The 72,089-nt window shown below is 41.8% G+C and overlaps 1 pseudogene; it reads left to right on the forward strand.

The window, feature by feature from the left end:
* Positions 1 to 53,050: 53,050 nt before the first annotated feature.
* LOC127054532 (zona pellucida sperm-binding protein 3-like) lies at positions 53,051 to 59,463 on the forward strand (annotated as a pseudogene).
* The last annotated feature ends 12,626 nt before the right edge of the window (positions 59,464 to 72,089 follow it).

Here is a 72,089-nt window from a genome sequence, read left to right on the forward strand (position 1 = left end):
TGTCACTGACGCCAAACGCCGAAAATTAAAAGGTTTGTACACTAACGCGAGGAGCCTAGGTAACAAGATGGAGGAACTGGAGTTACTCGTGCAGGAAGTGAAGCCGGATATTATAGGGATTACCGAAACCTGGTGGAATAGTACTCATGACTGGAGCACGGGTATTGAAGGCTATGTGCTGTTCAGAAAAGACAGGAAGAAAGGCAAAGGTGGGGGAGTAGCCTTGTACATCAATGATGAAATTAAATGTAGCGAAATAAGATGCGATGGAATGGATAAGACGGAGTCCGTCTGGGCAAAAATCACGCTGGGTAAAAAAGCAACTAGAGCTTCCCCTGACATAGTGCTTGGGGTGTGCTACAGACCGCCGGGATCGGATTGGGATATGGATAGAGACCTCTTTAATGTCTTTAGTGAAGTAAACACAAAGGGGAACTGTGTGATTATGGGGGACTTCAACTTCCCGGATATAGACTGGAGGACGAGTACTTGCACGAATAATAGGGGTCAGATTTTTCTGGATGTGATTGCGGATGGATTTCTTCATCAAGTAGTTGAAGCACCTACTAGAGGGGATGCCATTTTAGACTTGGTGTTGGTGAGCAGTGAGGACCTTGTAGAAGAAATGGTGGTAGGGGACAACCTTGGTTCGAGTGATCATGAGCTGATTCAGTTCAAACTAGATGGAAGGATAAACAAATGTAGATCTGCGATTAGGGTTTTTGACTTCTCGAGGGCTAATTTTAAAGAGTTAAGGAAATTAGTTAGGGAAGTGGATTGGACGGAGGAATTAGTGGATTTAAATGTGGAGGAGGCCTGGAATTACTTTAAGTCGCAGCTGCGGAGACTGTCGGAAGCCTGCATCCCGAGAAAGGGGAAAAGAACCATGGGCGGGAGTTGCAGGCCAAACTGGATGAGCAAGCAACTCAGAGAGGGGATTAGACAAAAGCGGAAAGCTTACAGGGAGTGGAAGGAAGGCAGGATCAGTAAAGAAAGCTACCTTGCTGAGGTCAGAACATGTAGGGATAAGGTGAGGAAGGCTAAAAGCCGCATTGAACTGGAACTTGCAAAGGGAATCAAAACCAATAGTAAAAGGTTCTACAGCCACATAAATAAGAAGAAAACAAAGAAAGAAGAAGTGGGGCCGCTATACACTGAGGATGGAATGGAGGTTAAGGATAACCTAGGCATGGCCCAACATCTAAACAAGTACTTTGCCTCGGTTTTTAATAAGACTAGTGAGGAACCTTGCGATGATGGAGGGATGATAAACGGGAATGTGGATATGGAAGTGGATATTACTGCAACTGAGGTAGAGGCCGTACTTGAACAGCTCGATGGGTCGAAGTCAGAGGGCCCGGACAATCTCCACCCGAGGATATTAAAGGAACTGGCGTGTGAAATTGCGAGCCCGTTAGCGAGAATTTTTAAGCGATCGATAATCTCGGGTGTTGTGCCGTATGACTGGAGGATTGCTAATGTAGTTCCTATTTTTAAGAAAGGGAAAAAGAGTGATCCGGGTAATTATAGGCCTGTTAGCTTGACGTCTGTAGTATGTAAGGTCTTGGAAAAAATTTTAAGAGAGAAAGTAGTTAAGGACATAGAGGTCAATGGTAATTGTGACGAATTGCAACACGGATTTACTAAAGGTAGATCGTGCCAAACCAATCTGATCTCCTTCTTTGAGAAGGTGACGGATTACTTAGATAAAGGAAATGCGGTAGATATAATTTACCTAGATTTCAGTAAGGCGTTCGACACGGTTCCGCACGGGGAGCTGTTAGTTAAATTGGAAAAGCTGGGAGTGAATATGAAAGTTGTAAGGTGGATAAGGAACTGGTTAAAGGGGAGACTCCAGAGGGTCGTATTGAAAGGTGAACTGTCGGACTGGAAGGAGGTCACCAGTGGAGTCCCTCAAGGATCGGTTTTGGGACCGATCTTATTTAACCTTTTTATTACTGACCTTGGCACAAAGAGCGGGAATGTGCTAATAAAGTTCGCGGATGACACGAAGCTGGGGGGTATTGCTAACACGGAGAAGGACAGGGATGCTATTCAAGAAGATCTGAACCACCTTGTAAACTGGAGTAATAGAAATAGGATGAAATACAATAGTGAAAAGTGCAAGGTCATGCATTTAGGAACTAATAATAAGAATTTTGGATATACGTTGGGGGCGCATCAGTTGGAAGCGACGGAAGAAGAGAAGGACCTTGGGGTACTGGTTGATAGCAGGATGACTATGAGTCGCCAATGTGATACGGCTGTTAAAAAAGCAAATGCGATTTTGGGATGCATCAGGCGGGGTATTTCCTGCAAGGATAAGGAGGTGTTAGTACCGTTGTATACGGCGTTGGTGAGACCCCATCTGGAATACTGTGTGCAGTTCTGGTGTCCCATGTTCAAGAAGGATGAATTCAAACTGGAACAGGTTCAGAGACGGGCTACAAGGATGATCCGAGGAATGGAAAAACTGCCTTATGAAAGGAGACTCAAAGAGCTTGGCTTGTTTAGCCTGGCCAAAAGAAGGCTGAGGGGGGATATGCTCGCCCTGTATAAATATATCAAGGGGGTTAACGTTAGGGAGGGAGAGGAATTATTTAAGTTTAGTACTAATGTAACCACGAGGACGAATGGGTATAAACTGGATATTAGGAAGTTTAGGCTTGAAATTAGACGAAGGTTTCTGACCATTAGGGGAGTGAAGTTCTGGAATAGCCTTCCGAGGGAAGTAGTAGGGGCAAAAGACTTTCCTGGCTTTAAGACAAAGCTTGATAAGTATATGGAGGGGATGTTATGATAGGATCGTTAATTTGGGCAATTGATCTTGAACTACCACCAGACAGGTCTGCTCAATGGTCTGCGGGGAGATGTTACATGCGATGGGTACTGAGTTGCTGCGGAGAACTCCTTCTTGGGTGCTGGCTGGTGACTCTTGCCCACATGCTCAGGGTTTAGCTGATCGCCATATTTGGGGTCGGGAAGGAATTTTCCTCCAGGGCGGATTGGCAGGTGCCCTGGAGGTTTTTCGCCTTCCCCTGCAGCGTGGGGCACGGGTCGCTTGCTGGTGGTGTCTCTGCAGCTTGAGGTCTTCAAACCATTTTTGAGGATTTCAAAAACTCAATCCTGGGATAGGGGTTGTATAAAATTGGATGGGTGGGGTTCTGTGGCCTGCCTTGTGCAGGAGGTCAGACTAGATGATCAGATTGGTCCCTTCTGACCTATGAGTCTATGAGTCTATGAGTCTATTCCTTAGCCACTTTCTGTTTTCATAGTGCTTTGTTTGTTTCCTTCTTTGTTTTACACTATACAAATCTTTTATTTGCTGAAAAATCCTTTGATATCTATAGCATCCATCTTCCCCTCAGGTGTTGTAGGGTGTCATAAAACTCTAAGGAGCCACTCTCACTCATTTGATTTAAGATGATTTAAGATGAGCAGAGCAGGGTGATCTGATGATGTCACCTGGTACAAAGTACCACCTTGGACACTGCTGGTATGTTTCCACTGGAAACCAAGAGTTCCCACCGTATGTAAATCCTACTTAAGGCAAGGAAATAAGGCAAGCAGGACTCTCCTCTATTGCCTGCTCAGGAAGGAAGATTGCTAAGAACACCTGAAGGGAAAGGCAGGGTTGAGTCCAGGCTGACACAGGGGTCCAGTCTGTAAAGAGAAGTAAGCTACAGAAACTCTGCAACTTGCCTAAAACAACATTTAGGGCTAGAAATTACATTTTGTAATCTGTTTCTTGAGTATATTAGCTTAGTTTGTGTGTTTTGTTTTATTTGCTCAGTAATCTGCTTTGTTCTGTTTGCTATCCCTTATAATCACTTAAAATTTACCTTTTGTAGTTAATAAACTTATTTCTTGTTCATTTCAAAACCCAGTTTGTGCAATTCATATCTAGGGGGGCAAAAAGCTGTAATTATCTCTTTACACACTGAGGAAGAGGGTGATTTTTATGAGCTTGTGCTGTGTAGATTTTTCTATACAGCGCAAGACAATATTATTTTGGGTTTACTCCCCAAAGGGGATGTGCTTCTCCAAGCTTATTCCTCTCACACAGAGCTGATCTCAGTGTCTCTGTGTCCATTTGCAGCTGGCTGGAATGGGTGGAAACAGTGGGACCCCGGCACATCAGGTGACATCCCGGATGGGTGGTCCAGCCCATCACAGATGAGCCAGTGTTACATGTGATTTAGATGCAAATCCAAAAAATTTACATTTATACATGTCCATCCACCTAGCTGTTGAATAACAATTCAAGTTGCATTTTCACGTTTTCTTTGTGTGGGTGTTTCAAATGATGTAGTTGTCTCCACCCTTTTATGAAGACTGTTTAATTCTTTCTCAAGAATGAGTTGCTTACTTTAGAGAGGATTTTTACAATTTGACTCAAATGTAATATTAGTGTCTCTCATTTCTATAATCCCCCATAGCAGGGGAGGATCAACTCTTAAATATTCTGTATTACATCCTATACATTTTAGCTAAAATTTTAAAATCTTTTTATTACTCTAGATTTTCTAAAAGTCATCATATTTTGTAGATATTTCGAGTATTGTTAACCAAATTATATTTCTTTGATTTTCTCTGACTGATCCACAGAAATAGTGGAGTCCTCTGTCTTAACTGTCGACCATGAAAATATTACTTAGAATGAAACATATCAGTTCTGAAATTCATTTGATGCCTAAGGTGAAAAACCCTCCTTTATCCATGTTGATTACAATAACGTGAGCAAATTTGGTGGAATAAAATAAGAAGTAACCTGAAGATTTGTGCAAAATGCAAACTGAGCATTTTCTGAGGTTTGGAAAAATTGATGAAACACTCCCTTTCAAAGAGTATGGTCAAAATCAAGCTTGCGACAGTGCCACTCAGAGCATCAGATAAAGACGCTGTATCAGAGGCAAAATAATAGCATTCTACATTGCTGTTTCTGAGGTGCATAAGTACTGGTACTACAGTGATAGGTGCTATAGAAAACCATGCTTTTTTCCATGGCAAAGATAGGGTCCAACTGCAGAATAGAGGTCTGATTCTGATGTCAGGACAGAAGAAGAATATTTGTGGAAAGGAGCTTTTGCAAAGGGGCTTTGGGGTTCAAGCACATATCTAGTCTAGACAAGCCTTCAAACTTTGGAATGCATCAGAATTGAACCTTTTCAGCACTGCCCAGGACTGCTCACAGCCTGACAAATTGGGGCCACAGTTCAGTGCACACTTACTTTACGAATGGGAGTAGTCATACTGATGCCAAAAAGGGGAATATAGGCTTAAGGCCTTGGTTTAACTGTTCATTTATTATCCTGTTATCTGAAGAAATATTCTATTTAAGCTTCTGTTTCAAAAGGGTGTTAAATAAAATCTTCCTCACTTTTTCATTGAAAATGATCAGCTACTTTGGATATGCTTAAGCTCAACCTGAACCTTCATTTAAAAAAGGATAATAACATGAGAGAATTCTGAACCAGTTGCCTATTTTAATATGGTGTGCAGGACAGAAATCAAGAGAACACATAATTGGAGTGGAATTGGAAAATGCTTGGAGACTGGCTTGGATACGATCTCAGTAAATTCTGAGCACTTCAGTTGCGGGAGGAGAGCTTGCATGGCAGTTTTTTTGCTGTGCCATAACTTTCATTTCAGATAAATGAGAATTCCTCATATCTGATTAAAAAACAATCCCTCCGCCATCACGGTCTGTTTGTGCTTTAATGAACAACCATCTGTGCTTCGTATCGTTTTCCTCTTGTCTATTTGTGACCCTTGCTTGTAAAGTGTCATGTCATATCAAAAATCCCTTGTGGCAAGGACCTTGTCTTTACTTGCTTGCCTTACATGTTTCTGGTAGCTCAAAAATAGTTAAGAATGCCGCCATATTATGGGGAGGAAGCAATCTCAAGGAATTGATAGACTGGCCCCAATTCTCCAGCTGGATTGATTATTTATTCCTGACACAGCTCCTACATCAAGCCAAAGATTGGTATGGGGGTATGCCCAGGACTCCCTTACCCCCAGCTGATCCCTAGCTGATGGAATGACCCTTTGGCAAACAGGTGTATGTTAGAACCGCTCCTTTGACTCTTCTAATTCACATCTGGAACCTGCCCTGCCGCAGGATGCCGCTAAGATAGGGAGATATAAAGAAGTGTGTGAGTCTATGACCAGTAAACTAAGATGTGAGATGGTTTGTAAATGAAGGAGCAGTTTGGTAACTGCACACAGGCAGGTTGAAGCAGGCATAAGTAGTTTAATGATTTTAGTTAAGAAGAAAATATTTTATGAATCTACTGCCTCATATATTTGAAGCAAAAAACAATAGAAAAAATGGTGAGAGAAAGCAAAATTATGGGTAGGAATGTATTTGATCTGCAGGGGGTGGTAGAGATACTTTTACATCAACAAAAACGGAAGTGATCAGAAACATTAAGAGCCTGAATACAGAAGTCTCACAAGACAGACTTGTGATCTCTGGAGAAAGAACCTTCCTAGGACTATGGAACTCACTGCATCATACAATAAGAATAATTATGTAGCTTGCTGCCTTCAAGCCAAATGCGCACGCGCACACGCACACACACACACACACACACACACACACACACACACACACACACACACACACACACACACACCCTCTCCCTGCTTCCTGCCAACAAGAAGGAAGAGAAACACATAACTGTTCCTGGAGCAAGAGTGAGATTAAAAGAGCAATTAAGTTGGGGGAAATCACTGGAGATAGAGAATTTTTGCCTGGGCAGCTCCAACCAAAAGGAAAAATAAAAATAGAAGAGTGTGCTACTACAAATTCCTTTCTCACTGTCAGGACCAAGCGAATACAACTCAGAACTCATGCTCACATGGGATGTATTAGTGAAAGAAAATGTATGCAAAGATAATACACAGTTTGCACATTTCTCAGAAAAACATGAGATCTGAGCAAGTAAAGGGGAAAAAAAAACAGTGACATACTTCTCCTCATACTAGCCCTACATAAATTACACACATCACTAGATCAGCAACAAGAATGAGGTCTGAGTGACATACCATCCAGCCTATTTGTGGAGCATTTCCATTCAGAGTTCACACCTAGATGTGGCATGAAACCCCCTGGTCGTCCTGATATATGACCTCTTGGACAAAACTAGGTGCAAGAATGTGCAAAGATACAACCAAGTCTCCAGGAGACAAGCTCATTTTGCCCCAACCCTTGCACAGGTGGTCAAGAGAAGGACTACAGAGGAAAGCAGTGAAAAATAAGCTCTTATTAATTAAATGAATGCTGCTCCTTAATTCAACTTGATACAAAGTGTAGAGATATGGATATAGATACCAGAAAGTCAAAGTCTCTTGGATCATTCACAAACTCTTTGGCAGAGGCCCTGGAGGTTTTTTGCCTTCCTCTGCAGCGTGGGGCATGGGTCACTTGCTGGTGGATTCTCGGCAGCTTGAGGTCTTCAAACCACAATTTGAAGACTTCAATAACTCAGACATAGGTTAGGGGTTTGTTATAGAAGTGGATGGGTAGGGTTCTGTGGCCTGCTTTGTGCAAGGGGTCGGACTAGATGATCACATTGGTCCCTTCTGACCCTAGAATCTATGAGTCTATGAGTCTATGAGATGTCTTCACAGATGAACTGTGGAGATGCCAGCATTCACCCTGCCTGCTCTTGTTCCATGTAGGGAAGAGAGGCTGTGCCATGCAACTTTGCACCGTTTATTCATTCTTCTTCAGCTACCCAGTGCAGTAGAGGCTACTTTCTACCAAATTCATGAGACTTGCCTATGCTGAAGTTAGTGCCCAACTCTGAACTAATTCTCCTGACCCTATGATCACTTACACCACCACCACTACCCCCCAAAAAAACCTTCACAGAATGCATATCTCAGTTGCCTTGGAGACAGATTTAGAGATTCTACGGTGTACATCTGGAGACCACTTGCATCCAAGAATACCTGACAAGAAATAAGTAAAACTTTAATATCACACTGGGATGATACTGGAAGTCAGCACCAGGGATTCTAAGCAAGATACTACATGCTGCAAAAAAAATTAAAGAAATTAGCACACGAATAAGAAATGCAATGGCTAATTGGTTCAAGGACTTTCAATAGTACATCTGCATTTTCTTCAGTCAATTTAAAATAAATGTTCTAATTTATTCCTCATTCTTATGAAACAAGAGTTGTAAGGGAGCTGTTTAAAAAAATCAATGCAATTACTATAACTGAAATTGCTATGTTCAATATAGATGTTTCTGTTAATCTGAAATTTGTCCTATATTTAAATCTAGTGGGACTGTATGTACAGCACCATTTATATCATCATATCTGTTTTCATGTCAGTACTTTGCAGAGCAACGAAACTACAACTCAAAGAGCATTCAGAAGGACAGTAATAGTGTCTATTAACAACTTTGCTATCAATGTTTTTTGAAAAGTTCATGATTTTTAACATAAATAATACAGTCAAAGACAGTGATCTCCTCATACATTCCAAATCCAAACTATATACAAAATCATGGCCTTGGGTCAGCAAAGTACTTACACATAGGTCTAACTTTAAGCTGTTTGTCCCTTTAATTTTACTTATATGTTTAAGGTTAGGCATATAGCTAAGTACTTTTCTGAAACGGGGCCTGTAGCTGTAAACCCAATGGTTATACATCAGAGTCCTGAGTGAATACCAAGGTGAATCAGGAGAAGTTCCATTGATATTTATAGGTACCTTCATAGGGTGAAAATATCTGTTACTGACTCACTCTTTAATCTAGCGGACAAAGCTCCAGTGACTGGAAGTTGACGCTAGACACACTCAAACTGCAAGTAAGGTGCCTATTTTTAATAGCGAGGGAAGAAATTACCAAAGAAAGTGTCAGATTCGCCATCACATGAACTCTTGAAATCAAGGCAGGAAGTCTCTAAAAGATCTGTTCCAGTTCAGCCACAAATTACAGGGCTTGATGCATGACTTTCTGAGTGAAATTCTATGGCTTTTGTTACGCAGGAAACCATAGAATCATAGTATCAGAGGGGTAGACGTGTTAGTCTGGATCTGTAAAAGCAGCAAAGAATCCTGTGGCACCTTATAGACTAACAGACGTTTTGGAGCATGAGCTTTCGTGGGTGAATACCCACTTCTTCAGATGCATGTCTGTGACATGCATCTGAAGAAGTGGGTATTCACCCACGAAAGCTCATGCTCCAAAACGTCTGTTAGTCTATAAGGTGCCACAGGATTCTTTGCTGCTTTCATAGAATCATAGACATGTAGAGTGGAAGGGACCTGGAAAGGTCATCTAGACCAACACCCTGAGGTGAGGAAGGACCAGGTAAATCAAGACTACCCCTGACAGATGTCTGTCTAGTTGGTTCTTAAAAACCTGAAGTGGGATGGGATGGAGGGAGTGGGGGGATTCCACAACCTACCTTGGAATCCTATTCCAGAAATTAATTATCCTTATTGTAACAAAGTTTTCCCTAACATCTAACCTAAATCTCCCTTGCTGCAGATTAAGCAGATTACTTCCTGTCCTACCTTCAGAGAACATGGAGAGCAAATGATCGCCATCCTCTTTATAAAAACTGTTATGAATTTCCACACTCAGTCTTGTTTTTGCAAGACTGAACATGCCCAGTTTTTTCTTTTAATCTTTCCTCACAGGTCAGATTTCCTAAACCTTTTATCATTTTAGTTGCTCTCCTCCGGACTCTCTCCAATTTGTCCACACCCTTCCTAAAGTGTGGCACCCAGAATTGGATACAGTACCCCATGAGGCCTCACCACTGCTGAGTACAGTGCAACAATTACATCCTGTGTCTTACCTGTGACTCTACTGTTAATACCCTCCAGAGTATTAGTCTTTTTAGCAACTGAATCACATTGTTTACTCATATTCAATTTGTGATGCACTATAACCCCCAGAACCTTTTCAGCCTTACTACTGAAACAAAAATCTAGCCCCCATTCCATTCCCAGAAATTACTAGACATTTTGTGTTTCACCATATTAATTTTCCAACAGATGTCTGGGTAGTTAAAATCCCTTATTGTTACCAGGTCTTGTGTTTTGGATATTTCTGTTATTTATTCTAGAAATGCCTCATCCACCTTCTCCTTCTGAGTGGTGGTTTATAGTATTCCAGTCATGAGATCTATCCCACAAAGTCTTTCTGATGCTAATTAAGTCATAATTTATCTTATGCACTAAACTTTCATAACAATCCCTTCTGGCCTTAAAAATCTATTAATCTATCAAATTATGGGGCAGTGGGAGGCACAGGAATGTGTCAAGGGAGGCACAAGCTGTGTGTTTTGTTGTTTTTGTTGTTTGTTTTTGAAGGGTTCTGGCTGGGGCTCATGCAGAAAGGCTGCGCACACCTGAGTGGCAGGGATAAAAAGGACAGCCAGAGCCCTGCTGCCCAGGCTCGCCTTTCTCCTCCCCTTCAATTCCTCACCATGAGGCAACCCGGGCTCAGGCTCTCCTTCCCCCCCACACCAATCCCTCACCCAGAGATGGTAGGGCTCCAGCTGTCTGCCCCAGGGGGGCAGCAGCAGCACAGAAGTAAGGGTGGCAATGGGGCACTAAGGCCTGGTCTACACTGGGGGGGGAGTCGATCTAAGATATGTAACTTCAGCTACGAGAATAACGTAACTGAAGTTGATGTATCTTAGATCAACTTAGAATGACTTACTTCGCGTCCTTGTGGTGCAGGATCAAGGGCCGCCGCTCCCCTGTCGACTTTGCTTCCTTCTCTCACCAAGCTGGAGTTCAGCAGTCGACAGGAGAGCGATTGGGGATTTTTCACATTGCCACCCTTACTTCTGTGCTGCTGCTGGCATGGCAGTACCTTCAGAGCTGAGCACCAAGCCAGCAGCCACTGCTCTCCGCTCTGCCTTCAGAGCTGGGTGGAGGTATATGTACTTAAGTAAGGGGAGACGTAAATGACTACAGAAGGGGGGTGTCCAATCAGATAAGTTTGAGAATCACTGATATATGGAGTTAAACTTCTGTAAAATTAATGTAAGTGGAAGAATAATCAGATTCCTAGTGTCTCTGAGAGACTTGGGGGAGAATGGTGACCTTTCAAAGGCTGGGGCATGCACTGCCCTCTGCTAGCTGGTTCTGGAGGCTACAAGACCTCTCCACTCCCACTCTTCACTATCCCTCTTAGATACTTTGGAGTATCTACTAGCACAGGCGGCATTAGACTTGTGGGATCAGATACTTAACTGGTGTAAATTGGACACGTCAGTGAGACCAGCTTCTCAGCTGGTACAAACTGGCATAACTCCATTGAAGTCGATGGAGCTAGGCCTATTTACTTTAGTTAAGGGTCTGGCCTGTGAATGTCTTGTGTTCCCCAAACAAAAGGACTGGTACTGTGCTCCCACATGGGGCCTATTGGCAGGTAGCTCTTCATGCTGTAGGAAGTACATCAGTTATAGGACCCAATTACAATGAAATATTTGTCGTATCCTGTAATTGATGGCAGTCATATAAGATTATTTTGAATCTAGCCACAGTATTCTACAGTAAAGGATCCAGAACTACTCCAGCATAAAACAATGATACTATAGTGGTACAATTATTGTACCACTGTACAATACTGTGGGTGTGGTTGAGGATTTTAGATGCAAACACACCTATTTATGTGGCTGACATACTTTATATGATATATGTAGCTGACTGAAGTTAATGTGGCCATAACTTTAAAAAATACCACAGGATCAAAATCTTTGGTAGTGTCAGGTTTGTACCCAGCAGTGTTTTGGGCCCTTGCTGCAGAATACTGGAATATATTTTAATAAGGTATGAGCAACAAGATAAAAATCAAACATTTTTTAAAATCAACTCAGCCTCTTGTTATGTTGGTAATTTTCCCAACCAGTTTATATGAGTCAATTTCCTGTGCCAGTTTCTTTCACAGACGGGGTAGTGTCTCTCAGAAAAGCTCAGTGCCAAATTATTGGGACTTGACTGACAGAAGTTTGAATGAAAATGCGCAGTAACCACAAATGCCAAGCCTGCTTAGCCCATCTCTATGGCTCGAGAGAAACTCCTTCATCAATTTCTCCTGTTATGTCCAGCTAAAAGTACTGACCTTTTTGGATCTAGGTTTGTTCATAATAAGGGCCTTAGGGAATTACAAATATTCTGATCCAATTAACATCTTTTCCTCAAGGAAAAAGAACCCAATCAATTATATATAACTTTGTACTCTAGAAGCCTGATCCAAAGCCAACTAAAATCAAAGATGGTCTCTCCATTGACACCAATGGGCTATGAATCAGACCTTAGGCAAAGTTTTAAGCTATTAGGCAATATCACTTTTAAAAAAGCACTGCATTCTACTCATATACTTACCATGCTTAGCAATTGATATTCCTGGTTTAGAATAACTTATTATAAGATATTTAATAAATGTTTTTTTCTAAATCTAAATATTTTAAGCTATATATTGAAATGATTTACCTGTGAGTTATGATGGAGTTATCTTACTTAATGAAGCAGGTGTTTTTCTGGGCTTTACCAGGTATTAAAGCAGCAAGAAGAAAGTAAATTTAATTTTTAAATGGATTTTAGTTCCCTTACCTCCTCCTAAAATACAGGAGTTAAAACACGTATCTTTTGACTGCAGGGTTAGTGACATCTTATTTATTCTCTCCATGCTATATTTTTTCCCAACTATATTTTTTCAGCACAACATTCCATCTATTAAATGGTATAAAATGTGTACTCTTCAAGTATGTATAATTAAACTGATCAACTGCTGACACGTCTTTCAAGCAGACAGATGTATTGAGGGAGTTTGACTGGTCAAGGTGACTTGCTTTTTTCAAGTGAGTAATGTTTAAATTGATATAGTAACCAAAAAGATCTAGTGAAAGGGAGAGATTATTATATAACATACAAAGTAATACAGATAATAGTCCCTAAAATGTTTCCCTAGCAAACCCAGTCTTATCTATGACAAGCAATAGCATGTTTTTCACAGTGTAATGCACAAAGCTGTTCCCAATATGAGTACTTTCCAAGCAACTCATCCCAGACGAGGGTTGGTTTACAGGTTAGGATATTCACAAGTACTCAGATCGCTATTGTGTATCCATGAAAAGGCTATACATCCAAACAATTTCATATATGTTAGCACAAACAATCATTCGCACAAAAATTCATATGGAAATACATATTTTCAGTTCCTTAAATAAGGGGTAATGTTTGTTTGTAGACAAATACCCATTTTCCTTTGTTTCTTTTTCTCCGGGATAGGCATTTGTGATACCTGTTTGTATCTTTCACTCTAGACTTCTATTGTACAGAGTCGGATTATGGTCACCTTACTCATGTTGAAAAGGACCCTACACCATGAGTTGCTCTACTAAGAATCAGTGGAACTATTACAGAATAAGGTACTATTCAATGTCAGTAAGGCTTTCACTATCTTCCCCCTAGCTTTTTTTAATGTTAATCTTTAAATTAAATAGAGCTGGATAATAAATTTCATACAAGAAGGTTTGGCCAAGTCGTGATGAAATTGCCATTAAAGTCATGAATTTGAGTGCAAATGGCAAGTGTGGCCTTTTCAAGATGGTGATAGAAACAAAAAATGCAGCATGTGAGTAGCTATACAGTACAATATTAGCTCATTTGTAAATGGATTGAAGTAGTGAAAAGAGATCATGAAAACTGATTTGTCACTGGGAAGATAATCAGCACATCTAACTTTGCATAAGAAGAGATCGCCAAAGTTCTCAGTTACAAACATAGGAATTGCCTGACCAGTGATCCATCCATTCCAGTATCCTGCCTTCAACAAGGGCCTGTACTAGATGTTGCAGAAGAAGATGGAAGAAATTCCACAGCAGGCTGTTATAACTGCCCCTAGGAAATGTTTCATCCTTACCCTCTAAGAGTTAGTGATTGGCTTATGCCATGAAATATGAGGGTTTACATTCCTTCCAAAATTCTTGTTTAATTTTTTTTTAATACTCAGTATTATAACTCTATTTCTGGAACCAACACATCTACAGTATATTAGAGAGACAAAGTAATATCTTTTATTGGACCAACTTCAGTTGCTGTGTGTGTGTGAGAGAGAGAGAAAAGCTTTTGAACTCTTTGTAAACTGATCTACACTAGCTTAGCATCAGGCCCATGGAATTTCAGTTTAAGTCATATTTAAGGCAACAGGCTTACTGGAAGATAGTATTATATGATATGTACATTCTGTTTTTGAAAGGCCATACTGAGTGTTGGTGTAGAATGAAGTATGGTGCATCACATGTTTTGAAGCTTTACAACATTTTAGGGTTTCATTTCTGTTCTGTTCTCAGTTTGTTAACCTCCAGCTTGCTAGTGATTACACACACAGCTCATCTTCCTCCTAGCATCCAAAGGAGATGAATGCTGCAGCTCAGGTTGCCAGATGTCTGGTTTTCGACTGGAACATCCTGTCAAAAAGGGACCCTAGCAGCTCCAGTCAGCAGAGCTGCGGGTCTAAGGCAAGCTAGTCTTCACCTGTCCTGTCACTGCTCTGTGCCCAGGAAGCAGCCAGCAGGTCCACCTCCTATGTGGAGGTCCCACAGGGCTCCGCGTGCTGCCCCCACCCTGAGCACCAGCTCCGCACTCCTATTGGCTGGCAACTGTGGCCAATAGGAGCTGAGGATGAGGGCATTGCCTGTGGACAAGAGCAGCATGTGGAGTCTCCTGCCCCCTTCTCCCTTCCCCCACCTAGGAGCTGGACCTTCTGGCTGCTTCTGGGGCACAGCGTGGAGCCAGGACAGGCAGGGAACCTGCCTTAGCCCTGCTGCACCACTGATCAGGAGCTACTTGAGGTAAGTCTGCACCCCAACCAGGAGCTCCTACCCCCTACCCCAGCCTTGAGCCCCCCAAAACCTGGAGCCCTCTTCTGCACCCCAAACCCCTCATCCCAAGCCCCACCCCAGAGCCCTCATTCCCAGTCAGAGCCCTCACCCCCCTTCAGGCCAACCTCCTGCCTCAACCCGCAGCCCCCTCCCACATTCTGAATCCATCGGCCCCAGCCTGGAGCCCCTTCCTTCACCCCAAACCCCTCATCCCCAGCCCCACCCCAGAGCCCGCACTCCCAGCTGCAGCCCTCACCTCCTTCACCCCAACCCCCTGCCCCAGCCCCGTCCTACATCCTAAACCCTTTATCCCTGGCCCCACCCTAGAATCTGCACCCCCAGCCCATACCCTCTCCCGCACCCCAACCCCCTGCCCCAGCCCAATGAAAGTGAGTGAGGGTGGGAAAGAGTGGATGACAGAGAGCGGGGGGATGAAGCGAGTCAGGGCAGGGCCTCAGAGAAGGGGTGGGACATGGGCAGGACCTTGGAGAAGGAGCAGGGCAGATGGCAGGGCAGGGGTGTTTGGTTTTGTGTGATTAGAAAATTGGCAACCCTACCAATGTAGGCCATGGTGATGGAAACCAGCAACTTTCAGGTCTTAATTACTCAGGGCCTAGATTTCCTACTACATATAATGGTAATTGTAAATTTCTGGCAACTCAGTAGATGCTTCCAAAGGAAATCTGTCCTCAGGCTGCACTGTGGGTGCCTTGGAAATCCTAGGGTAAAAGGAGCTATGAAAAGTGAAAAGAATTGTTCTTTTAACTTCTAAATTTTACAAAATCTCTTACTTGGATGGGCAACAGGAACCTCCCTACACCAGCCTGGCCCTTTGCACCTCAGGGGCATTCACTCCCTGAGGCAGGGTAAGAAAAGTGTGCCACTTTGTCCTCATGCAAGGATTCCACTGTGGAAGGGGAGCGTTAGATCTCAATGGGAACTCCATTAGTAGAGACAAATGAGGGGACATGATGAAGCACAGCATCACCCAACCACCCTAGCCACACTTCCCCCCCCCCCCCATGCCAGTACTTTTGGCATGCACTGGGCAGCTACAGGCCAGCTAGCAGAGGGGATGGTGTGGGTATCTTGTACCAGTATACTTTCTTATTAAAGCCTATTTTCTGCAGCCACCCCTCCTCCTCACCCCCCAAAAGAATTTAGTACTGTGACTAAAACCTGCAAGTTGACCGTTTGCAATCACATGTTAATTGTGTTAGTTCTTAGGTAAATGAGCAGTACATTGCCCCTTTAAGATGAAGACTCTGTGCCATTGCCATAGATTTATCTGCTGGGTTGCAGTAAAGCATTTGGGTCTCTAGTGTGTGTGGCAGTGAAGTTCCATGGACTTGAATATGTAGGCAGTAGAGCTGGTCGTGAATTTTTCTATTGAATAGGTTTACATCAGAAAACGCTGATTCCTCAAAACCAAAATGTTTCCTCGAAGTGTATTACTAGGGTGACCATATGTCCTGTGAGAGAGGCTTATGCAAGCATCTAGGGCCAGCCTCACACAGGGGTCGGGGGACTAGGCTAACCCCATGCAGTGTCCCATTTTCCCTTTGGGAAATATGGTCACCCTATGTATTAGTTTTGATAAACTTCTGATGAACCAGAGGGAGGGTTCTGTCAGAAACCTGCCTGGTTTCCAGCCAGCTCACCTGGCAGGCTGCTGGGGAACCCTCACTTCCAGGGTCCATGGCATTTGGGCAGCCCTGCCATGGAGTCTACCCCAGGGATTCCAGGGAGCCTGGGAGCTCACAGGCACCAAGACTTCAGGCTCACTCATGGCTCCCAGGGCTGCTATTTTTTCAGATTTTTCCTTTAAAATTTCTACTTTTCATTCTAAAACTGAACATTTTTTTTCAGAATTTTGGAATTTCCTGGAGACCAGAAATTCTGACTTTCAACCTGCTCTAACAGTAAGTAGCAATAACAACCCCCTATGAACTCATAATATGACCTCTAACTCTCCTGTGTGATGGTTCCCAAAAGTTTTATTTGCCTGTGTAGTCCCACTTTGTTAATTCAATTTGGATGCCTGTGAATTGCTGAGCACTTGACATAACAGAGATGGACCTGAGTCATGACATTCAGATCCAAATTTCCCAGTGTTTTGGGGAAATGAGGGACATTTGCATCTGGAGGTCTGGCACAAGTCCATCTGTAACCAGTCAACATTTGAGAGGGGTGGCGCCTAGTGGTTATGGGATAGTAGGGGAACCCAGGTATTCCTGCTCCATTGGACCCCGACCCAGGGCCCTTTGGGGATAGCCAAAGTCAGGCACCCAGGAGCACCTTAGCACAGTCCTCTCACTTCCTACCCCTCCCCTCTCTAGTTCAAGCCTTTGCCGTCTTTGACCAATAGTCTTTGACCAGGTAATAAGTAACAACTACCGCCCTTTCTGTCAGTCTGGGTTCTAGCAGATTGATTCTGCTCTTTTCAAAGCAGCAGCTTCCACGTCCTTCTCCCTGCATGGTCAGCCCCCTTCTGAGCTGTATAGGTGTCTTAAGCCCCGCCTCCACCTGGAGCATGCTCTGCAGGGCAGCTGGGTGGGGTTGTTCCTTAACCCTTTCACTCCCAGTGTAGGGTTTATACACCCAGTCACAGCATCTTTAAGGCAGTCATGAAGGCTAGATCTAAGAAAACTTCCCCAAAACCACTTCAGCAATTCACTATAACCCCAATTTGCAATGCCCTGTTGTCCCAGTGATCTGAATGTACCACTCATACCAAATGATGTGGCAGTTTTAAGATCTGAGCAGATATATTGTAGGAAGGAATGTCTGACCTATTTATACTGTTTAGAGATCAGTATGGAACAAGATGATACCTCTGAGTTACAGGAAACCCTTCAGTGTGACTTTATAAGCATCAACATTTATTTATCTACAATAATACATATCAAGAATCTCTGGATTTTAAAAGTAAATTGACAGGCTGAGACAAGCATTATATTTCAGTGTCTCACTAGTATTAGATGAGGTGTCACACACAGACAAAGGTGCCTCCCTACAGACTCAGCACTTACATGTCTTGAGGCACAGATGGCAACTTAGTGAAAGCAGATGATTACATACACTGTCATCCATCTTTGTGATGCTGTTGGACAAAACTGTAGCACTTGGTAAAGGTATTGACAATCTGTCCTCCAAACGCAGGAGCTTGACCTTGATAAGTGAAGAGCAGCAGTGGTGATCTCCAGACATTCCCTGAATGATTATAAAAATAGGCAAAAAGCTCTGAGGTCTATTTAGCCTCTGTGAAATTTGTATCTACCTATTATATACAGCTTTCAAAAAACTGAATGAGATTCATCTTGTCTACAGGGTCTCTAAAATATTAACTGATGGTACAAGGCTGATTGTCGTGGGGTGGAAAAAGGATGGAAATGAAACGGCTGCCTCCTTCCATAACAATAGATATTATCCAACACTTAGCTGCATGGGTCAGGAAATGGAACATAGCTCTTCAGCCAAATACAATTCTGCTGATGAAAAGGAGAATGCTAACTTGAATACCTTTGAAGGTCAGGCTTCCCCCTGTGATCCAGACGTACAGCCATTTAAAATATATATATATAAATGTATATATATAGATACACACACACACACTGTGAAGCAGCTTTCTTCCTTTTGAACATCTCACAATATAATACATTACCCATGATCTCTATCAAGTATTTGCCCACAACTGGTTCTGTTGCTTAGGATGTGCACAGAGACTGGATACCACAGAAAGCTTCATTTTTGCAAATTAATTCATATCTTCATTTTTATTTTAATTTTTTCCTATAGCACCACACTTTCTCTGGCTCTGTCAGAAACCAGTCCTACAGTATTCCATGTAATCATCTAACATATTGCAATATCAGTATTGTACATAGTCACATTGGGCACTTTATCTGCAGAATATTGTGGTACTTTCTTATAAGTGCTCCTTACATCACTATTATCAGTGTTTTATATAACAGGAGTGCCTAAAACTACCAACTAAGATCAGGGCCTCATTGCACTAACAGCTGTATGCACACATAGTAAGAGACAGATCCTGCCCTGAAGAGCTTATAAATACAACCAACATGGACAAGAGAAAAGGAGTAGGGGAAATGAAGTATCATTCTGTACTACTTATGGAAAATTGAAGTTATGTGTCTCATGCAAGGTCACACAGGAAGTCTATGGCAAAGCCAAGAATAAAACCAGTGCCTTACCCATAGTGCCATAATTCTACTTTACCCTCATCTCTTTTTGCCCCAGCTCAACAGAAATGTTTCATTTAAAATTACTAAGACCAACCTGTCCTCATTTCTTCCAAGATTTTCCTTTGCACTGATTTTTGTTGATTTTCCTGGTACATGGTCAGACCAGAGCATTTAATGATCCACATTCAAAACACCCAATGAGAGTTTCACATGGCAGGATCAGGTGTCACAATTACTTCAAATTAAGTAATGTTAAATGTATGCAGCAGAAGATGATCAAAGAGATTGCATTGTTGTCCAAAACCTCCAAAAGTTTTGGACAGTCTTCTTCTTATTCTAAGTCTGGGTTTCTACATCACCAGCCTGTGCTTTTCAGTTCCTTCAGTGCCTCACCGGACCCCAATCACATGCAACCATATCCTAGAGGTGAGAAGATTGAAAACTGACTCTGAGTTTCTGCAGGTCCCTTAGAGCTGACAGAACCAATGCACTGCAATAGAGATGTTCAAAAGATTCTGCAAACCTTTTCCTGCAACATTCCACAGAAAAACATCTCTTGCAAAACATCTCTTCACTGTACACTTGTTTAAGTATATTCTAATTTAAAAATCTTATCTCGGGGTGAATGCTTAACTCCTTTCAATGAGACACAAATACTTGAAACCAAAAGGTCAGTGATTGAAAACAGAGTATTAGCATTCCTACAGAATTCCAGTTCTTATAGAAATACAGCTAAGAAAGCATAAACAGAGATGTGGGTTATGAAATATGACTTTGCTACTGAAACCATAATCTAATGGCAGTTCTGCCAAAGTAGCAAAAGCCTGCTGATAAGGAGGCACAAATACTCAGGGCCAGCAAACTTGTTATCAGATAGTTCCTATACCTTTCAGTGGGAAAGAAATGCAGAGCTAATCTTGAAACCAATAATAAAGTCAATGCCAGTTCTCTTGCCTGATCCAACAGACATTAATTCAAGCTAGTTCCTAAAGAAATAAATCCAGTCAGTAAAGTGACGAGTAGAAACTCAAAATAGATTAGGCAAATTTAAATCTATTTGCTGTTTGCAAGTACATAGCAGATAGAGTAAGCTGTAAAGAACAGAAGGTACTATGATAGAACCCAAAGAGAAACAAGGAATCTTGTTTTATTATTTTTGTGTCTGTCTTCTAGATTCTTGGGTCAGGCTTGTCTTCATTTTTGTCCTGTACAGTGCTCAGCACATCCTCAGTGTTTAAGAAATAATAAATAGTGACAGTATTCCCAAAATATATGTCAGGTATTTGGTACCAGGATCTAATAAGCACCAGCAAAATCTCCCAGTGAAAATGGTCAGTGTGTGACTGTGAGAAAGATAATTCCTAGCCTTCAGCAGTGCTCTTAGTGCATTTATGTGCATCCTCCAATAAACTTTTCTTACTCATTCCACATAGTATACACAATAACTTTTCAGAAAGATAAAAATCCTCTAGAAAGCCAACTATGGACAATGGCATAGAAATCTAATTACAACCGGTCAAAATCTAGCGCTGTGACCTAAACCCCATTGTCATGAATGGAAAGACTCCACTGATTTCAGTGAGGGACAGACAGACATTTATTTTTTTAGAGAAACCTTTTGAAAGGTCATGCATCATAATTTCCTCATGTGAAAGAAATTTGATGTCTGCAAAGTGTGTTTGTGGAGTTTTTGCCCCATTAAATCACCTTCTCAGTGATATAAACAACATCTCAAATATATTACCATGTGCTGAATACAAATGCCTGTCTGTCGTGTTAGATGAGGGTGGCAAAATGTTGTTTGGAGGGTAAGTCAAAGACATAAGAACCTCCAAGTTTACTAACAACCTACTTAGAAACATAGAATATTGGGGGAGGGGGGTTGGAAGGGACCTCAGGAGATCAACCAGTCCAACCTGCTGCTCAAAGGAGGACCAATCCCCAGGCAGATTTTTGCCCCAAATGGCCCCTTCAAGGATTGTGCTCACAACTTTGGGTTTAGCAAGCCAATGCTCAAACCAATTCTCAAACCTCACCCCCTCTTCCCACTCTCTTCCATCCTGGTCTTCAAACTCACACTTCCACCTCCATTGTTATGGTGGCAGGTTAATGTTCATGTCTGGGTTATAAGACAAAACACGCTAGAAATCTGGTTGGCCAAAGCTCAAGGTTTTTCTCTTTTCACTATCAATATTTTCTTTCTTAATTTTTAGATGAGGTTATTTCTGATGAGAGATGGTGGCTCGACAGCTCTGAAGAATGGTTTCCTCTTTTTTTTCCAGCCAACAGGAACAATAAAAGAAACTAAAGGACAAGTTTCCCCATAGTGCCCTGCCAATTTGCATTAACTCTGCTTTAAAGGGACCCTTTTGGGGTGAAAGGATAGTTAAATCTCTGTGTTGGCTATTTTATTGAGACGATCAACAAGGGGGTGAGTTATTGCCAACTAAGAAAGCCGTTTTTATGGCTGTCAGCAATTGTACTGAGCCCATCTACGCATTTCACACAAACAATTTAAACTCATCACAGAGTAACAGCTTTCAGTCATTACTAACTTAGCATTGATTCAGTTCAACCAGCTAACAGAAAATGTACTACCACTTATCTCTAGAGGCATTTTATCTTCTTCCAAATGAAGTATATTTAAAATAAACACAATCCGATTTACAAGTATGTTGCATTTTGGAATTTCCCATGCTGTAAATGCGTTACTAAGTATCCCGCCTGAAGACATGAAAAATATGATTGCGAGCAGCATAAATGAATGTTCTACACCCATGCAACACAAGATCAGGCCTGCAGAAACTGCAATAAATTGCTGATCACAACCAGCTACTCAGGGTTGACAAGGTTTCTTTCACATACCTGTACCTTTAATCAGGAACGAAACGAAGAGCCAATCTAGAAATCAATAAATATATAAAGCCAATGCTAAAACCATCAACCAGTCCTGCAATCAGTAATTCACTTCCTAATATGAATGCTGGATATTAAAGACAAGAAAGTAAACAGAGAGGGAAGGAGACATGTATTAATGAATGAACAGGGCAGCATGCTCAGTGGCTCTCAGCAGTGGAACAACAAGTAAATACTTTGTTTCAAAAATTTAATAAATAAATTTCATTCCTGAAAACCTCATGAAAGAAAGTCTGATCTTCTGATGTTTCCAGCATGATATTCAAAATAAAGAAGCTTTGATAAACTGTGAAAAGCACAAACTTTTGAATGCTTATCCAACCCGAAACAAACGGCCAGAACATTTGAACTTACTCATCACTGCGATAAGTTACTCATATAGTTATCAGTGTTTCCTTACAAATGCCAAAGGTCTAATTCTACATCTCTCACACACATTGAGTAGTAATCTGTATGCCCACCTTTTTGCATTATCATTAGAGATATAGTCTATTTATTAATGATTATTTTATTTCTTTTCCAGTACTATACACATAAATAGCTTCAATTAATTTTGTATGCAGTGTTGCTGTACCCACGTTGGTCCCAGGATATTAGACAGCCAATGTGGGTGAGGCACTAGATTGTATTGGACCAAAATCTATTGATGAGAGAGAGAGCAGCTTTTGAGCATACACAGAGCTCTTCTTCAGGTCTGAGTGCCACTGCTAAATACACATTTGCTCTATCTTGTATTTAGCAATGACACTATAAATACATGCAAAACTTTAAGCAAGGTGATCAATTGTTTTGATGGACAGAGATGTATTTAAGCACGTGTAAGTACTTTGTTGAATAAAGACCTTAATGCAGTATCCTTGAACCTGGAAGCCTGAGATGAAATTTAAGTTAGGACATTAGACAAAATTCACAGAAGCAAAATTCAGTGGTACACAAATTGTTGTAACTTAGGTATCTTGAATATAGTCATCTGACAAGACATTAACCCAGTGAGAACTCAGATCTGCACATTATCACCCCTTGCCCATTAATAGTAGAGGGAGAATGATAATTCAATCTAATTATACATACAAAAGGAAGTAATTAATAGTACAAATTAGCTATTAAATGATTCAGAAATTCTTAAGTGGAGAAAGGACCTTTTCATTTTTTATCTGGAAGTGATACATTGGCTGCTGATTTGGTGAAGAAACAAAGAGCGATATAACTTGATACAGATCTTAGTCTTAGGTAGGCTCAGTGCCAACCTAATTAAAAATCTGGTAGAAACACTTAATTTCATGATGTACCTTGGCATCTCACTGTTACACAACCAGTTCTGAGGGTCACCTTTCTTCATCTACTGATCCATGAAGCTTTCTTAATACTCCCAGTGGGAAAATAAAAATGAAGTTATAATACTTAATATTGACTATAATTAACTTAGAATCATTAGATATTTTTATATTCTGATTAAGTATTACCTACTATAGATCAAACTATATATTATTCATTACTTTGTTTAACAAATAATTACATTACAGAGTTCCGCATCTCCACTCTTGATGGCTTCAATTTACAAAATGCTACAAGTTTATTCACACATATGTTTAATATTGTGCCTGCCTGCTGAGGCACGTAATATCCAGCACATAATATCTAATGTTACTTATATTGTAATATCAGCTCTTACTCTTATTGTTAAATTAATTTTAGTACCATGATAAAGATTTTTAACACTGAATTTCTCCTTTCTCAGGAAAAGAACTTCGGATTTCTTGTTTGTAAATAAGTTTTATAATTAATTTCTGACCTGATATGATAGCTGATAGTCAGATAATAATTCTTTTATGCATAATATATATATATATATATAGGGCAGATCATCAGTTGGTTTAAAGCAGCAAAGCACCACTGAAGTCAGTGCAGCTAAACTTATTTACGCCAGCTGAGGGGCTGGCTTACAAATTCCCCCTAATAAATAAAGTAAAATAATAATGGCAATGAGCTTGAATAGCAATTTACATTTGCCATCTCATACTTTTTCATGAACGTAAACTAAGTGCTTTTCTGGACGGGGATTAAACATAGATCATCAGTTTTATTGTGAGAGCTGCAGCCGTTATCTCTTGGAGTTTTTTTTCTTTGATCTTCCTGACTTAGATGCTACCCATGAACACCTTCTGATAGTGGGTAATTAAGCATACAACTTTGCACTTTTCTAATACTATTTATCTTCAAAGGCACTTTACAAATATGAGCTACACCTCACGATAAGCCCTTTGAGCTAAGTGAAGGAGAATGATGGTCCTCATTTTAAACATAAAGAAAGTGAGACACAGTTGTTACCACCCCGATTCAGCAGTCCATCCCTACTGAGCATATGCTTAATTTTAGGCATATGCTTAAGCTCCACAGAAGTCAAAGGGACAGATCCCCTGCAGGTGTAATTTATCATAGCGCCGCACTGGAGCTGTGGCAATTTACACCAGCTGAGGGTCTGCCACATGCAGCCTAACTTTGCTACCTTTGAAGTCAATGGGACCTAAGCATAAAGAGAAGCGCATATGCAAGTGCTTTTGCTCATTGGGGATGGCGTTAAGTATGTGCTTAAATTTTTTGGTGACTTGCGCAAGGCAATAGAGAGAGAGAGGCAATATCAGAGCTGATAATAATGTGAGCACCAGAGCCAGAAGCTTAGAGGGATGGAACACTCTTACTCTCTCTAGAGTAGGAAAGCCAGCTCTGGACAGCTTCATTTCCATGAAATAAAATGTTGCTTACCCTTGTGGTTTCACATACTGTATTTTATTGCTTCAGCCAGAATTTATAGTCAGATTCTGTAAGTAGTAATAGATTGTTCCTGTGACTGTATTCATGAAAGAGCACAGAGATTGTGCAGGATATTGTTAGGGGATCTCCCGAACTTCACAGAGAACTAGGAACAGGACGGAAGGTGGTAGAGGGCTCACTCCAAGAGACCAGCAGCTGTCTCCCAGGGAGAAGGAACTCAGTCCAAAGACTCTGTTCTGCTTCAGGTTCTCCACCTGGAGACTCTGAATGCCCTGAGTGGACTGATTCTTTGGAACTGGACTGGACGGGATCAGCTGAACCAGTAGCAGCACCAAGCTGACTTCATAGTGACAGCTAGCTTCACTGGTGACAGTTGTACCCCCAACAGGTGATGGCTGCACAAAGGTCACCTCGAAGAGAGCCCCTACCAGACCAGCAGTGGCAGAGCTGATGTCCCATAACTGTACCAGAAAGCTGCACATCAGAACAGGTCTTGGTGATGCAGACTTCTCCAGACTGGACAAGTCAGGTAGAGGAGAGCCATCCCCTTATGCCTCTCCTAGTACCACTGCATGCAATTGGACCAGTTGATATGTATCTAGGTGGGTGGGGATTGCTTTGAGACTGAGTCATACTCCTGACTCAGCAGGTGAGTTTTGCTCATCTTTTTATAGATATAGATACAAACACATACACAGAGAGAGAGAGTGTTATCTTGTTTCTAGTGTTTGGTTTTCCTTTTCCCCAGACAAAAGGTATTTATGGTTCCATATTCCAAAGACTTCTGGGTGCTGATAAGTAGGGAGGAACAATGTAGAAAGGTGTTCAGGGAGTTTATATTTTAATTTCCCAGAGCCAGAAGTAAGAGCACAGCTCAGGGTGGGGGTGCTCGAGCCATAGTTTTATTTATTCTAGAAAAGGACCCTGAGACAGACTGAACCCAGCCCTTGTTGCTGCCATAGGCAACTGGCAAAATTGTCATTAGAATTCAGGAGATCCTGGCTCAGAATCCTGTGCTCAGACCACTTTTCTATCTATACCCATCACTCTAGTGCAGGGTTTCTCAAACAGGGGTCACCGCTTGTGTAGGGAAAGCCACTGGCAGGCCACGCCAATGTGTTTACCTGCCCCGTCTGCAGGTCTGGCCAATCGTGGCTCCCACTCCCTGCTCTAGTGGACAATGTCTCTCTTTTCTCCTCCCTGTTCCTCTGGGGATGGTAGGAAGAAAGGAAGAAAAAGTTATCTAATATATTACCATACAGTACTTTTTGTGCTCAAAGGTATTTCAAACCACCTGAGAGTTACTGTAAATATAGTTCAGCAATTTAAAAATTAGCAGTGGGGGGTAGATATTAAGAGGCAAAGAAAGGAAATAGATATAATTATGGCAGAGGTCTGAAATGAAATGGAGAATAACAGGGTTGTAAGGGACTTCAGGAGGTCATTTAGTCCAACCTGTTGCTCAAAGCAAGACCAATCCCCAGACAGATTTTTACCCCAGGTCCCTAATGGCCCCCTGAAAGATTGAACTTACAACCCTGGGTTTAGCAGGCTAAGGGTATGTCTACATCTACAATTTTGCAGCGCTGGTTGTTACAGCTGTATTAGTACAGCTGTATAGGGCCAGCGCTGCAGAGTGGCCACACTTACAGCAACCAGCGCTGCAAGTGGTGTTAGATGTGGCCACACTGCAGCGCCGTTGGGCGGCTTGCAGGGGGGTTCGGGGAACGCGAGAGCAAACCGCGGGGAAGGAGACCTTTTTGCAAGGGGGTTCGGGGAACGCGAGAGCAAACCGTGGGGAAGCAGGTCTCCTTCCCCGCGGTTTGCTCCGGTGTTCCCCGAACCCCCCTGCAAGCAGGTCTCCTTCCCCGCGGTTTGCAGGGGGGTTCAGGGAACGCGAGAGCAAACCGCGGGGAAGGAGACCTGCTTGCGGGGGGGTTCGGGGAACACCGGAGCAAACCGCGGGGAAGGAGACCTGCTTGCGGGGGGGTTCGGGGAACGCGAGAGCACACCGCGGGGAAGGAGACCTGCTTGATTACCAGAGAGGCTTCCTCAGGTATGCTGGGATACCTGCTTATTCCACGGAGGTCAAGAAAAACTCTGGTGAGTGTCTACACCTGATGACCAGCGCTGGATCACCAGCGCTGGATCCTCTACACCCGAGGTTCGACCGGGTGTACGGCCAGTGCTGCAAAGAGGGAGTTGCAGCGCTGGTAATGCCCTGCAGATGTGTACACCTCCTAAGTTGCAGTGCTGTAACCCCCTCACCAGCGCTGCAACTTTGTGGTGTAGACAAGGCCTAAAGCTCAAACCACTGAACTATCCCTCCTCTCTCCAACTGGAGAGGTTGAAAGATGCCAGAAGACAGTTCTAGATGGCAAGACCAGAGGAGGACACAGCAAGATTCTGTGAACAGACAGAGCCTCTAGCCAGTGTTAGCTTAGCAGAGGAAACAAGGAGAGGAGCAGAGAGATTCAGAAAATCAAGGGCACTTTTGAATAGTATCTTGAACTTGTGAAAGTAGAATGAATTATATAGTAAAAATAGAAAGGATTAAAGAAATGTTGTCTGTACCTTTAAGCAAAGTTGTTGGAATGTTGCAAACAGGTGTCAGGAATACAGATATTAACACAGAACAATTGCACCATTTAAGGGCAATTGGTGAAGCATTAGCCTTAGATCGATAACAGTTAATAAGGAAATAGGATATGCATGCTGTGCCCCAGGTGAATTTTACTGTTTTGATTTCTTTGTCCCTTTGTCTAAATTCCCGCTCTTTTATCTGTATAAATAAGACTGTTTGGGCCTTGCATGGCCACTCACATATTCTGAATGTTATTGGCGGAGCGCTGCGCTAATAAACAGAGTGGTCTGACAAATTGTGAGTCCTGATTCTAACTTTGACAATTTGGAGGTTCTACCGAGATGGCAACCGTCTTCACTGGGGCTGTGTGATTCCTGACCGTTTTTGTAGGATGACCGTGGTAGCCGGCACCTGGGCATTTGGCCCGAGCGGTCCTCCACTAGAGCAGAAAGGCGCACAGCCACAGTGAGGTCTACGCCATCGAACCTGTTGGTTCCCACTCTGTTCTGGTAGGGATCCCGGGATCTAACATCAGGAATCTGGTCAGGTAATTATTTCTGTATTTTGTCCGGACTGAGGACTGTCCTGTCTCTATGTCTATCCGTCCTCTTGTGGAGTGTTTGAGTCTGGGTGCCGTCTCCGTCCGGGGATAGGCTGACCAAGGGGTTCCTGTCCCCGTGGTCTGAGTGAGTGGAATCTGCACAATCGCAGCCGCACCGCACTTTGGGTAAAACCCCTGGTGTGAAAGCAAGGGCGATTGAGGCAGTAGCCTGTGGGTTCCTTTTGTGTGTTGCACTGGGCATCGCTCTGACGAACCCAAATTTTCTTCTTCTGTGATTGGTGTGTGAAGTCCTCCTGTATGAGTAACCAGACGTCTAAGTCGGGACAGTTCCCTAAATGAACGCCGGCTCATTTTATGTATTTAGGATGGGTCCAGACTCCTGTAAAAAGAATCTGGACTCCTGTAAATTTCTGGAAAAATGGTCTAGGCTAACTCAGGGGGATCCCAAAACTCAGTGGCCACTGTTAAAATCTTGGAACAAAGACTGAGTGGACGTCTTAAAGGACAAACTCAGCCAACCTAAAACTAAATTGGCTAAAGGAGAGGTTAATTGTTTCATGCAATGGTGTCAAGTGGCAAATCATAGGTGGACAAAATCAAAACTCGCCTCTCAATTATTCAAATAATAAGTTAAAAGCTTTATTAAAAGCCTCCTCTCCCATCACCAGACTGAGCGCTCCCCTTTACCCTGTTCTCCAAACCCCGGATCGATCCAACCCCCTTCATACTCCCCATCTCATTGTAAAAAGGACAAAAAGGTCCTTGTTCTGTTCCCCTTTGTTGTCTGCCTCAGAAACTGATTCTTAAGGCTGGGGGCGGGGGGAGCTCCTCAACTAGCCCCCACCCTTCCTGGTCCCTTTCCTTGAACATTTCTTTCAAAATTGTGAAATGACCACAATATCACTCACAAAAGGTTCATTGGAAAAAGCAGGATCGGGCCCAGACAAGCAGGCAAGCAACAGATAAAGAAACAGGTTGAAAGCCCTAAGGGAATAGTGTCAGGAATAAGAAAAGTAGTAAGTGCAGGCATGAACCCCTGGAACAATACTTAAAAGGGTGAAATCTGAGGTGATAAAGGTGTCATTTTGGAACATAAACAAGTGATTTAAGAAAAGAGAGTGAAAAGTTAACTCTACAGAGGCTGAAGAGAATTAAGCAGTTAAACTTTGTGGAAAATGTTAAAAAGGACCATGTTAAAGAGAGAGAATTCTTGGTTTCTTTGCAGCCATTCTGAAGGGAAAATGGGCCCTTTTCCAGAAGAGTGCCTGTAAATAATCCATATATATATACAGCTATGCAAAAACAAAGCAGTGTAAAAAAAATGTTAAGGAAAAGAAAATGTGTATGTATCTATTTGTCTGTGAAAATATGTAAAGTTCTAAGAATCTAAACCAACACATCTGGTTTGTAAAACTCCTGTTTTGTAGGTGTAAGATAAATTGATTTTGTTTTTGTTTTTAATGCCACTAAAAATTCATTTGACTCTTTAATTCAAAGTTGCAAAACTGACAGACTTTTTTGCAAGACACAGGCAATTAGTGTTGTTTGGCTTTGGGATTTAGCATTTTACCCTTAAGGGGTAACTTCATTCTTTACAAAAATTAAAATGTTTTTAAATAAAGACCAAGTCATGGCTGCAATAGGGCAGTCAAAATCAGGAGAATAGGTAGAGATTCTGGAGTCTGTTTGTTTGGTTGGTTTGTTTTTTTTGTAACAATAGCAGATAGCTGTAGTGAAAGAATAAGAAATTAACAGTGACCCTCTGAAGCAACAGCAGAGGTGAGGTGCACAAAACAAAAAGAAGCAATGTTAAAAACACTGAGCCTTAAAATGGCTCTGTGGAATCAGACCGTCACTTTGATAAGGATACATGAAAACTCTGTAAGAACAAAAGAAACAGTTACACCTTATGTAAAAATTGATATGGCTAATGTTTTTAAAAAGTTATAGTATAGAAGGAATGCGCATTTTCCCTCGGACATGTGCGGTGTATATTGTAAAAAGGGGTAAAAGAAATGCAGATGAAACATGCTGCTGAATTAAAATCATATTCGGGCTCCAAAAAGAGCCGCAATAGGCTGTTTTTTTTCTTTTTCAGATCCCTGTGTGTTAAGACAGAGTCTCTGAGCTCTGCTGATGGCTTTGAATCCAAAAGTCAAGCCTGTGTTGATGCAAATTACCTAACTGATAAAGAAAGGTGAGAACTGCCAGCACAAAAGAAGCTGCAAATAAAAAACATACCTGGTCAGCAAACAAACTGCCTACATAAAAGGCATGGTATAACAAGATTCCTTTAATAGATTTAATGCTAATAACTTTAATGTTAGTAAGTACCCATGCAACAACTTGTAGTGTGTATGATTTTTGGAAAAATTCTTTAAAGTAATATGGTAATGATGCTTCTCAGCTATTACCTGTGAATAAACTTAAAGCTTAACACAGCAGGAAAAACATTACAAACTTGGTCTGCTATATAAGAGGAAAAACTTGAGGTACATCACCTCATGAATTTAATAACTAAACAGTGCAATAATTTCTGCATAACCCTTAAAATGTAAAAGCCATTAAAACCTGGCCTGCCTATAGAAAAAAAAAAAAAACCACAGGAAAATATGGGGTAATTCCTCTGTTTTGCCTGCAATCAGGAAGGGTATTTGTAAAAGAATGGAATCTATAAGCAATAATCAATGCCACCCCAAAAGGGGTAGAAAATTGTTCTTTTTGTCTTTCAGATAATCCAGAGTACTGTATAATGGGCTATGTGTATGTGAAAAGTGTTTAAAAAGTGTTAGCAACCCACCAGAAGACAAATGTAAATGTAATGTAAGTACTGTGTTTACCAATAATCACATTTACTATTTGCCACAACAACAACAAAAGAGTCTCAGCTTACTGTAAGCACTGATTTAGCTGAGTTCTCTATCAATCTTGGCATTAAATGGCAAACAGTTACCAATCATCTGTTTAAAAGGTAAAAAGGTAACATGGTTCCTAAAAAATAAAAATAAAAAAAAATGTGGAAAACTGGGTTATTCATATTATACATGCAAAATGGGACATGTTAAGAATTGCCACTGCAAAATAGAATAACAGCTTACCATTGGTATAACATATTTTCTGGATGGTCTCCCACAACTACTGGCATACTAATGTTACTACCCCTAATTGTTTTTGGTTTTAAATTGTATGTGTTTAATTGAAATGTTTAAAATGTGCTGGTAAATAAAACAAATGTATGTAAAGCTAAAGCCACAGGCCCAAATCACCTCCCAGTATTTTCTATTATGTGGACTAAATAAGAAGTGACACTGGCAATTAATAATCTTAGTGTCAAAAGGGGGATATGTAGGAGCAGGATTTTATAATGTCCCATAAGAATTAAAGTATAATTTGATTTCATCCTGCTAGCCACCTTTTTTAAATACCAGAAAGAAATGACCCCCTGGGACTATAAGATTCTGTTTTCCCATATGCATTACAAATTGGGCCCTCTCTAACTCTTTGTTTTAAGATTTAGGTAGTAAGAGACAGGATTCTCTATTGTGTCTATGTTAAATAAATTAGAGAAACATTGAAGGCCTGGGTCTCAATGTAAATTGTCTTAGTTATCAATTGTAAAACTTAGCAAGGTTTAATTTGCAATGCATTTTTGTTCAATATAAAATACTACTGTTTATATTCTCAATCTATTTGTGTGAATGAGGAATGTATGCATCAGGAAAAGATAAGGTGTGAAGGCCATTGTTATAGCCAGAGTCAAGGGAAGGCTGTTAAACTGTCTGGCATCTCAGAGTGGATACATGCTTCGCAGTGTAAGAATGCACCACCCCCACTGAACCAACCACCACCTCAGGACCACGCAGAGTCAATTTTTTTGACTCCAGAAGAAGACGTAGAGGAACAGCCTGCAATACCTTACAATCTACGCTCTCGTAAGGGTTGCCAGAAGCAGATGACTACATAAAGCAAGGCCCAAGAAGAAGCAGTAGTGAGCCTAGTGCCTGCTGCCTGGTGGACATAAAACTGTGACTGCAGTTCCCTCACTTGAGGTTGTCAGAACCAGAAGGGCCCTGCCTCCAACGTGCGCCTCTGGTGGTGCCTGTTCTTCGGCTGCTGGTGTCTTAAGGTCTGGGTAGTCCACAATGACAATTATTTTATCCAGCAGCCAGAGTGGATAGCTCAGACCCTTATTATTTCTAAATGCTGGGTCTGCCGCCACATCCCAGCCCACTCTCAAACTGGTGTTCCTATCCTGGCTATCCCACTCAATTCCCCAGACCTCACTGGAGGACCATGTCCGTTTAACACAATATGGAACAGTAATGACACCTGGGAAGAGGCTATTGGCAGTTCCTTTATCCCACTTGGGGGAGCAATACACCAGACAAAAAGGCTCCTAAAGTTACAAGCAGTAGTTGAAATAATGGCAAACGAAACCAGAGAAAGTTTAAAAACCCTGGCCAAAGAAAAAGGGGCGATCTGACATGTGGCCCTCCAAAACCATCAGGCATTAGACATAGTGCTGGTGGCCAAAGGAGGGATCTGTGCTCTCACTGGAAAACAATGTTGTCTGTTTATACCTGACGATACCAATGAGGTAATAGATCGCGCTAGCCACTTAGAACAAATCGCATATCTTCCTCATGAAGAGTCAAGTTCTTTATGGAAGTGGCTAAGTAACCTGTTCAATTTCTCTGGCATAGGAAACTGGTTGTTTCAGAGAGCCCTAACTATCTTGTTCGGAATCTTAGTGATTTTTGTATGCTTTCAGTTAATCTCCTGTTGTATCCAGAATTGTGTCACCCAGATGGCTGCCCCAAAACAGAGTGCTAATATGATGATTTTGAATATCGCTGATGAACTAAGAGATAAGGAACGGTTAATTTGTGGAACTCAGTAAGGGTTGGTCATGGCGTACGCCTGACCAAAAGGAGGGATTGTGAAAGTAGAATGAATTATATAGTAAGAATAGAAAGGATTAAAGAAATGTTGTCTGTACCTTTAAGCAAAGTTGTTGGAATGTTGCAAACAGGTGTCAGGAATACAGACATTAACACAGAACAATTGCACCGTTTAAGGGCAATTGGTGAAGCATTAGCCTTAGATCGATAACAGTTAATAAGGAAATAGGATATGCATGCTGTGCCCCAGGTGAATTTTACTGTTTTGATTTCTTTGTCCCTTTGTCTAAATTCCCACTCTTTTATCTGTATAAATAAGACTGTTTGGGCCTTGCATGGCCACTCACATATTCTGAATGTTATTGGCAGAGCCCTGTGCTAATAAACAGAGTGGTCTGACAAATTGTGAGTCCTGATTCTAACTTTGACAAACTGGATAAGGCGGCAATGAGGTTATCTGAGGTTGGGCCAATGGAGTTGTACTTTGTATTCTTGAGAAGGCAGGGTACAGCTTCCCACAACTGCTGACCTCTGGAGAGTTGCTATTTTAGGATGTAATCACAAAGGGAATTGCAATAACCTAGACAGCAGGCAATGAAGGCACAGGTAAAGACTGTGAGAGTGGTGGGGGCATACCAGGCACTGATAACCACTTGGTGATATGGAGATTTACATGTGCGGTCAATCTGGGAGAAAAAACTTTCAGCATTAAGGTTATCACTGCAGCTTCACATTGTGAAGGTAAGTGGAAGGCCTGTATCACACAGGAGATAGAAAAGGGCATTCCCACTTGAGAGGATCACTACAACATGGAAGATATTTAATAGAAGAAGTTTAAGATAAAGCTAGAAGTTCGCAAACTTAAGGCAGGCAGAGAAAGGCAATAGTAAAGAAGTCATCAAATAGGGACAAGTTAGGATAACCCACATAACTCCAGTAGCTATGGTAAAAAATCACCCAATCCTCTGGTTCCCTCTTGTAGCACAAAGAAACTGTAACCCCAATTTAAATGGCCCTGGGAGTATCCATCTCCCTTGTGCAGGGAGCATGCAGGATCTTTCCTGCCTCAACACAAGCTAACAGAAATGAAGGGGAAGCATGCTTCACCTCCTTAAAGCCTTAGGCATACCCCACTGTCCACTGGAGACCTCTATGGGTGCTGGAGCACAACCCATCCCAGAGCTCCTCCTGAGCCAGCTCTGCCCACCCCTTGCTCAACTCTGTGCCTACGGGACCCAGCTGAAAGGGATTCAGTATTTGCGCCAATGGAATATACCTCACAAGTTGTTTCCCAAAGTCAGATTTTGGTGAATTAAACACTAGCCTTTAACAAAGTGACTGTTGAGCTATATGATTCATCCATGTGCTTGATCACACATCAAAACCGGAGACAGCTTTTCTGTCCCCCCAGTGCCAGAATCATAGCTTTCTGCTCCAATGTATTCCACTTGAGACAATAACTACGGTAACTGAGGATGCTGTAAATTGTGCAGCATAATCCTTACCTCCTCTGCAACAAGAAAGTCCTGAACAGAGATTTGCCACCAGAATAAGCATCAGAAGCTTGGAGGGAAAACACTAGTTAAAAAAAAAGAAAAGAAGAGAGCAAAGTAAACACAAGCTCTTTGGTCTCACAAGTCTAACGCTCAGTTAAATGTAATAGAGGATTGTGGTATCCAGACTCAGACTGAGTAGTGCGTCACGCTGAGAGTAGTGTCATAGATTTACATGAAACTGTTCACTGAATAAATTGCTACACTCTGAAACTGCAGCACAATCTAGCCATGGATGCAATTACCAGCAGCTTTTGGACTTTATTTTTCAACACAATCCAAGGACTGAACTGTACCTCTTAAGCACTATATGGGGCAGTGTGAAGACGCAGTGTTCCATGGGGAGCACTCGCTGACAATGTGTTTCAGAAAGGAACGTCTAGCTGCATGACCTGATTGCAAACTGGCGGCGGAGAGCAAGGAGTGAAGCCACAGCTCCATCTTTCCATCATAGTAGCCATGCCTACTGCACCCACTGGCAGAGGCTTTGATTCTTGGCTGCCTTCGAACAGGCCAAGCATTGATTATGAAGACTTCTTCCTCTCTGCTTCTCTACTATATGCAGCTGTGTGAGGAAACCACAATCTAATCTGACATGAAACAGCCAGCAGTTTTGCTGAGAGTTCTGAGTACAGCTGACTAAAATTTTTTTGACTGAAAGATATTCCCATTGAAAAATGTAGTTTCACTGACATTTCCCACAGAAAAATATCAATTTTGATTTTTAAAAATTTTCAATAGAAAAATTCAAAAACCAATTTTTTTAGTTTAATTTCGGCTTAAACTGTAATTGTGTTTTAGTTTCTCACAATTCTTGCCTTTCACCCCGGAAAAAAAGGGAAGAAAATTTTAGAAAGAAGAGTGGGGCGGAGGAATCCTGAAAAATCCAAAACTGACGATGATTTAAGAATGGTTAAAAGTTTCCATCTCAACTGGCACCATGCTAATATCTACTCTGTGAGTTTGATTCTGTGGCAGCTTAATCCATGAGTCATCCTTTTGCTTTCAGTTGATCAGAGAGCAAAAGTCCTGTACATTTTGATAGCCTATCTCAACATAAGAACAGAGCATACAGGCAGAGATGCAGACTACATGCCCTGAAGTCACATGCACACACGGATCTGTGAACCAAACCAAAACTGGCTGATCTAATTTTATACCTCCTACCCTTCCCCCCCGCCCCCATTCCTCTCATTACAAAAACTGAAGGGACACACAACTTTGTCACAAACTGCTGCGTTGTATTTTGCCAGTTAAGTGTGATTACAAATTCAGACTTTAAATAAATTATTTCTTCCAATGCATCTGTCAGGTAGGACATGTACAGCACAGTATATTTTAGATTAACAGATGTTCCTCAGCAGAGCATAGGAAAAGAGGGTAAATTATAAAATGTGTGATGATTTGTTGCTGTATGTTCAGGGCTAGACTGTGACTTTAAACACAGCCCCGAGGAAGAGGTGTGCATAAGCTCCACCAATGCAGGTGAGCTCCAGGAGGTGTTATGACTCCGAGACACCCCTCTAAGTCACAATACACCACCTGCTACCCCTTGCTCCTGGGAGCTAGCGATTTACTGCTGACCCACAGTAGCAGAAATCATCACCCACCCTGCACTGGCTCAGTTAATCTACTCGGTGAGCAGGGGAGGAGGCTGAGGCCAGGGTTTTGCCCATTCCCTAACTTTCCTCGCCCACCTGCTCCAAGGGGAATAGCCCCACTTACACTGATATGCCTGGACCCAAGATCTAGGTCGCTCACATTTGGGAAGGTGAATTTTTACTCTTACTCCTTTCTTCAAGCACATAGTCTGAGTCACAGCCATTCCCTCAATAATTAGTTGCACCGACAGTTTCAAGCTTCTCTTGAATATGGTTCTCTGTCACTGCTACAAAAAACAGGATCAGATAATTGTATTCAAGAGAATCTAACTGAAAGTCTGTAGAATTCCCAGACCAACTGAAGGCAGGGTTCTGCCTGGCCCTATCACATGTACACAAAGGGAGGGTGGAGGGAAATCAAAAGGGACAAGCAGCTTCCTCAGCCACTTGCAAGGCCTGCATAAGGGCCAGGCAGAATTTCTGTCAAGATGCAACGTCTGCTGTCCTCCATACTCATCCAGGAGCAGCGCCTCCAAAGGGAGCAGGAAGAGATGGGGAAGTAAGAAACCCTGGATGGCTTCCCCCTGCTCCCAGTAGGGAACAGGAGGAGGGGAAGAAGCTCCAGGCAGCTTCCCCCGCCACGGTGGGGAATGGAGAGTAAAGGGAGGGAAGCCTGGCAGGAATCTGGGAGCCTGTTAGGTGGTGCTGCCAGCAGAGCTGACAGGTCAGGCCCTCAGTTCCCCACACTGCCCCTTGTAGGTCGGTGCAAGTGCTCATGGTGAGGATGCTCACCACCAACCCAAGGAGGGTAGTATGGACATGCACCACCACACTAATTAATGCATTGGTTGTAAATTGACCTAATATAGGTTGACTTAAGTTTGTAGTGTAGACATACCCATAGTCTGTAATTCCAGAGAGTGGCAGTGATTCCCCTAAACTGACAGTTTCCCAACAGTCCTTTCAGGGTTCCCAGATTGAATTTGGGGATCTGCGCTATGCATCTGGTACACTTCCTTGTAAGAGTCCAAACAGTCCAGAGATGCAAGATCTTTCCTTGAATCCATACTTATAGCTTCTGCTCACAGAAAACAAGCTGACAGTGTCACTGCCCACATAGGCTTTTCCTTTGATGACGGAGAATGAGGATTGCATGTTGAGTCTTTGACCTCCGAACATCACACACAATGACCACTTGTTTTGAAATTAGCACTTTTCTGTTAAAGTTCTTCATTTACATTCCACAAGGCTTCTTTCTTGTTTGATGGATTATTTTGTTACCGGGGTACACACAATGTACATGTTTGATACTACATTATAATTGGATACAGATAAGTGAAAACAATGCAAGTAACATCCCACTAGTTTTCATGAAGTTTAAACACCAAATACAGTCTCATGCATTTAACAATCACTTTGATCTGTACTAATACACAAATGAATTGGCCTGGGGCTCTGGCATGAGCTGGCACCTGATCTGCCAGCATCACACACCCCATCTAGTATTTACTAGATGTGTTAACTTCCTACAGCTTTCTACAACATGAAGGTTAACATTTCTTCACACTGTAGCATTTCCACATAATACATTTAGTTTGCTGTACTTAGGGACAGATCATGAATAGTACATAAAAATAACAGGACAGGAATTTCAACCAATTCTCACTAGCTGTGTTTCTTCCACATTTTTCCATCAGGAGAGCATAGAGCACCTGAACCTGTGGTTCCTGCCAGATTTGCATGGATGCTGGGAGATTTGCAATGGTCAGGGCCATGGACAGCACTTTTCTTCCACCAGATCTATTCCCTTGGCCTCCTTAGCAGCATGTCTCCTGCAGGGACAGGGCTCCTTTGGGCTGGACACCAGCAGGTAGATGAGATCATTACAGTACTTGTCTGTCTCTTGTAACCATTCTGAAAGTAAAGAGTCTAGAGACTGTTTTAAATAAAGTAGCTCACAAATTTCTTGCTCTGGCAAACATTATCTTCCCCAGTTAAACAGTGTATGATGTCAAGTGGCTGTCCTGTGTGCCTTCACAGTCATTGCACTTCAGGCATTTAACTCATAATTATGCTTTGTAAAGCACTCCTGTATTCCAAGAGCATGAAAAGCCCTGTGTAAATGTGAGTCCATCCGTTGTGTGACTATCACTCACAGATTATCTCATTTGTGACAGGATCTATTGCTTTTTTTCTTTGATTTTTCTTCGATTTTTCTAATCAAACCTATTAAATAAACAAATAAATAAAACCCATACTCATTTGAACACACAAACTTTCCCACTAGACCACAGAGCAAAAAAGCCTGTGTATGGAGACACAGCAGGAGGAGGAAAAGAAACAAGACAGTAGCTACAGTAGATGTCTAAAGAAGGGCAGAGGGGAGGACTGAAAGCTTTCAAAAAAGGGATACATTAAAGATACTTAAAGATGTGTGTACAAATACTAAATTAAACCTGACAGCACCAGCAAATTTGAAATAGAGAAATACTAAAGTTGATCTCAGGTTGGCAACTTCAAAGGGCAGGGAGAGGGCAAAAGCAATCACCTTTTAAATAAGAGATGTCTAGGAGGAAGCAATAAGCAATCAAATTTCAAATAGAGGCCTGGGAGGAAGACAGTACAAAGCGTTGAGTGTATAATGGAAAGTGAAGGGTGAGGGAGGGAAGTTGAAGAAATAACATACCATGCTGAAGCATATGTGGAAGCCCAGGCACAAAGATCAATATTATTGGTGTTTATAGGCATTGCTGCAATGTTGCAGAAAGTAAGTGAATTTGGGTGTTTTATGGGTTTTATGGTGGAAATCCATATTGTTATAAATACAGTGTAGTTGTGTTGGATTGTTGATATCTGAGGGCTTTTGAAATTACATTGCTATCTCCTAGATAAATCAGTGGAAGGTCAGTTGTGGATTACTGTGCCGTAGTATGCTCGCCCTTGAGCCACGCACACAAAATTGCTGTTGAACTAAATCAGTCCGGGAGGACGATCAGAGGGACTTTGAAACCAACTTCCACACTGTCACTATACTGCCTCATAGGGATTGCACAACCATTAGTAAGGTAGGATGCCTTCAGTAAAAGGGAGAGACAAAAACAGGTGCATGAGGGCAGGGAACTGGACTCGATGACCTCTCGAGGTCCCTTCCAGTCCTAGAGTCTATGAGTCTATGATCCAAGACGTTGACTGCATGGACACATGCAAAGCATATTGTCAACATCTGGTACTCCCAAGGAACTATTCAAGATAAATGATAACACCAGATCTTGGCTGCCTTTTTTTAATGACAAGCTGTGGTGGTGATGATGATGATTGATGATGGAAGGTCCATGGCCCCAAGACAGCAAAGTTCTTCACAAGTGCTTAATTTTAAGCACATGAATAATGTCACTGAAGTCTGAGAACTGCCACTCTAAGGACCTGATCCAAATCCCACTGACCTACACAGATACTAATCAAGAGTAACTCTACTGAAGCCAATGGAATTGCCCAAGTGCTTAATTCTAAGCACACCTGCATAACACCACTGAATTCAGCAGAGTTGCTCTGGATTTAAACCAGTGTTAGTCATTAGGAGGCTTTCCGCTGATTTCAATGGGCTTTGGATCAGGTTCTGAGGACACAAAACGAGGATTTTCAAAGTTACCTAAAGTATTCGTTTATCCAGTTCCTTTAAATTTACTTGGAACTGGGCACCCAAACTCCTCTAGGTGTTTTTCCAAGACTCAGCCTATGGCTGCTTCATTTCTTACTGCTATTGGGATTTTCAACCCAAAACATGAAATCTGAAGAGAAAGAAATATGATTTGTGGACACCTAAGCTGGCACAATGTCACATCAGTGTAACACCAGTGTAAGTGAGATGAGAATCAGTTCTATAGCTTTCCAAGCTGCTGTAGCACTATATTAAATAACAAAAGTCCCAAACACCACTCACTCATGAAACCTTATAATCCTTCAGAAGAATAAATTTATGGCTTTGGTATATTCAGTGCAGCATCCAAATGACATTGTAAAATAGAAGGGGCTTGATTCTCTCACAGCATTTTTCCATAACTTCATTGGTGTAACAGTGGAATTACTTCTGATTTACTGCAGTGCAATAAGAGATTTAGGCATATGATGTCAAAAAAGCATGTTTCTCCCAGTAAAGTATGGAAATAAACTTATGCTCATTTGGGTTAGAAGATCTGTTTTTAAAGAATTTTAGCATTAAAAAGAGAGTTGCCAATTTCAAAAGGATATATGATCTCAAAAAGAGGCTATTATAGAGCATTTTCACAACTGTGCTGCATTTCTTACACTGCTATAAAGCTATAAAGCTAATGGGCTCTTAATTCATACTGTGATAACCCTAGAGCTTGCAAAATAAATGTTTTTAGCCACATGACGTCCGCGAAGCTTCCAGCAATTTGTAATTAAGTGTTCACTAATGAAAACTGAATTTGACATACAAATGCCATGTATTCAAGATTACTTACCTTAATTAGTGAGTCCATTTACTAATTAGCAATTAATAGCTACTAACAAATGCTAATTAGTAGTAAATTAGTGATTGCTAATACCTTCACTATTAACTTAATATGATTGTGTTAAAATGATAGTTTCAAATAATTCTTTACTAGCAACAGCACTTTCAATGTTTTCAAGATCAAGAATTTTAATAAGGAATTTAAGCACACACAATGTAGAGTGTGTGCTAATGTGCTTTTCTGTATCAGTGCCCAACACATTGCAGGACTGAACTCTAATTGCACAAATTATCTGCTGGGTTTGTTTTGTGGACAAATACTCCCTCCAGGCAAGGTTAAGACCACAGAAACGACCTGTAAACCTAGATCTCCAGAGGTGAAAGACTATTTCATTAGCTACACCTACTATCTCTGTGTTGTTTCTGTCTGGCTATTTGAAGGAGCCGCGGTAAATGTATATTTTAGGGGACTTTCTGAGCAGCATATGTAGAGGGATAACAATTTGCCTGCTGCATTGCACCATACGAATCTGGCTCAGTGCAAAAGGTCTTCTTAGGCTGTATCAAATGAAATAAGTGTTATATTGATCACACTTACAGAGCAGTAACATTTATTCTATTAGGCAAAGCACTTTAGAGAGATGTTAGCTTCCTTCTAATTACTTAACTGTCAAGTCTGAGCAGGTTTGGGAAACAGAGCCTGGCATCGTTCTCTTAGGCCTGGTCCACACTACGCAGTTAAATCGATTTAAACAGCATTAAATCGATTTAAAGCTGTACCCGTCCACACTACAACACACTTTAAATCAATTTTAAGGGCTCTTAAAATCGATTTCTGTACTGCTCCCCAATGACAGGAGTAACGCTAAAATCGATATTACTATATCGATTTAGGGTTAGTGTGGACGGAAATCGAAGTTATTGGCCTCATCATTTTACAGTAGCTACCCACAGTGCACCACTCCAGAAATCCATGCTAGCCTCGGACCATGGACGCACACCACCGAATTAATGTGCCCTAGTGTGGACGCATAAAATCGATTTTATAATATCGGTTTTATAAAACTGGTTTTAGTTATTTCGATTTTATGCTGTAGTGTAAACGTAGCCTCAGTAACAGATAGGGGTCTTAGAGTGTCTCTAGACTAGAGGAAGTAAACCTACTACAGCCAAAGAGAATTTATTCATGTACCAAGCACTGAAACCAGCCTGTATTTTTGATTACAAGGAATAAAGATAATCACAAACTAAATCCTATATTCTTATTAGTCCGTTGCATTAAAAGTAGGGATTTAATAATGCTAACCTCTGGGGTAATAGCACTGGGTAGTCTGCATTATTGGGTAGCTCAAGGGCTAATTTTCTAGTGCCACTGAGTTAATTATTTCAATGAAACATCTTTTACTTCTCCCTGTGCATGCACAGTATGTGTCTTGGCCAAATAAGTATCAGCCAGGCAAAATAACTACTGATATCCTACAACACAGAATCAAATGATGAGAACCTTCCACAGCAGCACATCTTTTCTGAAAGAGAATCATTCGCAGCAACAAAAACAGAAGCCACATAATTTAGTTCTTATTCCTAAAACCTGCTGTCTTGTTGGAAAAAATCAAGTCAACACAGAAGTCAAATAAATTAAATAATGTTTAAAAAATCTCCTCTTCTGTGTCATAAACCCTGTGTTCAGATATTGATTGCTTAGATTATTAATTCTTAGGCAGTAAACTCTCTAAGTCCCTGATTCTGCAAACTTATGAATGTACTTAACTTTAGAGTGATGAGTCATCCCATGGAATTCAAAGGGCCTGCACATGACAGTAAATTAATCCTCAGCATATTTCCAGGATCAGGGCCTTAAAATGTAAACAATTTAAAGCAGGGACCTTCATGTCTTTATATGTGTTTACAGCACTTAGCCCAACAGAGCCCCAGTCCCTCACCAGGACCTTTAGGTGCTATACATAAAATATTAATACTCAGAAAATTCAGTCAGTACTTAAACAGTAAATGCTGTAATTTTAGGATGGATACACACTATTCTTAAGTACCAAACTCAGCTTTAAGTATGGAGGTGCTACCAGTACTTCCATAATACTAATAATAACACTAACTCTAATACTAATGACGTTCAGAATGAGATCTTACTTATTCCAAAGCTCTATGAAATTCCCAGTATATGTTTTTATTTAGCTTGGTCACATTATCCAAAAATCAAATCATTCCAATTCCAGAACATAGCTCTGCTATACTTTATGTGTCAAACAGGATTAAGTGTGCTTGTTTTTAAAGTCTGCAGTTCCAGGCCAATGGGGGCTGTGGGAAGCAGCTACGGCCAGCCCATCCCTCAGCCCACGCCATTTCCTGCAGCTCCCATTGGCCGAGAATGGCAAACCGTGGCTACTGGGAGCTGTGATCAGCTGAACTTGCGGACGTGGCAAGTAAACAAATTGGCCCAGCCCACCAGGGTCTTAACCTGAATGAGCCACACGCCCCTAGTTTGGGAACCACTGATTTAAAAGTTAAAAAAATACTTAAAACTTACCATGTGAACCTTCAAAGAAAAAAGTTTGCTGCTTAAATTAGAGAACAAATTGGGGGCAAATTGGGTACTCCTAGCCCTGGTTTTTAACGAAAGACTGACCACTTTGCATTAGCAAAAGCCACTGAGCATATCCCAGTTTAATTGGTGCCATCAAGTGACGTTTTACTTCATTAAACCTCTAGCTTAGAGATGGTAATATTCCATTCACGTCCTGCCATGAATCTTCCCCACTCCACCATGCACATGAGACATGCAGCTGTGTTACCTTTAGGTTTCTTAAATTCAAAGTCTTTAGCAAATATTTTTCCATGCAGTTGAAAAAGGTGAAGTCAAGTCCTGCTCATTTTAAACATGGGAAATAACGTCAGTGGGACTAGTCAAGGCAAGCAGGATTTGGCCACTGTTCTGCTTCAGCTTTGCATCCAAGTTCATAAACAAGATTACATTTCAATATTACATCTGTTGCATCAAATAAAAGCAACTATTGGGGACTACGTATGTACTCAAGTCACTAGGATTACTTGTGTAAGCAACCTTGTCTTTTTAGTCCAACTCTTTAGCAAGCTGTCAGTCTGACTCAGGCATTTAGAGTAATCTTAGCCATGTCTCATCTTCCAAGCTTTAGAGTGTACAAATATTTGGTTTAAATATGCCGAGCCTTGCAGCTGTCTTTATAACAGTCAATTCCTGGTCTCACTGAAGTCACTACAAGATTTGCTGTTACCATCAATAGGATCAGGATTTTATATATATAAGTGTTGCTTGGTAATACAAGTATGGCTAATCTGCTGTACTATCTGCCTACCTACTTGTAATATTCTTACATAAAAGTTACCTTTTCTTGGAAGTGTGTACTATATTTTGGGCACTAATTAACTTTTTTGAATCTATATGGACCAAATTCCAAGTAGAGTTACTCCAGTTTAACCCAATTGAAGTCAATGAGGTTGCACTGATATCACTGGGAGAAGAAATTGGCCCACTGGGACTTAAATCATTGTGAATTACCACCTTGTAAATAGCCACATTGTAAATAACTTGGATTTTTAAAATTCTTCACATTGTAACAATCAGAAAAGTTAAACCCATGACACTGGTCCTCAGGCCCATCTGAACTGCACTCAAGATTGAATGTCTTTCTGAAAAACAGACTCTAGTTTGACTACACGTATTTGGGCTTGAAAGACAGAACCCAAAGTCAGCTTACCAACTAACTGAGTTAGTATGGCTTTTCTCGCACTACCTGCACATTCTCTGGGGATAGAGAATAGACTAGGAATGGCTCTGAATTACTTGCAAATAAGCTTAAGTCATTTTTTTATAAATGAGCTGCACTAGTTTTTGTTTTTATAGGTACATTTTCGGGTTTTTTTATTTTTCTCTTTGTGTGTCACAGTTGCTGCATCCTAGAAAGTGTTGCTGGGGCCAGATGGTTGTCAGGGAAATGTTGCAAAGCTTGCACATAACTTTCATAAAGGTTTATTCATAAGACAGTCTTTAACTTTCCTTATGACTCAAATCCTACATGGATTAACCCATGTGCATGACGCATGTCTTTGCATGTGTGGGAGAGTATACTAAAAAGAAAAGGTCAGAAAACTTTTCTTAGGAGATTACATGCAGAAATATTGACCTCTTTGCTATCCACCACTACCAAAGAGAGCAGAGGCAGCTTGGAAGAGGGTTACAGTCCAGGGCCAAGTTTTTCAGAAGTGATTAGTGATTTGGGGGACCTCCATTTTCGGGTGTCCATATTAAAGAACCCCCATATTCAGAAGGCACTGAGACCCTCCCTCTGAAAATTAGGCTCCTTTTCAATAATGATTGTTACTTAGAGCAGAAGCACATTTTATCTCTTAAAGGTTGAACTTTTCTGTGTCAATCAGATCACAATCTAAATGTCCCTGTTTTAGGGATAACAGCATAATTGTATGGCTTGATAGCAAATACCACTTGCAGTACAGCCTAGTTTCTCCTGCAATGAGTTGATTTATGAGTCTGCAATGCACTAAACGTAATTGTCAGCTAATTTTCCTAAATGAACACTATGAATTCAACCTACTGAAGCACAGCAAAATGTCATCTGCATCCCAACTTGCAAAAGCTGACCTCACCATATACACCAAATAGCAGCACTTCGTTCTAATTGCACCTTAACTAATGATGATAAAGCAACATGTGACTCCACATAACTATCAAATGACCGCATTCTAATCAGTGTCTATGAATATAAATTATAGTTTAAAAGATTATTACATACATTAAACAGCTGCTGTCAGGTCAAGTCTGGCTCCAAATGCATGTTTTGTAGAAATAAGCTTTTACAAAAGCTAAGCCATTAGAAGTGGTTTCATAGTGTTTGTTTGTTTTTTATTTCCACTGGAAACAAGTTTTTAAACAAATAAGCATTCACTGGGAGTGTTTGCCACGTAGGGCTTCAGCCTCTGAACACGCACCTGCTTAACTTTGCTAATGATGCAATCCCATTGCAGTCAATGGAACAGCTTATGTGAACCAAATCATGCATATGCATAAATATTTGTAGTACCAAGGCCTAAAACATTTTCACCTTAGTGCATGAGAAACCTCAGAGTAAAGTGTCCAAGCACTCAAACTTGCCAACACTGAAAGCCATGCTTAATGTAATGCAAATGAATAGTCAAAATAATTACTCTGTATTTGCACCCGCATAACTGAGATCAGCAGTTGGGTCCAGTGAAAGTCCATTGAAGTAAAACTGATCAGACTTGTTGGATCATATCCACAGCCGATAGATCATTAATAAAGTTCATAGATGCCAAAATGGGCCACATTCTCCTCTCTTACACATAGGTGTAAATCGGGTGTAATTATGTTGCCATTGACAGATTTGCAGCAGCGTAAAACTGGTGTAACTGGGGGCAAATCAGGCTTACTAGTCTACATAATGTATCAATCTTCAGTAAGTATAAATACTCTTAACTTTTTCTGTGCATTTCCCTGAAGCAGCATGTATCAGTTCAACAGATGAGTCTATGATGTATTTCATTTCATAGGGTGTGTGATTTGATAAAGTACTGTATGCATATGTAACTTTAACTTTTAAAAAGTGGGAGAGTTACTATATACATACTTCTTAGCTACTTTAATTGGGTTTTTATTTAATTATGCTCTCTCAAAGCAAGCACATTCCCATAGCAGCAGCAAGAAATTTTCTTGCAAGTTAAGAAATAGAATTAAAATCTTCTCTTCACAAGTAGGTGAGTTATCTGGCAATCAGGCTGTTGGGGCTGATGTCAAGCGAATCCACTGAAAATGCATTGGGAGTTCACTGACATCCTAATGGGAAGGATGGGATGTTCTCATTCAGTGGACCATGAATCAGTTGAAGAAGAAGCTTAAAAGAACCATGAGGAACTAGGTACCAGGGGGTCCATGCCTGAGAGGAACCATCCAGTGGGTTGTGACCCAAAATCTGAAATAAAGCTATAAATGATTAGGAATGAAGAGATCTTACTATAGCAGTCCTCAGAATCTGGCAGACCTAGCAGCGCTCTGAAGATACAAAAGCCAGGAGCCCTCAGCCCCAGTTCCCAAAGCCACAAGTTCTTTAAAGAAACAAAACAAAACTTAGTTCATAGCGTGGGACCTTAGAGCCAAACTGCTCTGGCCCCACTAGACTGTTCTCACAACCTCTTCAATTAAAATAATATCATTTTGACCTTATATATGTGAAATATGGCGTTTCTGTCCCTCAGCATTAAACCTTAGGTACACATTGACTTGTCCAAAAGGTTCCTAGCATCTAATTTGTTGTGAAGAGTTCTAAGCGTGGTCTACCCTTAAAATTTATATTGTCATAGTTATGTTGGTCAGGGGGTGTGAAAAGCCACACCTCTGAGTGACACAGCTATGCTGACAAAAACTCCAGTGTCAACACAGCTATGTTGATGGAAGAGTTCTTCTGTCAGCATCACTAACATCATTCATATATCAGCATTTCTATATCAGCAGAAAATCGCCTTCTGTCAGTATATACTGTGTCGCTACTCAGTGGCGATGCCAGCATAGTTATGCCAACATAGCCCTAGTCACTCAACTTCCATTAAAGCAAGTGGAGGTCCCAAAGCAAAAGCAATGCGTAAGTCTTTGAAAGTTTACCAGCAAGTATTCAACTCAAATATTAACTCTAAAGAGAGGGAAGGTTTGTAACTCTTTTGTTAATGAAAAATCAGCAGAAATTGCTTTTTTCCCAATAAGTTAATCTGACATGTTATAACATGCTGTAGAGAAAGGAAAGCATCATTTACTGCATTGGCATTTGTACTACGTTTTGTTAAAGGTTCTATCACAGGAACCGCTCAGTATATTAAAGTCACTGTGCCTGATCCCTACAATGTGTTAGGCAATACAACTCCTAAAAAGTTATTGAAAACAAAAGCAATTACTATTTGTCATATATTATTGTTGAACTATTTATAGACTTGGAAGTGTTGCCACTATCTTGTTTTTGACTTTGAGAGCAATGTGTATTGTATGTTGCGATGCATCATAGTAGCTTCTGGAAACAATTCAACATGACAAATCATACATTAGAGTGAGGCTGCAATGGAAAGCTGGAGCATGCACATTAACACATCACTTTTCTGGTTATGGGAATCTAAGCAAAGATGAAACTACCTAAAAGTTAAGCTGTCAGAACTTATTCAGAAAGTAGCAGTATGGAAGGCTGGGTGAAGAAAAAAAGATCCAAACCCACTGGAAAGTGCTATGGAAGTATCGATCCTGGCTTGCCACACAGTAATTCCCTACATAGACAAATCTTAAAGGTCTGGAAAAGGATCATGAAGAAACCCCTGGGCAAAATCCTATACCCACTGAAGTCAATGGCAAAACTCCTGTTGATTACAGTGGGATCAGGTTTTTACCTCCTATGTTTTAAATATTTGTGCTCAATGGGTTAAATTAAAAATTAATGGATGATGGAAACAAAAGGACAGATTGTGTGTGTTTGCTTTTGGGGTAGGCAATGAGTTTGAACAGAAATCCTCTTCCTCTTCTACCTTCTGCCAATGCCAGAATTCTCTATGAGAAATTATTTCTAATTTTCCAAGATAGTAACATAATTACTCTCAACAGTGACCTTAACTCCAGTTTTGTATTGCTTCAGACTAGATTGTGAGGCATAATACACCAGCCAGATACTAATAATTATTTACAAAAGTGGAAACCACTGTTACACAATGTTCAACTTCTTTCCCTGACAGACATCCCTTGTTTTTCAAACATTCAAAGTAGCTTCTCCATTACTTTAAAATGTGCTTAATCTCACCTTTTATCTCATGCCCCTCAGCAGAATCCATTTGCTTTGGACACAGCCTTTCTCTGGGACGTATTTGTCCCGTTCTTCTGACTGTTGCATTATTTAGGTCAAGTTCCAAATATTATTGCGCCTAGTTGTTGCTGCTGGCAGCCTTTCAAGAACTAGCTAAAGGAAGTAGTTATACAATGGAGATATAGATTTCCTTATCTTGATTATTTAATTTTAATTACTGCCAGAAAGAGCTCTCTTTTGAACTCATTTTATACCAACCTTAAAGTTAAATCACCTATTGCCTTAGTCTCTACTGTCACAAAGTTTAAATTCAAAACAGATTTCCTGCTGCTTTCTCTGAAATAAACAATGGAAATGAGACATGCAACATTAAAAGAGAAGAAATGTCAAGCTGCTACACTTTGATGGTTAGTTTATTTGTTCCGTAGGAAGCTGATGGCTTCTCCTAATAGTATTCAAAAGCAGTTGTAGCTTCTTGTTTCCTTACAGTCAATTTCTAATTTGTAGAGTAAGAATTGAGTTTGCAGTAAAAAAGAAAGATGCAGTTTTCACAGTAATTTTCAAGCATAGAGAAAATTGTAGTGATCTTTCTGGAGGCTATACACAGTCCTCCTTTTATCAGCACACCATATGAATTACCCAGTGGCTCCATCCTAACCCTACACAATACCTGTGCGTGGTCACCCAGTTTGATACATTTTACTTTTCTTCTGGGTTAAAAAAGAACTATCCAATCATAATTATTTATTCTTTTGAACTTACCTGCACTGGTCTTCAACACATTGCCCTCCTTTCCAGGGAAGGATGAATGCCTCAGTGCAGCACCATCCAAATGTAACTGACTTAGCCCAAATGCAGTCATGAAAGTCACACAAAGTTACCGCTTGATTTTCATCTCTTTGGCATACCTGCTGTTTATTGATATCCATTCTCTTACAAGAGTTGTCAATATTTTCTCTTTTCCTGCCAATCCATAGCTATTATCATTCCTCCAGTGTTCAGTATCTCCTTCACCATGATTTGCTCTATTTTTGAGTTGTCTGCCCCACTGGGCCAGATCTTCATCTATTTCCTGGAATGATTTAGCCCTCCATGTGTTATTCACCATATTATTCTTCAGCCCATGGGTTCTCCAACTGTAGATCCAACAGCATCACAAACACTGGCCCTTTTTTATGGTTAGAGCAGAGAAAAGTCCTGAAACTATGGGGGTCCATCCCCAAACACAGTTTTTATTGTTGTTGTTGCTGCAAAATGGGGTCATGGAATGGCAAAGGTTTAGAATTGCTGGCCAGCCGTTAGCTTTTATCCCATCTTCTCTCAATGTCCATTTTCTTTCCCATATAGTCTGTACAATGTGTTAAAGCATCGGCAGTACATCATTTGTGTTTCAGTATGAGATGTGGTCATCAATTCATTCAGATGCTTTTGTTTTATTCACACACTAAATGAAATCATGCACTATTTTTATTTAAGTTCAGTTTTGTAAAAATCAAAAACCTGCATGCTCTTAGTCTAGCCAGCATTTCTGACTCAAAGACATCTTTGCATCTACTCTCTGAGAACCCACCATGCAAGCTGTACATTTTAAACATTAGGGAAAGACAAGAGGCCGCTCACAGAGTAAGGTACCATTCGATGTGAGCAAAGGTGGCAGAATATGGCTCTTAGAGAGAATGTTTGCTTTGGTATTGTCCTGATTCTAACTGGTAGACACTGAGAATAATACAGAAAAGAAATGCCACTATTTTGGGATTCATATTTCAGAAACCTCTTTCTGTGCTGTACAGTTTGTGTGGTTAAAACTACAATATCCCAATAGGTAAGAGATCTATAATGTTACTAAGACAGAATTTCTGTTGACTTCATGGAAAGTGTAATTTGCTTTTGTATTTTTAAGTGAAGTAGTATATACCCTTCTTATAAAACACGGCTAGATTCTCAGTTAGTATAAACCAGTGTAGCTTTCCCAAAGGCAGTGACGCTAAGCTGATTTACACTGGTGGAGAATACAACTTCCTTTCTATAGAAGACAATAGCTATGGTGTGAATATACAGAAAAACAAACAAGTAGCTCTAGACTCACACAATTTTATTATAATAGAATTTAGCACCAGGCTAGATACAACATGAATTCCAATAAAAAGTATCATTTTGGAAGCATGGGTTGGCTGATTTTCATTAGTAAGTTATAGATTTGCAACTTTGCTCTGATTGGGCAATAAAATGAGGAATAAATTATAAAGATATGAAACTCAGCCAGCCTCAGTTGATATGCGCTCTGAATAATTATTATAAATGAAGCAGCCATGGTAAGTAGTTAGTTTCTCTCTAAGACTTGATTCACTCAAGTTGTACTAACTAAGTCCCTCTTTTGCACTTTCTTTTACACTTTACTTGTATTTATTTATTTATTATTGCTTTGCAGCATGAAGAAAGTATTTTAAAACATTAAGTACTATGTATGTTATCCCGTACTAGGATAGCACATTATTCTGACAATCAGGTTGGAGTTCCTATGATGACAGAATTGAAAAGCTCCAAGTTTTCTTATGCAGGGTCAGGCCCCAGTCCTACATCAGGACCCATTAGCATAGATCAGGGGTATCCAATAGGCAGACCACAGGCCAAATCTGGACTGGCAAATGGTTTTGAATGGACTTCAAAATCTTTTTATTTACTTATTATTATCAGAGACTCATAGAAGATCAAGGTTGGAAGGGAACCTCAGGAGGTCATCTAGTCCAACCCCCTGCTCAAAGCAGGACCAATCCCCAATTAAATCATCCGATAAATCATTATAAATGAATCATATATATCATCCGATAAAGAAATCATTTATTGTTGTTGTTGTTTTTCTATTATTTTCTCTGGAATCTGGACCTTGACTGTACCTTGACCAAGAAATTTGGACCTTGACAAAAATAATTGATTATCGCTGGCATAGACCCGAGTTTTACAAAACTGCTTCAATAGTAGCTAGAAGGTAATGTGCAGTAAGACGTTGCAGTCTATATGGTTTTATAAAAATATGCTAATGAGTGAATATAATGTAACTGGAATATGCTTCATGCAAAAGGTCTCTTGTAAGATATCATTACCTTATAATCTACTGAGTGATCATCCTATTTGTATAAATGTACCACTCTTGTATTTGAAACTAGAAATATGAAATATAACTCCGAGGGCCTATTGTAATTATGCGAAGTGTGGGCCATTAACGGTGGTTTGGAGTCTTGATGACTCCCATTAATAAGGACAATTGTCTGCAGATGCTCTGTTTTACCTGTAAGTCTTCCTGTATACGTGTGTGCTGGCAAGTGGGCAACAAAGTCTTGCAGTGACATGTGATCATGTCACCTGAACTGGAATCCATCTTTAACCTGGTGTCTTTCCAATGAGAAGGAGGGAGTGGGAACCCAGAGAGAGACAAAGGATTCCCACTTTATTCAGAAGATATATAAAAGAGTGGAACAGAACAACGGGAGGGAGGAGCCATCATGAAGAATCCCCTAGCTACCACCAGAGCTGGAACAAGAGCTGTACCAGGGGAAAGAATTGTGCCCAGGCCTGGAAGGTGTCCAGTCTGAGGAAAAAACTTACTGAAGCATCTCTGAGGGTGAGATTATCTGTATTCAGTTTGATTAGACATAGATTTGCATATTTAATTTTATTTTGCTTGGTAACTTACTTTGTTCTGTCTGTTACTACTTGGAACCGCTTAAATCCTACTTTCTGTATTTAATAAAATCACTTTTTACTTATTAATTAACTCAGAATATGTATTAATACCTGGGAGAGTAAAGAACTGTGCATATCTCTCTACCAGTGTTATAGAAGGTGAACAATTTATGAGTTTACGCTGTATAAGCTTTATACAGAGTAAAAAGGATTTATTTGGGTTTAGACCTCATTGGGAGTTGGGCATCTGAGTGTTAAAGACAGAAACACTTCTGTTAGCTGCTTTCAGGTAAACCTGCAGATTTGGGGCAAGTAATTCAGACCCTGGGTCTTTGCTGGAGCAGACGGGAGTGTCTCACTCAGCAAGACAGGGTGCTGGGGTCCTGAGCTGGGAGGGAAAGCAGGGATAGAAGTCTCAGGACATCAGATGGCAGCTCCCAAGGAGGGTTATGTGATCCAACACGTCACAGTAGCATATAGGCTCAGTCTCTGGCTCTAGTTACACCTTCTTGTATGCTCTGAAACATTTACTCAAGTGATTAACATTACACACTTCAATAGTATGTAAGGGTCTAACCGTTTGCAGTATTAGGGTTATGTGAGTATGCAGGAAAATGCATCTTCCAGCTTGTGAGGATTAAAAAAGTCATGCAGGGCAAAATGGGAGCAGCTGTCCATTATGTTTGCTAGAAAAAAAGGATAAATTCAGTTACCACTACAATTAATGACATTTATTCTCCTAATTAGCCACCAACCTTTAAGGTGTTAATTTACTACTGAATGTACACTGCATAAAATATATGAAAAAGCCCTTCTGATATTTAGCAGCATCACAGACTAACTACAACTGATACGTCCCATTCAAATTAAAACGTTTAGCAATACGTTTCCAAGAACCCTTCAGGAATTTCCCCACACACAGCTCAAGATAGGGACAAGTGGGACAAGTTCTCATTACTCCCCCTACTCCAAATTCTGCTCTGGCCACCAGAAAGGGCTCTGCTTACCTGCAGATTACTTACTACAGGCTGAGAGAAGGTCAATTAACTGATGCAGCCGTGAATGGGCATGGGGTATAAAGGGATTCGGAGCAACAGCCTTTGTGTATGGTGCAATTGCTCGGGTGAAATAGTCAGAATGAGTGAAAGTAGGAAGCGGATGTTTCTGCTTCTGATAATTATTACAGTACCATACATTGTTCTAACCTCTGGGATTTGTCTCAGAGTGTTTTAGCAGGGTTGGAGACTCTCAAACAGAGTTAATATTTCCCCAAGATGGTCCTATGTGCCATCACCTGCTCCATCCCTTCCGTGGCCTCTAGCTAGAGCTGTGCCCTCATGGCAATCTGTTACCTTGCAATGCCAAAAGTCTCAGATGGTAACAACTGTGCACCAGGGCCTCTTTGGAACAGGCCACCTGGTCAAAGCTACTGATCTGAGCCTTGGCCCAGCTGCTTGCCAGCACTCTGCTCTGAATGCTGCAGCCAACAGGGTTATCTTTCAGATGGGCTACATGAATGTGGCAGTGTTCTGCGGGTAAGGACTGGACTTGATCTCTCAAAATTAAACTGTTCAACTCTAGTCCGCTTGCATGGTCAGGATCTAATGACTTCCCCCTTAGCTCTGTCTAGCTGTGGATAACCAGAAAACTCTTCTGGCTTGCGTAATGCTGAAACCTCTAAAACAACAGAACCTGGAGGTATTAGTGGTGTGGCAGGGTTCTCAGCACAAGTGCAGTCACAGTGCTAGCTGACCTGTGCAAGGTGGAACAGGAAGCACAGTACAGACAGTCTGTGCCCTTTGTTTACTCCTCCTGTGAAGATGAGAGAAGCTGCTGGGATTCAGCTTCTCCCTACAGCCAGCTGTAAGAAGACAACAGCATGGCAAGGAGTCAAGCTGTTCTGCCACAGAACGCTGACTAGGGTGACTGTACATCCCATTTTGAGAACTGTCCCAGCCATCCTGATTTTTTTTTTCAAAAGTGGGCATTTGTCCTATTTGCTCTTGCCAACTTGATCAGTGCCCACTTTTGCCAAAAAGCTGGAGTGCAGAGGAATATGGGGGTGAGTGGCAAACTCAGCCCTGCACAGAGAGGGAGGCAGGGTCTGAGCGAGCAGCGACGCCAACCTCGTGCAGGGAGGGAGAGACGTAGCTTAGGTAAGTGGCTCAGGCCTGTTTTACCTTTGGGAAATATGGTCACCCTAGTTCTGAGAGTGCACTGCATTGTGTTGTGACTTCAGTATGTGACACTGGAGTGAGATAGACACTTTAAAGGGTATTGGGGTGGGATCCTCCAAGGGACTTAGGGGTTGCAATGTTGGGTGTTGTGGCATCTAACTTTTAGGCACCCTGAAAATCATGGGAACATCACTGCAATCCACAAATCTGCACTGGGTGTCTAGGCTCCCTGTACACTGCACGGGGAGGGACATGTGCCTTACAATGTGATCCAAAGAAGCCAGCATGCTAGTTGGGGAGGCTCTTAAGCTAATCAATGGGAGATGACCAATGACTATTCCACTGTGGATAAATCATTAAATGGTGGTTGGGCCAGCCAGAGAAGGGGACTAATTCTGTAGTCTGGTGGTAACGGAATCCACCTGGAAAGTGGGAGACTCCAGGTCCACGTCCTCTGCTCCAGGCCCTCATTCATTATCTATCCACATTGGAACAGCATCTACAGAAGAGATAGGAGCCCCATACCAGAATATCCCATAGCTCAGTGGGTAGAGCACTCTCCTGCAAGGTGGAAGACCTCTGGTCCAAATACTTTCAAGCCCTCAGGCAGAGTCGGGTGAACTGCACCTCCCAGCTGAGTGCTTTAACCACTGAGCTAAAAGTTATAAGGCAAGAACCATCAACACCGTCTCCTCCAGCCAGATTTTGAATGAGACCTAACCCGGTAGGCATAGTCAGAGGCCACCTGCTGGATCATCCCTCCCCGTCCTCTTCCCCCCCCCCCGAAATAATAGCTAAATGCTTATCTTCCCCTGGTTTTGTGATTTGCTCTGAGACTTAGGCTGGAAAGAGGCATCCAGACACCTACAGGGAGGCAGCAGTGCACATGCTAGAGGCAGAAATGTAGGTGCTGCAGCTGAGGGAACCTTTACCTTGAAAACTTAGGTGCCAAGCGAGTTTAGGTGGCTACAATGTTCAGTGCAGGGTTGGCAGATCACGATGGAGCCAAAACTGGGACTTGGGTAACTAAACCAAAGCCTTAGGTACCTAAGTACCTCTGTGAGTCCCACCCTCAGGCTGCATCACATCTACCTTTTGGTTCTCAAACTAATTAAAATACTCTGTTACTTCTATAACATTCCCAAAGACTACAACTTTATACAAACCAATCTGCGTAGGGAAATGAATAGGTGTCTCATTTATCTAATTCCTTCTAACTAGTGCCTGTCCTCGTTAAAGCAGGTTAGGTGTGAATTCATGTAAAGCTGCTGGGAAGAAGTCATCATCCACTTCACACGGCCAACCAAAATCCAGATCAGAGTTTCCTAGAGACTTTCTCAAGTGTGTCATGCTTGAGAATGAAGAGGCCTCCCATATCTGAGACAGGGATCAATTGACAAACAAATTCACTTAAAATGAAATTGTGCCACCCTATACTGGCTCAGGTACATCTCTGAAAAGAAGTCTTGGTGGTAGTCGAATGCCTATTCTCCCACTTGCAATCTAGAGTATTAAAGTACTTCTTCCCACAACTGAAAACTGGAGTAGCTAGTAAATGGGACATTTAAGTATCAGAGGGTAGCCGTGTTAGTCTGGATCTGTAAAAGCAGCAAAGAATCCTGTGGCACCTTATAGACTAACAGATGTTTTGGAGCATGAGCTTTCGTGGGTGAATACCCACTTCCTCAGATGCATGTAGTGGAAATTTCCACGGGCAGGTATATATATGCTAGCAAGCAAGCTAGAGATAACGAGGTCAGTTCAATCAGGGAGGATGAGGCCCTGTTCTAGCAGTTGAGGTGTGAAAACCAAGAGAGGAGAAACTGGTTCTGTAGTTGGCAAGCCATTCACAGTCTTTGTTCAATCCTGAGCTGATGGTGTCAAATTTGCAGATGAACTGAAGCTCAGCAGTTTCTCTTTGAAGTCTGGTCCTGAAGTTTTTTTGCAGCAAAGAGAAACTGCTGAGCTTCAGTTCATCTGCAAATTTAACACCATCAGCTCAGGATTGAACAAAGACTGTGAATGGCTTGCCAACTACAGAACCAGTTTCTCCTCTCTTGGTTTTCACACCTCAACTGCTAGAACAGGGCCTCATCCTCCCTGATTGAACTGACCTCGTTATCTCTAGCTTGCTTGCTAGCATATATATACCTGCCCGTGGAAATTTCCACTACATGCATCTGAGGAAGTGGGTATTCACCCACGAAAGCTCATTCTCCAAAACATCTGTTAGTCTATAAGGTGCCACAGGATTCTTTGCTGCTGGGACATTTAAAACTGCCAAAGCTGCATTTACTACATTGGTGGCTACCTAGGCACCTTTCCTTTGCTTTGGGGTAAAAAGACAATCGCTGAGGGTGACCTGATTCCAAACAGTTGTCGGTCTACAATTTGGGGAAAAGAACCTGACTATCACTATTTCTAATACTTCTATAGAAGGTAGAAGAAACGACTGAGTGCAGTTTATAATTTCCTCAGGGAGCTGCAGATTTCCATGGCATATGGTGACAAATGTTTCTGCAGGATTTACCCTGCCATGGAGCTAACACTTAAGGCCCAAACATAGCCTGAGTGCTAGATGCCTTCCTGATTTGATAGTCTTTAAATGAAGGATTAATTATACTAGATTCTCTCCCTTCAATATGTGAATCTTTCCAGATGACACCAGACAGCACAAACCTTTTTTACAACCCATCCCCTGAAAACAACTCTATTATCTTAGGAACAAATCCAGCTGTGCTTCCTATTGAGTGTTCTTATCTAAGGTGAGTCAGGCACTTTAATCTCACCTTTCACATTTCACTTGCCAGTCTTGGTTCTGCTTTAGCAACTGGGTGGGGGGGAGGGATCTGGACATGGGCATTGCAACACTGAGTGCCTCAGTGTCTAACTTTTAGGTGCCTAGAAAGTCACAGGAACAACATTTCAATCAATAACCCAAGTTAGGGAGCCTAGGCGCCTAGACAATGACCCTGCTGCCTCTTGGGGAGCTGGAGTATGTCCACGGGAAAAGCCCTTTTGTCAACATAGTTCTGTCTGCACGGGAGGCTAAGGCAGTATAACTGTCACTTGAGGGTGTGGATTTTTCACACCCCTCGAGTGAAGTAGTTAGACTGACATAGATTGGTAGCATAGACCAAGTCTCATAAGTCTGGGCTGCAGGAAGGTGCCTGTCTTTGCTAGTGTTCCACAAACAGGAACCTACTTCCTGGAGTCAGGCAGCTTAAGCACCTAAGGTGTTCCTTGCCGGAACAAGTTCAGCACCTGCCTTGCTCCACACACAACCTCCAGAGGAGGAGGTGGTAGTGCTGGTGCTGGGCCAGAGAGAGAGAGAGTCTCTATAGTCCAGTTGCTAGGGCTCCCATCTGGGAGGTGGGAGACTCTGGGTCCCATCCCTCTGCTCCAGTCACTCTTTCATTACTTAACCAGCTTCAGCAGGACAGGTTGAGGGAGCCCTACATCAGACTATCCCATGGCTCAGTGGTTAGAGTACTCACCTGGGATATGGGAGACCAGATTCAATATCCCCCTCCCTGCCTGAGGTGGGGGAAGATTTGAACAGAGACCCTATCTCTTTTCTTCCAATCAGGCAGAGAGGGGGGAATTGAACCAGGGTTTCACACATCCCAAGTGAGTGCTCTAACCACCAGGCTAAAAGTTAAGGTTGGCATCACCACCTCCTCCAATCAAATTTTGAATGGCACCTCTGAGCTCATCTACTGGATTTGCCCCTGCATGCAACTGAGGTGGCTACATGCTTATCTGCCCCCTGTTTGTGAATTGCTCTGTAGCTTAGGCGGGAGATAGGTGTCCAGATGCCCGGAGGGAGGCAGAAGTATGCATGCCCCAGAATTTCCTAGGGAACTTTTGCAGCAGCAAGTTAGGTCCTGACTTTAGTGCCTACAGGGTTAGGTGACAGCCATGCAGGAGCCTAATAGATCCCAGTGGTGATGCACATGAGGGACTCTGGGTTTCTATCTTTCAGGAGAAACAATGTGAGCAGAAAGCAATCAAGCCAACATGGGTTCTCTTCAGGTCTACGCTATCTGCAGAAGAGAGGCTAGGTTTTTCCTTGCATCTGATGAATGGTAGGTGGTATGAAAAATGTGAGGACTTCCTTGGCAGTAGCCAAAATCATAGCAGCATGAAGCAGATGACATGCAAAAAAGACCCCTTAGTGGGCCTCTCGAAGGCAGAGGAGTCTAGTATGTCTGTGTACACACTTGGGTTTCCAGTTCAAGTTACTTTCTATGCCGGGGAGTGATGAAAGCTTCCTGGGGGAGTAGCTCAGTAGGGACCAGCACTTATCCTGGAGCATGCACTGCTTCTTGCACCTGATATGTCTGGCTAGAAAGCATGGGCTTTCTTCTGGAAAGAGAAGATGCTGCATCTTGTAATGATCACTGTAGTAAATACCCCCACTCTCCTCCTCCAACACAATAATAGCTGGAAACAATCTCCCTTGACTCACCTTTGTTAAATCGAAGCACACAGCTTGTCGGGCTTTGGCAGATGACTGGGCAGCTGAGAGGAACTCCAGTGGATTCCACCTGGGATATGATTCACATTCAAGCTGATGTCAGTACTGGAAGTCATGTTGTGCTAAGGCACTTTACTGATAGTTGTGTAGCTATGCTAATTCCACAGCAGGACTCCACTCTCCAATATGTGATCAACTTCAATGGGTAGGATCTCGGCAGGAGGGGCTTTCATGGCCTGACATACCTTGTAAAGAGCTAGTGAGTAGAGGATAGCTCTAACCAGGATCTTTTCAATCTAGGTATCTAGTAGATGGGAGATCAGATGATACATCCTCAACTTTCTTATCCCCATGGCCTCAGCAAGATACCCTTCAGTTCACAGCTGACATTTTCAGGTTTGCTGGAGATACTAGAAGATCTATTTCCTTTACTCCAGACTAGAGGCCTAAGTTCCACTTTGACAGTTGTCCCACTCTGACAGTTGTCCCACTCTGACAGTTTTGATCCCTCTATTCACAATTGCCCCTAGATCTATATTACATGCCATATGAAGGTCACTGCAGTCGACCAAGCTCCAGATTCTTTGAACAAGGCTTGTTACTTCAACAAAGCAAACAATACATAAGTAAACTTTTGGGGGGTGGATGGGGTAGGGAGAGGGAAATGGAAAGCAGTTGAAAAGCCAAGGTTTCTCCCTGTTAATGTTGCCATCTCTCCCCCCTGCAGCTGGTCACCTGTGGAAGGCCCCAGGAAGATCTAAAGCTGCTGCGAGATTGGGAACTGTGGATCACTTGGAGGACAGAAGACTTACCCCTCTGCATAGACCCTAGAAGAGAGATGTGCCTTCTAGTCATGGTATGTATGTTGCATGCATCTAATCAACAAACAGGGAGCATGTTTATCTTCAGGCAGAGTCTGTAAAGCTTTCATTTGGCCTGACTAAGTGAACTATCAGGTCTCACAAACATGTTCGATGGGTGAGTGGACTAACTCAGAGCAAGCTCCCTAATACTATACCTCTTTCAGTGAAGCAGCACCTACTTTCAGGGAAGCTAAGGCTGATAGTGTGGTGGGACCTCTTTCCATCCTTGATGCAGATCAACATTCCAGGAATTTTCCAGAAAACATAACCAGAGTGACATAGGGTATGAATTTGACTGTGTGACGTGGCTGCCAAACTCATGACTCAAGTCCTAGACCTGTGTTTTCTCTTACAAGTGTAGCAGAGAAGCCTCTGATGGTGCTGTGGTTATCATTGCTTGTTGCAGCCATTCACTTGCCTTCACTTTCTTGGGAATCTTTCATGTGTACAAGAAATACAGGAATTATTGACCTGTCTTTCCTAGTCTGTACAATAGACAGGAAACTATATTTCGATCTCTGTGATCAATCCAGATCTTCTAAGGGGGCAGAAGTGTCGCTGTGTGATCTAGTGGGCACCATGATTCAGTAGTTATCTCTTGGTTGAAGACCGTGGGTAACACCTAGACTGAAAGAGAGATGGAAACTATCAGCTTAATGATTAATTGGCACTAGCCTGGATCTTAAAGCCCAGCTGTTACCGTCTTTGGGTAACAAAATTCAAATAGTCTCTAGTGACTAAGTCCTTTCACCAGAACAGCTTAGCACTACAAAGCTGTTCTCCTGGACTGTATTTCCTTTCATATGGGAGTCCCTAACGCCCAAGAGTAGGTATGAATGGTGGCTGTGTACATAGGAATAGAGCTGGTTGTAACACTTATAATTCAATGAAATGTCAAAATGGGCTGATTTGTCTAAAAGTTGGGGGGAGGGCAGGGAGGTTGAGAGTCTGAGCCTGGTCATTAGCACATGGGCCCAGGATGTAGGAGACCCAAGTTCAAGTCCCTGCTCTTCCTGACTCAGAGTGATCTGGGATCTGGATGCCAGCAGAAAGCCAAGCACTAAGTTGATGTATCCAACAAAAATCAGAGGATGGCCCTCCCCAAGGATTCCTGATATCAGAGTATATAGAATCAAGGCCACCCTGTGGAACCTTAGAGTTGACTGAACCCAGTAAGAAGTTGGAAAATCCGAAGTGCATCAATCTCTTCGAACAGCTGCTGTGCAGAAAGAACTCTTCCCCCATCCCACAGTTAAAAGGATAAATGCTGAGATCTCATCTGAAAGATTGTATTTCCCCTTATATTCTTTAATATAAGTAACTGTAGGTTATCTTGCTAAGTCTATGCTCTCTAGTTTGACCTCAAGTAACCATATTCTGGATTTTCGTAGAATCATAGAATATCAGGGTTGGAAGGGACCTCAGGAGGTCATCTAGTCCAACCCCCTGCTCAAAGCAGGACCAATTCCCAACTAAATCGGATGGATCTAGACTGTTCTCAGTGGTAGCAGATGACAGAACAAGGAGTAATGGTCTCAAGTTGCAGTCAGGGAGGTTTAAGTTGGATATTAGGAAAAAAATTTTCACGCAGAGAGTGGTGAAGCACTGGAATGGGTTACCTAGGGAGGTGGTGGAATCTCCTTCCTTAGAGGTTTTTAATGTCAGGCTTGATTTTAACCCCTTATTAAATCCAAGCAAATTGGCCTAAGCGATTTGAATCATAACTTTAAGCAAATGCTTTGGGTATTCTAAAAACTTGTCCCTTTTTGACCAATCCATTCAAACAGAAGGGACTAAACACTCAAAAGTGCCTTAAAAAATACTTTGGCTTCCTTTGCTTTTATTTTGCTAGTACATCCTTCCACCCTGGAAAAATTCTGCAAGGGAGATAAATGTGCTAGGTATTAAAGAATTGATTATCATAAATAAATTTAACAAGAAATCTTGGTGATTGGCATTGTTCTGAGGTGTAAATGCTGAGCCTCAAACTTAGTTATGGACAAGTGCTCACACTGGTTTGTTCTAGCACCTAGAATATTGATTGCATGAATTTTTAATTTTCCATTTAAAAACCCAATCAATGGCATTTTCTATGTTTCTGTTTTCCCTCTCTTCCTTTCTCTCTAGCCCCTCTTCAAGGGCAAAATGAAAAAGGGAGGGGAAAACTATTTTTTTTGTGGAATAAATGAAAAAAATCACTTTTATAATAGCTGGAGAACAAAAAAAATTCAAAATTTTGTGAAAAATCTGTTCAATGCAGGGCTGCCCAGAGGATTCAGGGGGCCTGGGACAAAGCAATTTTTGGGGCCTCTTCCATAAAAAAAAGTTGCAATACTATAGAATACTATATTCTCGTGGGGGCTCCTGTTGGGCCCAGGGCTTGGGGTAAATTGCCTCACTTGCTGCCCCCCCCCCCCCAAGCAGCCCTGTTTCAATGTTTTGAGTAGCTCTAATAGAAACCCTACTAATCTAAGGATATGTCTACACTCTAATCAGAGACGTGACTGCAACTCATGTAGTCAAACCTTTATAGCCGTGAAGACATGGTGGCACAGATCCTGGCACAGGCAATCAATGTGAGTACATACTCAGAGTCCTGAATGGACTTATACAATCCATGCTGGAGCTCATGCCACAGGCTAGATTAAAGCCAGCATGGGTATGCCTACCTAAACTGCAATCATATCACCAATTGCAGTGTAGACATAACATAAGTGAGCCTGATCTAAATAGCCTTTTAAAGCACAAAATATCCCCCAGATGTATCCATATCATAGCAGGATATTCCTCTATAATGTGCTGCATTAAGCACTACAAAAAACAGATTGTCAATTGTGAATGTCCATTGAGGTGTGTTTGTAAAGGCCCTGAAAAGAATAACATGAACACGTGGCTGCTAAAATAAAGATCAATGGTGCTACACAGAGCACTCTGCATTGCAGTCTGTGCTTGTGAAAAGTTCAGAGCTAGACTGGATGTGTATTGCAAGGGAGGCCAGAGGACTGGAGAGTGCCTGTCCATGTTTTGCCTGGCTGAAGCTTTACATTTTCATGAACAATAAGGGTGGGGCTTTCAACAGTGTCTGTGATTTAGGAGTATAAATCCTATTGAAAGTGCTTTTGAAAATCCCACCCTCAATCCATCCAAAAGCATTTAAAGAAAGAAAACCTAGCAAATCCTTGATTTTTTTCTCCCATCTTTTCATCATTATGTTTGAGCTAAAGGACTTTTAAAATTAGGTATACAAAAGCCATTTCTCATAGCTCACTGTAGTAAACTATGTTGAAGGCAGTTGCAGGAAATGTATTTAGTCTCCCAAAGTATTTGTCTTTCTCAAGACTTTCCATTTGTTTTCTTCTGGGGGGCAAAAAAGCTCAGATAAAATGAAGCTGACTTATTTTTATAAATACAGGGAGTTGTATATAATGCAATGGAAAACCTAAAAGCTATCTGGTGTATTTATTTATCATCTCATTGCAGTTCTCCAAGACTTCACTGAAGCACAGAAAATTATTGCCCTAAAGCAAAACTAGATCTGTGCAGCAATGACAAATGATATAGGGACCCGGGACTCTCCTGAACTGAGTTTTTCCAAAGATTAAAAAAGGCAAACAAAAAACCAAACACTTAGCAAAGATAGTGCTGCTCCATAAGGAAAAACACTTATCTCCCAGACTGATAGAAAACTCTCTTGGTGAGGGCAACAATCCTTTTGAATAAGAGTCTTTTCTGCAGCTATGAAGATCCTTATAGGTTGCCCTTTTCCTAATGGGCACACAATGCCATGTGTCAGTAGTAATTTATCTTATAATAAAAAGGATTTGTTATTATTTCCAACCAAAGTGCTGAGCATTAATTAATTATGTTGAGATGAAAGTATTTGCTGTATTTGGGGGGGAAAAATCTTCTGTGCAATGTTTAAAAAGGAAAGGAAAAAGGAAGCAAATCAGTTGTATAATCAGTTTTGGACATTGTTTTGTAGCTAACATCATATTAATTAAAGCACAAATCACAGAAATTAGAAAAAGGGTTCTTGGCTTATAAAGGATAGAGTATTTTAGAGCTTTGAGCAAATTTATTTTGGGCTGTTTCATTAATGCATTGATTTTTCTTCCAAATTTCATGAACACTGCCCTTATGTCTGCTTTTGCCTTCCTTTGTCTCTGTCCGTGTCCCTGCATAGACCATTCCTGGGGCCAACTGATAACAGTAATGACTTTATAAAGGCCAGTAGTCCTAGCTACATTTCTTGCACTTTTCATTATCATCATTATTATTCAGGACCCGAAGTTACATAAAAAATAAATCCTAATCCCATCTCCTGCAAACAGTCTTCCCAGCACCCAATGTAAAACTAATGGAGCACAAAATAGCACTTTTTAAACACCATGCCAATGTTGAGTTTTGGCTGAACGACATGAGGCTGCGACAATGGATTAAAACAGCAAGCATCCAAAAAGTTTAATTGTTAGGAGCTGGGGAAAGTGTACAAGATTCACATTTTAATTTAGTTGCAAAGACATTCATTATTGACATTAATGGAAGCTCAGCCGTTTACACTGCTTGAGGATCTGGCCAAGGTAGGGTGACCAGACAGCAAATGTGAAAAATTATGACGGGGTGAGGGGGGGTAATAGGAGCCTATATAAGAAAAGGACCCAAAAATCGGGACTGTTGCTATAAAATCAGAACATCTGGTCACCCTAGGCCAAGGAAGACCAAGAAGCCTTTATTATGAAGAGAAACATTGGGCTTGATACATTTTTTGGAAAACACATATGTATACACTTAACTTTAAGCATGTATTTAAAACTCGGTGAACTCAAAAGGGACTTGCATTGGAATGTTTTCCTGGATTGGAGCCTAAATCAGGAGTAACTTTATTGAGTCCAACAGTGACACCACTGTAAAACCAGTGTAAGTAAGAGAAGATGCAAGTCCAGTATTCATAAATAAGGCTGTGAGCCTTTCACAGAGGTAGCGGAAGTCACGGATTTTGTGACTTTTTGGGACCTCCGGGACTTCTGCAGTGACTGGTGCAACTGACCCCAGAGCCGCCCACACAGCTGGGGTGGCCCTGGGGCCAGCTGCACTGGCTGCTGCTCAGGCAGCCCCAGGAAGGTGGATCCAGGTGCTGCCCCAGAGCAGTGGTCTGGGAGCAGCAGTGGTGGCCTGGGTCACTGCCCCCCGCCTGGAACAGCAACACCAGTGGCATCAGGGGGGGAACCTGGGCTGCCACCCCATGCCTGGACCAGCAGCGAGGGGACCTTGGGCTGCCACCTTCTTCCCCCTACTCAAATCAGCAGCAGCGGGGCACCAGGCGGCCCCCCAGCACCAGCAGCATCGGAGCCCTGGGCTGCCCACCCCCAGAAGCAGCAGCAGGCTCCAGGATGCCTTCCTCCCCAGCAGCAGTGGTGGTGGGGCCCCAGGCTGCCACTCCCAGGAGCAGCGGTGGTGTGTCCCCAAGACCATCCCCCTCCCCAGCAGCAGCAGCGTTCCCTGGAACCACCCCCAGAACAGCAGCGTATATGGGAGCACTTCCCCCTCACCCCCAGAACTGAAGATATAGTTAGGGGTATTTTTAATAAAAGTCATGGACAGGTCAGAGGTCATGACTTTTTGGTCATTGCCCATGTCCTGTCTATGATTTTTACTAAAAATACCCGAGACTATAAATACCTGTAGAAGTGACAGAAAGCTGATTACATCATGTGAATCCAGAGGGTACCAGAGAGAGTTGCATGCCCAGAACTTCACTTGTGATCTCAAGCAATAATGTGCCTTTTACAGTTAAACTACTCTCTGAATCAGGGCAGGATAGCATCCCATAAAACACGGATGAACTGTTCCTTGATTTAAAGTGACTAGCAGCAGAAGGTATAATGCATGCTAATGAATAGATAGTTGCTTTTTTTTAAAAGCTACTGTATACATATAAGTACCTATTCTGAAGCCAACTGCTGATGTGGAAGCTAATTATTTTATGTGCAAGAAGATTGACATTTATTTTATATTTGTATTTGATTAAGTTATATATGGTCTACAGTAAAACAGAAGTCTAACAAGGCACAATTAGGGAAGGCCTAAAGGACTAGATTAAAAAACTAATTAATCAGAGACAAATTATTGTGGTCAGATTATATGCAAAGTTTTCAAAGGTGACCAGAGCTGTCAATGTGGGGCATTATGGGACAGCTCCTGGAGGGCAATAACAGTTGACGGAGGTAACGCAGTGTCTACACTATCACTGCATTGACCTAACTACCTCGACCTTGACTTTATGCCTCATGTGGAGGTGATGTTATTGGCGTAGTGGGCAGCAATGAAATTTAAGCATGGTAGACACATACACAGCTAGCTTGACATAGGCTGCCTTTCTTCGACCTAACTGTGTAGTGTAGACCAGGTCTTAGACAAGTTAGATGTCTTCAAACTGGCAGGACCTCACAAAATACAGCCTAGAATATTTAAGGAACCGGCTGAAGAGCCATTGAGAGAACTCATGGAGGATGGGAGAGATCCAAGACTACTGAAAAAGGGCAAATATAGTACTAAACTATAAAAAAGGGGAATAAGGACAACCAGGGCATTATAGACCAGTCGGTTTAACTTCAGTAACCAGAAAGATAATGGAGCAAATAAAATCAATTTATAAGTTCCTAGAAGATAATAAGCCTATAAGTAACAGTCAACATGGATTTGTCAAGAACTAATCATGTTAAACCAAGCTAATCGTCAAGCCTTGTGGATGGGGGAAATAACAGACATGAAATATCTCAGCCTTAGTATTGAAAACCTAACTGTCTCATGTGACCTTCTCATAAGCAAACTAGGCAAATTTACCCTAGACAAACCTTCTCAAAGGTGAGTGCACAACTAGTTGGAAAACTGTACTCAGAATAGTTATCAATGGTTGATAGTCAAGCTGGGAGGGCATGTCAAGTAGGGTCCTGCAGGTATCTGTCCTGGGTTCAGTTCTATTCAATAACCTCATAAGTGATTTGGATAATGGCATAGAGTACACGCAGCTGATGCGAAGCTGGGAGGGGTTGCAAGTGCTTTACAGGATTAGAATTCAAAATGATCTTGACAAACTAGAGAGGTGGTTTTGTGTTCCTGTGAAAATCTGCTGAAATTTGGGGATTGTGATTGAAGGTGGGAGAAAAAGAAGTATGGGCCCAGGTAGTAAGCTCTTTGGAGCTGGGACCCTCTTTTTGTTCTGTGGTTACAGTGCCTACCAGAATGGGGTCCTGCTACATGACTGGGCTCCTAGAGGGCTACTACTGTAGAAATAATAAACAAATAATATTGTGCCATTATTTTTAAGTGAAACTGTACAATATGAGCCACAGTTAAGGTTGTGTTCCGTTATTTAAGTAGTTTCAGCTATAGTTCTTGCTCTTTGCGGAAGAGTGTATCTCCTTGTCGTTAATATTTCCATGCTTAGATTCAGAAATGTTTTTTTCATTATACATTTACCTAAACTTGTTCCTCTGGGTGGCCTGTAATGAGAAATGTTATCGTATTCTCATGTATATTAATTTTTCTTCCAAGGATGTGTTTTCTGATATTCCTCCTCAGTGGATACCCTGTAGGCATTTTAACATTTAAACTGAGGGACTTTGAAATGCCCCTGCTAGAGTTGATATATTTTTTATGAAGTCTAACTATTCTTAGTCATAGGAGAACCAGTACCTGGAGGAAGCGACCTATAGATAATCTAGACTGCAGTGGTTCATCTGTTCATTTATACAGTTTACTGGAAACACATTACCACCTAATCACGGCTCCTATGATGGCTCCATCTGAATAGAGAGTCCAGTTCAAAGCCACTGTACAAAACCTCTGCATGGGATTGGCCCTAGATACCTGAGAAATCACCTCTCCTTCCATGATGATGACCTCACATGGCAGCTGCACTCCACTACAAAATGATGCTGTCAACAAACAAGGAAAAACTCATATCCACAGGAGGTAGGCCAAGATTATGAAACTCACTGCCAGATGAAAGGAGAATGATCATCAGCGCCACCTCATTCAGAACTAAATGCAAAACTCATATCTTCAATTAAGTTTTTCCCCCTCAAAAAGCTCTCAGTCACTCAAGCATCCTCACCTTTTATGAGACAGATTTTCAGCTGCTAACAGTCAGTATAGTGCCATTAAGTTCAATAGAGCTACACCAATTTCCACCAGCTGAGAAACTGGCACTATATATATATATTTTTAAATCCTAACAATAAATTTTAAATTTTCTCTTGCCAGCAGAGATGAACATGGAAGATTTTTGTGTTCACTTCCTGTGCCAGGAGCTGAAATACCTTATCAAAGCCTAGATACATGCTCAGTGGTTTTTAAATCATCTAAATGTGCCTGGTCAGAAATGGAAATTGCACACAATAACATTTGCAGAAAAATATTACATTTAAATAGCCATGTTCTTAGAACTCTAACTCTTTCCCACTTCCAAGGAGTACAGAACAAGCCAAGCACATATATGTAGCCCGAGTTTAAATCTATCATGCACGATATATTGGACAGCGAGGTGTGCACACAGCCACCTAGGGTTTTGTTTTGTTTTGTTTTTAAACATATGGCAGCAGGCAACATTTTGAAAACCTAACCCACAATTGTCATGCTGAGACTAAATCTCTGAACATAATTACAGGAAACGCAGCTCAGGATTGTTTTAAAACATTCGGATTACCCTATTTTTCTAAGACATTGCCTATAGGATTTTAAATAGCATCAAAGTGTATGAAGATGACTCACTTACACTGTGCAAAACTTTTCCTAAACATGTCACAAAGACCAAGTAATTCCTAAGTGAGCACTTCAATGGTCTCCTGTTCTTCAAAAATACTTCAACTCACACTTTACTTTTTAAAAAAGGCAAAGCCATATAATCTGGAAATGACTGACAGGGACTGGATCACTTGATGGATCACCTGTTCTGTTCATTCCCTCTGAGGCACCTGGCATTGGCTACTGTTGGAAGACAGGATACTGGGCTAGATGGCCCTTTGGTCTGACCCTGTATGGCTGTTCTTATTTTCTTAATAATTTAAATTGATTTAACTATTTTAAAAATTAACATGTTAAAAGATGTAAAAAGAAAAACCTTCTAGGGCCAAATCTCCAGCCAGTAAAATCTGTATAGCTCCATTGGTTTCAATGGGGTTACACCTGTTTACACCAGTGAGGATCTGCCTTGTGGTGTACAATAAATTGAAGCAAAACTTTTGGATTACAAAAATCTATGGAAGAGACTGACCAATCTTGCACTTTACAACAGATAAGCTAGATATCTTTTTCTATCTATACCGTAATTAATTACAATACACAACGTTGAAATTAGCCCTAGCATAGTACTAGTTATAATTATAGTATAGCATAGTATTAGTTACAATTATTGTGCAGAGTCAGTCAGTCTCTTCTACAGATTTCTACATCTAGAAAAGCCATGCAAGAGATGTTTGTGGGTGTGTGACAGAGCTGTCCATTGGCTAGGGCAAATTGGGGCAACCGCTCCAGGCCCTGTGCTTTGGGGGGCCCTACAAGAGCAATTGGCTGGTATAGTCATCCTGGAAGACATAGGCATAGAACCTATGGGTGTGGGGGGTGCTGCAGCATCCCCCAGGCTCCTGGCTGCTGCCCCATGCACCTGTGGGGGTGAAGGACAGCTCAGTGGTTTGAGCATTGGCCTGCTAAACCCAGGGTTGTGAGCTCAATCCTTGAGGGGGCCATTTGAGGATTAGTCTTGCTTTGAGCAGGGGGTTGGACTAGATAATCTTCTTGAGGTCCCTTCCAACCCTAATTTTCCATGGGGCTCTGCCCAGCTGCCAATGCAGAGCAAGGGCCTGAAGCTGATTTGTCCTGAGCCCCACGCCCCTCAGGGGACAGCCTTGGCATGTGCATGTATGTGTGTGAGGACTCATGAAGAAAAATGCAAATCGGTAGCATTGTCTAGAACAGCGGTTCTCAACCTTTTTTCTTTCTGAGTACCCCCTCCCCAACATGCTATAAAAATACTCCACGGCCCACCTGTGCCACAAGTGTTTTTCTGCATAGCCAGTAAGAAAAACAGCAGTGCAGTAGCAGGAGAGACAGGCAGAACCAGACGGTAGTAGTACAAGGAGCATTAAATTGTCCCATAGTTCTGGAGTGTTTAGATTGGAGAGACTGGCTAGGCCCATGTAGAAAAATAAAAAGGGCCATCTGCAAACTTTAGATTTAAATCCAGACCGCCTCAGTGTTGCAAGGTGTACGGATCTAGGGTTTTAGCGCAGGGCCAGCTGTGATCAGGAGGCATATGAAAAGCTGTTTTCAAGCAGCACACATCAGATCACGGTCTAGAGATGAAGGTGCGGTAGGCCAGAAGAAAGAGCAACTAGAGTAATAAAGAGTCTGAAATCCAAGCAATGCAAAACAGAGCAAATGTTGACACAGCCTGAGAAATACATCAACATTATGTATGTGACACAGATGGAAATAAACTTTAACTTAATGTCAGTTCAGTCAAATATGCTCAACTATAAAATCTCTGGAGTTGGTGCTGAACAGAGACCTAAAAAGTTAAGGAAGCAATTTGTGAAAGGTTTAAAGGAAAACTCCAGTGATCTATCACCAACCATTTAATAGATATTTCCTAAATACATCAATCAAATGCCTCAATATGAAAGAATATGTAAAGGATACCTGCTGAAGAGTGAGGATCCCTGTGGCTGTGTCCTTAGAGCATGAAGGATGTCGTCAGAGTGTCTGATGATACACTAAATTAGAATATGATGAAACATTGCATCTGCTAGAAGCAGAGAAGTGAAAGAGAATCTTGGGTCCTGTTCTGAGGGAATCTGGTATCTGTATTAAATTTGTATAATCTTTTTAGGACTAAATTCTGCTCAAACTAACATAGATTATATAAGGGACTTAGCCTCCATTACCATAGCATTGAGCACCTCACAATCGTTAATGTATTTACCCTCACAAGCATCCCTGTGAGGTAGAGGAGTGCTATTATCCCAACTTTAGAAATGGGCAACTGAGGCATAGAGAAGCTAAGTCACTTACGCAAGGTCACAGAGAAAGTTTTTGAAAGCACGGATTTGAGCCCAGGCCTCCACAATGTAGTCTAGTGATTTATCCACCAGATCATCCATTCTCTCACAAACCTTGCCAAATCTGGGGCAGCACTATTGAAATCAGCAGATTTACTGTGGATTGGTACCTGGTTAGGCAAAAGCAAACGCTTCTATGTGAAGTTTTGTTTTCCCTTTCTAGTGAGGTAAATGCTATACAAAATCCAGCTATCATCATCTTGTCAATCTTTTATAAGGGAGTGGGCTAGGGTGTGTACAACCTTCTGACACATTTTATTTCTGTATGCATCTGTTCATCATCCCAAAGCTCCCTTCATATGCTACTATTTTGAGTAGCAGTTCAAAACATCCATGCCCCCACTGTGCTTGTTGCAGTCCCCACAGTAACCAGTGGGTAGAAGGTATTCTGGCCTTATAACAGTTAACTTTATGATACTGTTCTTCTCCCCACGTCATCTTCCCCCTTAATTTCTATTGCAATGAAGAATGATTTTTGACATCCTGCCTCATGTGTCCTGATTTTGATTTATGGGTTTAAGATTCAGGAGAGAAGGCAGGCTTTCAAAATCAGATGAACAAGAAGAAGAGGGGACATTTTTAACACCCTGACAAAAATAATTAGGTGACATCAAGCAGTTCCTTTCAAAGCCAGCATTGTCTCAGTCAAACCAGCATGTCCAGCCTCCCAATGGGCAATACGAGGGGTGGCCAAACTGTGGCTCTCAAGCCACATGAAGCTCTTTTACAATTAAAGTGCAGCTTGCAGAGCCCCTTTGATGCCTCCTCCCCATTCTCCACCTATCAGACTGCAGTGTGGGGAGCTTGGGACATCTGCCTTGCAGCGGAGTCTTGGGGTAGGGGTTTCTGCCCAGCAGGGAGGAGGTTCTCGAGGCTTCAGCCCGGCCCCTGCAGACAGGTGAAAGTAAGCCAATGCACCATACTGGGGCAGCCTGGCTTCCCCAGGCGGCAATTTGAAGGGCCTGGGGCTCCCAGCAGCAGCTTGAGCCCCAGGCCCTTTAAATTGCCACTAAAGCCTCACTGCTGGAGTCCTGGGGTAGCAGCAGTGGGGCTCCGGGGGCTATTTAAAGGGCCAGGGTGGTTGAAGCAGGGGAGTCCTGGGCCCTTTAAATAGCCCCTGAAGCCAGAGCCCTGGGGTAGCAGCAGCAGCAGCTGGGAGCTCCGGCAGTGGTTTCAAGAGCCCGGGGTGGTAGCGACAGCTGAGCCCTAGGCCCTTTAACCTGCTGCCAGAGCCCCCAGTTGCTGCTGTTACCCTGGCGGGGGAGGGCACTTACCGGTACAGGTCAGGCCAGGACTGGCTCTGACCCCCCCACATCCCTGCCCCATCTGCCGGAGGCCTTGCCCCTTCCAGGGGCCAGAGCCGGCCCCAACCCAGCCCCGTACCAGTAAGTCCCTATTTCTTCTTTCACTCCTGCCTGTGGAGTGCGCCTGCCAGGGCTTGAGATTTCACCCCAGTGCCTGCTGAAACCC

This window comes from Gopherus flavomarginatus, chromosome 6, assembly GCF_025201925.1.
Source record: "Gopherus flavomarginatus isolate rGopFla2 chromosome 6, rGopFla2.mat.asm, whole genome shotgun sequence".
In the NCBI taxonomy this organism is placed as follows: Eukaryota; Metazoa; Chordata; order Testudines; family Testudinidae; genus Gopherus; species Gopherus flavomarginatus.